We start from the raw sequence: 62,197 nt of genomic DNA, 5'->3' as shown, positions 1-62,197 counted from the left end.
ATATATATATATATATATATATATATTATATTATATTATTTTAATTAAATCTATTATTTTTATTACAATTTCAAATTCAAAAGTTAAAAAAAATATTTTATGTATCTATTCTCATTCTCAATGTCTGACTCATTAAAATCTAACAATTATGAAAGGTTATTCATTAGAGTTAGTTGTCAATGCCGTCACAAGAGGTTCACACGAAGGGCCACCTACTGTGCAGATCTATTTCGTTATCGTTTTGACATTACCGATTGATCGAATCTTACACAAGATAGAGTTATTGTTGACAAATAACTTATGTGTTTAGTTTGACTTATTGTTTCTAAGAATTTTAGTTTAGAAAATTATTATATTAAGATACATTTAGCACTTGTGATCTTTGAATATTTATATTTTTTATCTATGTTTGTACCTTGTTCGGCAACTATATATTGAATTTTTGTATTATTATGCTACTTATATGAAATTATATAAACATATTTTTCTTTATAAATATTTTTTTTCTCAAATAAGCGCGGGTAATAGGTACAAGATGGGTATACGGGTACCAAGAGAGTACGATACGAAGATTAATGTTCATACTCACATAGATATGGAGCTAGGTACGAGTATTTTTTTAAAATGTGGGTATGAAAATGGGTACTATAGTACCCTACCCATTGTCATTTCTAATACAAACTGTTTCTCATTTGCTAAAATTGGATATTCAAATTTTTTATTTAATAATTGACAAAAATGCACGTAAATGAAATATTAAATGTTTGAATATGATAATTTTTTATAATGTAATTAAAGAATAAAATAAATAATTATTAAGAAAATGTAGAACAAAAACTTATTATATTTTAAAATAATTAAATTTTTATTATGTGCAGTTTTTTTTAAATTTTTTTTATTCATCTAAATCCTTCTATTTGAGTGAATTTAATCTCTTTGTCATTTTTTTAATATAAAATGTTAATTATTTTAAAAATTTAATAAATAGTTCATATAATTTAGATTTGACTTGAATTATAAATTTTAATATGATGATTATTAATTATAAAAGATAATGGAAATATAATTAAAAGTTCAAATACGTACAAGGGAATCTCCCTCTTTCTTCAAAGATATAAAAAAAGAAAAATAAAAGTTATTATAAGAAAATATGTTCACTAACTTTTCTGTGTGAGAGAGACTAAAGAATGAAGGAAAAGTTGAAAAAAAAAAAAAAACTCTAAGAAATCAAAATTTGGAAGAAGAGTTTGATATCAAGACTACAAAGAGAGTGTAAGTTCTTTCAACAATCGTTGATTGTGTGTGAACAACATCTTAGCCAGCGAGACCTGTAAAATTCAAGATCATAAAAAGTGTTGTAATTTTAAATTAAAAAAATTTAAAGAAAATATTACAATTAACATAAAATTCTCAAATTCTTTTATTTTTTTTAATTATTTGAACACTATGATGAAAACGATATATGAAAGAAATTTAAAAGCTTATGTTGTAATTCAATGAAAGAAAATTGACAAAATTTCAAAAAAATTATAATATGTAAGATTAGTGTTTGAAAAAGAGAAAAATTAATAATTTATTTTATTTTATATAAAATTTAATAATTTGATTTATAAATTTTGAATAAAAAAGTTTAAAATAAACTAATTCAGTCAATTTGTGAAGACAGACAAATAAAATGGAAAAAGAAATAAATTTACTTAATCTTAAAAACAAAGATATCAAATCGAAAAATTAAAAATTAAAATATACACAATTTAAAATAAAATTACTAAAAGTGTAATTAAGTTTTACAAAAAGTTAACTACATATTTAGTTTCTCATATTTTAACTTATATGTCATTTTAATTTTCTTATTTATAATTATCTATATTTGTCTATTCAATTTTTTAATTATTTAAATTAAGTCTTTTACTTTAAATTTTATGTATAATTAACAAAAACATAATAAATATATAATATATCATTAATTTGTACAAAATTATAAAGAAAATTATATATAATAATTAAATAAAAAACAAAAAATTTATTATATATTTTATTTGGTATTTTTATTTAAATATTTATAATTTTTAATTAATTTATACAAATCAATATACCACACTTCTATTATATTTTTTTAAAATAATTGAATAATTTTAAATAACAACCTTAATTTAAATAATTTCAAAATTAAAACAATTAAATATAAATAATTAAAATTACATGTAATTAAAAAATAAAAAACTTAGTACATACATTAAAAGAATATCCAATAAAAATATAAACTTTTTCATTAACTTGCCACTATAGATCAATATAGGTCTAAGTTATCTGACAAAGTTTATGATTTAATCTTTTTAAAATCTAACGTGACTTGACTTATTTGAGTAATATGTTAATTTAGATTTTTTAAAATAGTTAATTAATTAAATAAATTAGATTTGAGCTTAAAAAAAACTACTAGAATGACTTATTTAAAATTTATAAAGTTTATAATTATATTAAATAATTTTTATATAAAATTAAAATATAATATTATATTGAATAAATGAAATTTTAAAATAAATAAAATTTTAAATTAGAAATCTTAATTGTTTCTATTAAAGCTAAAAAATGTCTTTATTACATATCTTCTAAAGAAAAAAGTTATGCTTGTTAGAGTTTTTTGTATTACTGTTATTTGATCTATTTTGTACACATATAACTTATTTGCATTTACACCGTTTCAATTACTTAGTTCGTCTTATCCATCATCTTCTTGCATACTTATTTATATTATATGGAACTTTTTTTCACTATTTTTTTCTCTCTCTTTTTTTTCTATTATCAGGTTAATAAAATATCTTCTGTAATTGAGAGAAATAAAATAATTTTATCTACTTTTATTACACTTGCACCTATGAATAATTAATCATAATTGAATTCAATTAGTCACATATTTACAATGAAACTTAATAACCTATTGAATGTTTTTATATGAAGTAAGCTATTAAAAAAGTTGATAAGTCAAAACAAACTTTAAAAAAGTTAAGTTAGGCTTAATAAAAAATTTATAATAAATAATAAGTCATACTTATATTTTAAATTATTAAATAAATTAGGTCTATTTATGTAAAATCTAATCCAACTTTTCTTATTTTCATCCTTACTTGTCACTAATTTCAAATTAAACCAATCCTTGAAGGCAAGAGAACGATTGAAATTGGCAACGACAAAAGCACAATTGAAGGTTTTGACACATTGAAAAAATGGATGAGAATTTGAGAGGTTTGAGTAAAGTGGTCATTGAACGAGGTTAAATACAAAGTGAAAAAGACTCAACTAGCTTAACCAATTAATAGTGGTTTAGGAAGAGGTTAGAAATTTGGTTGTAATCGAGTGAGATCATATTCTAGGTTATGCCAACAAAAAGAGGATTATTTTGGTGCTCCGAAACTATATAATCTCATATGCTCATTCTTTATAATGTGTCCACCTTTTACAAAAAGAAAATTACATATATATTATATTATTATTAGTCAAGACTGTGGTTGCCCACAACTATGAAAAAAAATTCAATAAAAAAAGAATGTAGTGTAAGATTTAATAAAAATAAATTAGTCAAGACTGCGGTGGTTCACAACTATAAAAAAAATAAAACACATACGATACTAACTAAATAAGGAAATCATATATATGAAGACAGAGCAATAAAAGTGATGCGATGACAATGGAATAGCACACTTGTACCTGGAAGCCAAATTGAGTCCCTGTGATGAGGGTATTTGCTTTCATCATTTCATGTCACACCCATTACAAAGGGAATGGACACAATAACACTGAAGCCAACTCCATTCCCATTGTGGGGTAGCACAGTTTGCTCCACCAACGTCTTTCAATTATCACTTCAATTACAAGCATTAGGATTTGATTCATAAAGTACACTATCTTCTACTATCATCACCAAATAATTCCATTATATATACTACCTTACTTAACTTCTTAGGCCATCAACAAATATAACCCATAATTGCTTTCAAATGCTCCCAAATTTTGCATCTATTTTGTTGTTTTAATTTACAATGGAATTTTTAGAAAACGATGATGGAAGGTTTTTGTCACGTCTTTCTTTTACTTTTGTTTTCCTCCGTGTATGGGCAGAAGAATTGCAACATCTTGTTCAAAACCAAATTCTTTTTCCGTTTCCTTGACAATCCAACAAGATGGATTAGAATTTAGAACTTAGGAAATCAATTTAGGTTTACGTCATAAACACCAAGGAGTCAAACACAATAATCCACACACTTTCACCCCTAAACATTTTTAAAGACACCGATTATACGTTATTTTTAATTACTTTAATCATGCTGTTAATTAACAAGAAACAAAGATTTTTACAATAGAATGAATTGATGCGATGCTTTAAACAACGTGGATATCAAGTTCAAATTCCAACTCGGTAAACAAAACTGAAACTAATTCAGTGTAAACGCGTTTTAGTAATTGAAACTTTTGGGCCTAAAATACCATTCCCCTGTTTGAGGCATTTGTATATTGAGAAAGGAGGCAGAAGAAATGTTTGAATTCCATGTCTCCACAAGACAAGTACACACCAAGATGAGGGTAAGTCCCTGGGAACCCATGAAGGCAACACCTACATATAAACTTCGTGACTCATTTGATGAGAGATGGTGATTGCTGACAAAACACAATTAATTGGAGAGTTGAGAGAGGCCCCTCCCATTTCCAAAGCAATTATATCACTTCATGTGTCTCTTGCTTCGCATTAATTAATACACTCACACAGTCACCTGGCTAATGTCACCCCTTCTTCCTCTTCCCTCTCTTTTTCCCATCACTTTCTCACCCCACAACCACAACCACAGCCCATCACACTTTACTCTTCCTTTCTCCTCTGCTTCAGCAATGAAGAAAAAAACCTCTCTTTCTTCACTCACCATCATCCTCTGTCTCTTTCTCCTCTTTGTCTCCTCAGCAAATTGTAGACTTCTAATTCCACCTCCAACTTCATCAAGAAACACCCGCCACACTCATTATTGTCATTCTTTTCCCCACACAAGGCCACGTTCTTTGTGCATTGACCTTCAAAGGATGCACCACAATTTGCCTCCACTTCCAACGCCCCAAGCAAATGGGGTTGATCTTGATCTTGATCCAAGATATGGTGCAGAGAAGAGACGAGTTCCCACTGGACCAAACCCACTTCACAATTGATCAAACCAATTTCCCGACCCAGATCATCATCTATACTAGTATATATATCCTAAGGTATCTTTGATCTATACGTAGGTACAATTTCAATTTGACCCCACCCTTTTGTCTCTAATAGGCAAAAAACATACTTGTTTCTTCACCTTTTATCACCTTTCTTGTTATTCTTATGGGTTTATATATATAACATGCCCACACCCACATCGCAAGAAGAATGATTATACATCAACAGCAAGAGATAGCTACTATGGCATGCAGAAAGAGACAATCTTTGGCAGGAATGGCTCATCATAAACTAAGATTAATTCCTGGGTTTCTTAATTAGTTGTTGTTAATTCAATTTTATATGTGACCAAACGTGTGTAACGTTAGAGTTTGTGTTTATATCAGTGTTTCCTTTGCTTTCCAACGGGTAATCAACTCCCATTTCCATGCTTGTTTTTGGTTTTTTTTTATTCTATATTGCAATTAGGCCTACACATTACACGGATAGAGCGTGTGAGAGTTTTGTAGAAGAAGAGATGAACCTGAAAACAAGCATGGAAATGGTAAGAGAATATGGTTGAGAGAAGAGTTCAGGAGGACCCCACGAGCTTCATTAATGTGGAGCTACCCAAAGACTAGGATGTATCTATTTATGGGTGTTGTTCGGTTTCTTGAGGTCAGAATGAGCTCATTCTTCGTGCCATGTCAGTCAACAACACTTTTTTTAATTTTAAATATTCGTGTATAGTTGGACTCTGTATTTTAATGAATATATGATATACTGTGTTGCCTTTATTACGCTTATATCATTGACTATGTAATTCCTGTTCATGATGTTTGGAGAATGAATCATGGTATGATTGTGATGGGTTAAGTTTTAAAAGTGAGGTACATATAAAATTTAAAACTTGGACTATCATGTTGTGTATGTTTTTTTATATCATTCATGAAATGTAAACAAGTGCTTGTTATTTTGGATTTTATTATTTCAAAAAGTGTGGAGTGTAGATATAATAATAATAATAATAATAATAATAGTTGATTAAAAGTTTAATAGTTAAAATAATGATAAATTAGAAGCATATGTAAATTAAATTATTAAACTATTTAAATTTTTATATTTAACTTCTCAATTAACAATTATTATTTTACATTGAATTTTTAAAGAGATGTTTAGAAGAATTTTCAAGAAATATATAAAATTGAATTTACGATTCTGGTAAATTATTTATCAAGTTAAATATGCGCTCCAAATTTGTTCTGAAATTATAAAACAATTGGGATCATATATGTTGACGTATTTAGAAGTATTTTGGAATTCAGCTATTTTAATTTCTAACTTTAAATGAGTCTCCTTTTATTAAACGCTATTTAATTTTTTTTCCCATATTTTTCATTGACATCAAAGATTGACATATGGGCCCACCACTTTCAGAACTAGCTTATGCTTAACGATATAGATGTTAACAAGGTGAAACGAGTATCTCGCTAGCTAGTAGCACTATACTAGCAGGTAAAAATCTTAGTTTAACTATTATTTGCGAATATCCATAAGAATATAAAAATTAAAAAATTAAAATTAGTACAATATTTTATTGCCAATAATAATAATACAATATTAAGGGATCCAAATCTTCATTGATCTACCCTCTGCAGCAAAAATTCTTATAGTTAAATTTACATCTAATAATTATAAAAAGATTAAATTTTTATTTTAGTTCTTAAATAGTAAACATTAAATACTTTAATATTTTAAAAATATTTATATCACTTCCTATTTTTTATTTTTATAAATATTTTAATTCTTAAATTTTAATATCTTCATTACACTATAACAGAATATTAACATTCTACATTAATAATTTCTTAAATATAGATATCTTGATACTCATATTTGCGTCAATTTTAAGTGAACTTTCGTAAATATCCATAAATATAAGAATCCAATTATAATTTTGTCATTATATATATAATGTTATAATTTTATATTTTATTTGATATATTTTTAATAAATATTTTTATAATATTATATATTATTTTACTAATTTATTAAAAATAAAAAATATTATGTTTTAAGTAACAAGTCTCAAATAGTAAGGATAAGTGTGAAAATTACCTACCAATAAATAAGTAATAAATTATATAATTTTTAAATGAGTTTCAAATAGACTTTCTTTCTATTAAATTTTGTTAGTTTTAATTTCTTTTTATATGTCATCTTTTGCACACTTTTTTTTCCTTTATCTTTTTTTTTGTTTTTTTCTTCCTCTTTCTTCTCTTCTTTGTTGTTATGTGGTCACTGAGAATCTAAATTCACCGACTACCTGTAGACTCTCATGGCATCACTATCTATGGGTGTTAATCACAAGTCGCCATGGCTAATACCGTCGTCCTTTTTATGCACCACCACCTAGCGCTACCCTTAAATGCTACAACCATTGTGGCAAAGAAGACGAGAAGTAAAAAAAGAGAGGAGAAAAAAGGAAAGAAAAGAGAAAAATAAAAAGAAATATATGATTAAGACAGAAAAAAAACAAATATTATCTAATAGAAAAATGTAAATAAACAAATAGCGCAGTTACTATAAGATAGCCTATTTAAAATATATTTAAGGTTAAAAGATAAAATTTAAAAAATTAAATAAAAATAAAAATAAATTAGATAATTAAAAATATAATTTTATCTAATCATTAAAATAAAAATTAAATATATTGATATAGATGTCAAATTTATATATTTATACAATTTTTTATCAAATAAATTAATTCTATAACATTTTATAAAAAAATAAAATTATTAAATATTTTATTATATTATTTTATTTTAATAAGTAATATATTTTTAAAATATAAGTAAATATTAAATTTTAAGTAACATGTCTATGAATATTTAAATTATAAAATTTGGTATGTATAATAAAAAATATAATATAAGATAATTCATATTAATCTATCTTTTGTTGTAAAGAATTGTTAAGTGACTAAATTTAATATATAATATTAACGTATCTTAACTTCTAAAATAAATATAAATATTATTTACGGATTTATATAAATATAAAAAATATAAGTTAAAATACCAAAACTCTTAGAAATATTTTTTAATAAATTTATGTTATATATTGTATATAATTTTTTAATATAATATTTGTATCATTTTTTGTGAAGATAAATAATATGAATTACAATTTTTTAAAATAAAATTATGAATAAAAATATATTGATGTAATTTTTTAAATGTCTCATCCTAAATTACATGTTTAATGTAGTTTATATATTTATTATCCTATTTAATTAAAAAAAATTATCCCTTTTGATGGTGTGACCTTGACAACACAATAAATAACAAAATGTGTATGATAAAATATAAGTAAAGTTATCAATGTAAAAATTTATGTCAACAAAGTAATTGTTAATTTTTTTCAATAATTTAATTTATATAGCAGTGAATATTATTTGTTTATCTCTTAAATTTTTTTATATCACATTTATTATTGAGAAAATGGATATATGATATGAATAATTTATTTAAAAAAATTACTCATTTTCTTAAGTAAATAATGATTGATATTCTTATTCACGTTCAAATATTGTTTTTCTTGTTGATTATCTATTATTTGATCATATACTTGCAAAAGTTATTTATTAAAGTTTTTAAGCATAAAATTTTTTTCATAGAAAAATAGAGATATATAATTCTTGTGTGTCAATATTTACTTACCATTGCTTAGATACCTATGGTTAATATTAGTTTTTTATTTAGAGCCATAAATTCTAAAAATGACATTATCTAAGATTTTAAAACTAACCTCTTTATTAAATGAGCAATTTTGGTTTAGGCAGAAAGAGGAATCTTTTTCTAGAGATGTGAGGTGCAGGAGAATCAAAGGAAAATTAGAGTGTGGAGTGAATCATAGAAATGTTGAGATCGAAAGAGAAGGAGAAGTGTTGGGAAGAACGATTTGCATTGTTCTACCAAATGAAAGTGAGAGTGTGTGAGAGGGAGTGGAGGTTCACGATGGGTGACATTTATGACGGCTCAATGGAGAAAATCTCAAGTAAAATTTAATAATTACATTGATTATGTATAAACGTTACCAATATTTTTCTTTACAAATTTTCTGAAGAATTATGGAGTGTCAGAGCTTTGGGAGATATTGCAGAGGTGTATGAAGGTTGAAGATTTGTTTATTCCAAAGAAACGAGACATGGATGGATGCATATTCGAGTTCATGTGATTTGTGGAAGTCAAAGGTGTCCATGACATGGAAAAGAAATTGAGTTTCATAACGATAGGCAACATGCAGATGATAATTAATGTGTCTAGATATAGCAAATTTGATAATGAACAGAAAATTACAAGACAAAGTCAAGATGTTGTGCGTGAGAATGTGTCGAAACCATTGACTGGCGTTGGGACTAAGGTGGAAGGGAGAGGTAGTGTTGGTGGGCAAAACTTTGAAGATATGGTGAAGGGAAAGGGTGCTGTTGTAGGGCCAAACAAGAATGTGGTATGGGTACCTAAGAAAAAATAGTGATGTTACAATGAGTTACATGTTGATCAGGATACGGTTGAGAGGTGTTGCAAGGCAGTGGTGGAAAGGTTATACTGGCCAGAAGAGTTCAATAGTGTGTCTGACTTCCTTTTACGAGAATCCATACTAAATGTTAAAGCCATTACCATGGGTGACGATATGGTTTTGTTGGAATTGGAGGGTCCAAATGATATTGGAGATGTTATAACTAGGTATAAAGATTGTTTGTTTAAGCTATTTTATACCATTAATTGGTGGCATTCTCGCATGTTGGCTGTTAATAGGAGAACCTGAGTTTGTTTGTATAGCGTGCCATATCATGCTTGATCATAGACATTCTTGTGGAAAATTGTGTAGCCATTGGAAGATTTTGTGTGCATAGATGATGATATGACTTCTCGAAAACGTATAAATTTTGCAAGAGTTCACTTATAGACTCGTGTTAATGAAAATCTAAAGATTCATGTTAATGATCTTGTGTTATCAATCTAAATAGTTGAGGAATATGGGGGAGAATTCTTTCAAAGAGGGTGGTGGTATCATGAATCAACTACTTCATCGTCAAAGAGTATGACGATGCTTCATTAGATTTGGACGCTTTGGAGGATGAAAGTTCAGATGATGGTAACAAGGGCCATGATCTAATGGCAAGAAGAACAGCAAAAAAATAGTGACCAAAGATGATGTGGAGAGCACAGAGGAGGGGGAACAATGGGTGGATTATTGGGGACAAAATATACGTGATTCCTTGCCAGACATTGCATAATATAAAGAGTAGTTTGAAAGTACATAATCAAATTCTATAGAGAACGTAGCAAATGCACGAATGTGATACAATTCAAATTATAAAGTGAATATCAATAATAACTAAATTTTCAATAATAATGTAGATATTATGCGGCTTAGTGAGAATGCATTTGAAAAGGAGGTTGAACAATGTGGGCTTTTGTTGGTTGAAACTTATGAGAAAGAGAATTAGTGAGACATAGGAGTTGAAAAAGGATTATGGTGGCAATCGGGTGTTGTTAATAGGGGACCAATCGGAGGTAAGGATGTAGCACAAAAAGAGTTTATTAGCAAATCTGATGGTCGAATTATTGGAGCTTCTCATGGGTTAGACGAGGCTAATTACATATTGAGTTAAGAACTAGATTACCCTCAATCCAATGTTGTTGTTGAGGCGGTAGTGCAGGAAATAATTAATATTAGGAGTGTAATTCACAAGGCGAGATGGAAGAAGCACGATTCTAACTCCAAGTTACGGGCTCGATCTAAATTTATAAAAAACAATTCTGTGAAGGGACCAAAGTTTGGGTCAAATGCTTGAAATATGTATCTTGAAAGTTGTTTGGAGTAAAGCCTTTCAAAAGATCGATTGTAAATTAGATTAAAGATCCTTTGACATATATTATTAATTTTCTATAGAGTTGTAATGGGTTAAAGTACTTATTATACTCTAAATTTGTCTTTAATAAAATATTGATGTTTAACAAAAATAAAATAAAATGGTTTAGGCTTATTTTACCTTAAACATTTTATTTTTATTATTTCTAAAAAAAAACTATGTTATATCCTTTTATATATCTTCTTAATAACCCTCTTGTTACTTTATAAAGTAAAGTATCAAATAAAAATTTATATATTTATTATTTTAAAAATATGAAGATATTTAATACTTTATAATTTGATAATTAAAAATTGTAATAATAAAGTATAGAAAAATAGAATTAATCTTTTAAAAAAATAAGCTAAATTACACACGATATGCTTATTTGAGCACGTGCTACGTTGAAAAAAGAATTTGATAATATTCAAATTTTCTAAAAATTTGTTTTACCTCATGAGAATAGTAACGATGCAATAGGTATAATTGTAAACAAACTATGTAAAGTAAAAGGCAACATACACATTGAAAAAATGTATATAATAATTTAATCAAATAATATAATATATCAAAAAATCTTTATTAACATCTGTTTAATATTTTTTTACTTACATAAATGAAATTTTAGATGAATTCATAATATCATATTATTTTAATTTTCTATTTATTATATTTTTTAAAAGTAAATGTAAGGTTTGAAAATTAATTTCTCAATAATGTTGTTTTATTTATCGTATATGAAATTATTTGATTTAGTTTATCTGATGCATAAAAACTGTAAATAATTTATATAATATTTTTAGTTTTAATTTTTATTTACTGTAAAAAACCTTAAAAATTTTAAAATTATATTGATATTAATATTTTTCTATAAAATAATCTATAAGAAAGGATAATTACAAAAATTACATGATATATATATATATATATATATATATATATATATATATATGAAAGTAACTCAGTAATTTATTTATAATAATATTTAATTTTTAAAAATTAGGAAATAAATTATTATTTATATTTATCAATTTATATTTATATATCATTTATACTAAATAATAACAAACCTTTATAGTATTTATGTTTATATATTAAATTTATAACAATTAATTTAATTATATACAAATTTTAATAATATGAAAGACTGTACACCCAATAAATATATTATAACTTTAACGATAATGTTTGATAATATTATTTAAGTTAATCACATATTGCATACATATAACATTTATCCTCATATTTATCTTCCTAATAATATTCTTACTAAAAGTGTAAATATTAAATGAAAAAAAAAATACATGTATTTATCATCTTAAAACTATATAATATATTTAATTTTTTTATAATTAGGAAGATTTATAAGACTAAAAGGTAAAGAATTAGAATTATTCATATATATATATATATATATATTATATTTTTAAAAATAATAAATTCATGTAATTGTTATTTAATATTTACTTTATAAAATAGTGGGAAGATTAGGAAGAGGATAAGTAAAATCAATAAATACCAAATTTCATGTATTAAATGTTGAAAGCAATAAATAATTTTAAGAAAAAACTTGACATCTCTCTCTCTCCATATAAGATTTACTTTGAGGGTATACAAATTTTCATAAGAGAAATGTGGATTATAAATGTGAAAAGAAGCCGATGTAAGATCTTATGCTTGATGGTTAGCCTCCGAAGAAGAAAAGAATAATTGTCTTTCCTGAGAAGGCACTTGAGTTCCTAACCAGACAACACATGCAAAGTATATTTAACCTTGCTTCCCCTCCTCCCCTCAATCAGAGCCTATCACTATAATCTACAAAAAGGTTCTCCTTTCCTAGGTTTCTTCCCTTTCAAATACCACTCATTATTAGTTCATAACAAAGCATTGCTCATAAAAGGGAAGTAGGAGAGAAGATTTTTCTTTCTCTAGAATGGAAACTTTGATGAAGCAGATAAGGTTAGTAATTCCTATTTTTCACCCTCTACAAATGGCAAAAGGGTATGCTAGTTTTTGATAAAGAAAGAGGCTTTCGTTTTCATACAACATTTACCATGCAGTTATGCTGACAAGATATAGTTATTTATGTTATCAAAGCTAGTTTGCAATCTCTGAATCAATCATTTTGTGAACTAAGTGTCTCATGTCCAATATCATTCCTTTCCATTATACTATGCTGAATTTAATCCTTAAAATTGTTAAAATATTATTTTAATCTCTAAAATTATTTTAAGACGTTTACTCTAATTATAAAGTTACAAAATAATAAAAATTATAATTTTAGAGACTAAAATAATAATTTATAATTTTGGAGACTAAATTAAAATATTACTCCAATCTTTTTTGTACACTACATATAGGTCTTTTAACTAGGCACCCACGGCTACATTTATTATATTTTTTTCAATGAATTTCTGCAACAATATATATATATATATATATATATATATATATATGTGTGTGTGTGTGTTTATTTATTTATTTCTCTATCACATCATCCATGTAATCACTTCTTCTTTTTTTCCCTTCTCTTCCTACCTCATGAAATTGTAACAAAATTTGTGTACAATTTTTTAGTACAATTAGTATTTATTTGTTTTTCAATAATTCCCCAAATATTGTTTATATGCTGAAAACTTTTTGTTAGAGTGAAATTAACTGGTGCAGAGGAGGAGAATAAAGCTGATCGGCGTGGTAGCAGGGATCAGAAAATACCATTACAGAAACCCCCATCCTTCAAAGGTGATGTAATCTTTCCCTTGTAGGATTTGTTATCAGCATTAGGCAAGAACTCATCAATGTCACCATGAAAACACATAGGAGGTGAAGGAGCTGAGAATATTTTATGTTGTACCATTTTGACAGAATGAAATGATGCATAATTAAAAAGTTACATTCTCTATTGTTTGTTTTTTCAGTTCAAATTTCATTTCTTAATTAAGACTATAGGGAAGGCAATGGGCAATAGGAATAAATAATTTAATTTTATCCTTCAGAAAATCATGGGACAAAAAAGAGGGAGAAAAAAAAAATAAAAGCTTTATATATGATTAAGTAACAACTACAGTGACAAATTTCTACAGATAAGAAAAAGGTCCAGAATTGGTTTCAGAGACAATTTTCAAGGAAAATGAGTCATGACTATGAGTCCATAGAAATGGAGCATGCTACAGCAGTTGCTGCCGCTGCATTCGCAATTTATTCACTAGGGGTCTCAGAAATTCCACAAGAAATGAAAACCAGGGACACCACATTGCCCAAGACCACTAGCAAGGTCGATTATCCAAGATCTCCAATGTCTCATTTTGGTAGTGCATCCAAGCGATTATCAGGTAATTAAAGACATGAGCACAACTATATAATAATTCGTTTTTTTTTAGGCATGGTCAATTGAATGTAATAAGAATCAATATAGGCTAAGTTTTCATTAGAATTTACAATATCTCACATGATACAATGCATTGAGAATATTTATTGTTATAGTTTTAATAAAAACTTTATTATTTATTGATTTCTTAGCATGTGTTGGATTAGAAAAATTCATAATAATTTATACCTTCTTTGAAAGAAAAAAACACATTTATGGTTAATTGCTTCTACATCCTATGCAGGCTCATTTAAAACCACCAGAGACCAAGGTAACAAGGCTACAGAGAATTTAAAGAAGCCTGAAAAAACTATCACCCCTGCATCATCAATGAAAAGGACATCAACTTATAGTGAAAAATTGAAGAGCAAAATTGATGATGAAAAACCTGAGATCCCAGCCCCTAAAAGGATTCCAACCTTTGGTGATATGAACACTGATGATATAAAACCTGAGACCCCTCAACCGAATGTTCCTCCCCCAGTTCAACAGCCCGTGTCTTTAAAGCTGCCGCCGCCACCACCACCACCACCACCACCATCGCCGCCACCAATCAAGCAGACTTCAAACCTTGCAAGACAAAGCACCAAGCAAAGAAAAGCAGATGCTTGGGAGAGGGAGGAACTTGAAAAGATCAAAGAGAGGTATGTGCTTAATTGTTAGCTGTTTTACCTTGACATTATTAATTGTAGCCAAATAATCAATCTTAATAAGGACATGAATTAAATACTTTCTGAATCCAAATTACCCATCCCATTTATGTGTTTTCTTCTCTGTCTCTTAATAGAAAAAGGTCAAATTAATAAAAAAATCTAACAGATAGGAAAAACAAAATTATTTTTTCAATCACATGTCAGAAGCCATGACACTATGTAAGGTTATCATTACGTTCAAACTTTGTTAGGTACGAGAACTTGTTAGAGACCATAGCTTCATGGGAAACGAGGAAGAAGATGAAAGCCAGACGCAAGCTAAATAAGCATGAGGTGAGGTTTCTCCCTCAAATAAACCCTAAATATGCATGCTTAATTGGAATATCACACACAGAATCACGTGTGTAAGACATTTTATCGTAAATAGTTTTTATCAATTTTATAGTTAATTCATGTGATATTCTTATACTAATTATATTGATAAATAATCTAACAATAATCATCTGTTCATATTTTAAATAACATATAGTATGTTAAAATAAAAGAAAGTAATGAAGCATTGACTAATTTGACACAATGTTATCAAAATTTGCTTACATTACTTAAATAATTGGTGTAACGTGCAGCAAAGTGACAATGAGCGAAAAAAGGGGAAAGCTTTGAGGAAATATCAAGAAAAGATGACGTATATAGATCAGATTGCAAATGGAGCAAGAGCCCAAGCAGACGAAAGACGAAGGAATGAAGTATTTAAAGCAAAAGAGAAGGCAAATGTAATTAGAACAACAGGCAAGATTCCAGGGCCATGCTCCTGCTTCTAATAACTCCAATTATGTGTGTAACTTGACTCACTCACTGACTCACTTTCGGTAACAAACACAAATATGTAATTATTTGTATCACAATTCTATGATTTCTATTTGTACACCTCTCAGTACTCATTAGCAGTCTGGTAATCTCCCATTCTTCAACAAACAAACAAAAAAAGGAAAGGAGGGGGAAAAAGGTGATTCTGTAAGACAAAACACTCATGGGCTGCTTTAATTTTGGTGTAAATTAGTTTCAGCTTTCTTGCTTTCAGAGTTTGATTACTACACTTGATTTCAGAATGGGACAGAGGAAAGTAAAACAAAATCGCTTAAAATCTCTACTTTTATAATTTTCGTAAATTTATTTTATCTATCACGTTGACTGTAGATATATCCGTGTTCTACTTTGCTATACTTTACATCCGCGAATTACCATAAGACCAAACTGTATATGTTCAATAACCATTTAACATTATTTCAAATAATCAAACTTAAACAATGTTCTCCCATTCAAATTTAAATAGCATATAAAGTAAAAGTATAGAAGCATCATGGGGTGAAAAATCAATAAAGTAATAGTTGTGGACAAAGTAATACCTTGTTTTGAGGGTTGGCTACAGTAGTCATTAACGTGAATGCATAATTGCTTTTGAAAGGTCAATGCATAAGAGACTTTGAACATAACGAATCGTCAACCAATTTTAGCTTTAACTCCACCTAACTCACAAGTCATAAATAATAGCTTTAACAGTTATGAGGATATTAATTTTATTTTCTAATATTTCAAGTTTCAATTAAGTGTAATGACAAGTATAAAGAAAAAAAATAATCAAACATAATTATCTTTTTCCCTCGAAATGAAACTTCAATATTTAATATTGGCAATAAAGACATCAGATTTGAAACGTCCCACTGCCATTCTTATACCTCAATTAATCCACGGTGAGTATAAGACACGCAAATTATCAATTAGCCAGAACAGAACAAAACACGACAGAGAAAAGAGAATTCAACACTATCCTATACACAAGGTTTAACATTACATAGATAGAGCCAAGATGGAACATTGTTTGGAGTTTCAATTACAGAAAACGGACACTAGAAACAGTGATCACTAATCCTATTACAAAACAACAAAAGCAAATTTATTAGATCCATCATACACCACATAACTCCAACATAAAATACAGAAGTTAAGAAATCAAAGTCCCTTACATACTAAAACACTCATATATATGCATGCTTTTAATTACTTATTGAGAAAGCTACCAGCCAACTTTGCAAAATCCCCACCAAATCCACCACCACCACCAGCAGCGCCACTACCTTCATCAGGTTTTGCATCATCACCTTTGGACTCTTGAGGTTTGGAAGGAGGAGGTGTACCACTAGTATTCTGGTACTGATGCAGATAATCCGCTGCCTTATCAAGATATTGCCCTACACCTTTTTTATCATCGAATTTCCCATATTGACCAGCAGCATCTAGAAGATCCCCTGCAGCATCAGCAACCTTTGCTTTGTCCACCTTGTCACTTTCATTCTTCATAGTGGATTGTGCTGCATCTGCCACCAACTTCGCGCTTGCCAAGAGCTCGCTGCTTGAGTGCCCACTTGGTTTGTTCTGCGATTCTTCTGAAGCCATTGTACAGTCTTTTTGTTGACTCTGCAGCAACTGCTATGGGTTGATTAATTATATATATCTTCGTGGGGTAAGATTTTGCATAAGAAATATCTGTGAAGATTGTGGCTCATGTTGATGCACCTCTCGCTTATCTATTGCGAGATAGAGATGTGTCTTGTCGGGGGTAAATTTTTTGGTGACTCATGACTAGTATAGACAAATTATAATGTAACACGTAATAAAATTTTAATATTTTTTAAATTAGTTAAAATTATGATTATGTGTCCACAACCAAAGTCAGAAAAAGAATTAACGTGTACAACACTGTATTTGAAACAATAAAAAACAATAAATAAAAATTTTGTATTAAAAACTATAATATTGAATAATATTAATAAAATTATAACACGTAACGTTGACGTGTAAGAAAAATGAAATAAGAAACATGTGGATAGTGTTTGGCTTGGAGTGTCGGCAACGGTGTTGCTTTCTTCAGTTAATGCGCAATGGTTTAAAGTGAGCCACGCGCCCGTGTTTGTTATATGGGGATAGATGGAGAATATCTCGGTAGATGTAGATATTTGATGCTGAGAACCTGTGGTTCGTAAATTTATTTTAACATTTATTAGACTTCACTCTCATAAAAATTTAATTTAAAATTTTGATTTAAAATATATTTAATATATTATAATTTATTATTTTACTTATTATTAAATATAAATTAAATAAAAAGTTCAGTGTAAATTTTTTTTTTCTGTATATTCATAACTTATTTTGTAGAGTTACACTTTGTTTTATTTTATTATTTCGATGATATTTTGAGCAGCAGGCTAAGTTTTGAGGCCATTTTTTATTCATTTCGAATGTCTCTTATGGAGCTCTAGTATTGTATCTAATTTTGTAAAAAAATGGATTTCGAACTTGAAAAATATAGTATTTACAGTTTTTTGAGCGGCTACACGTTTACATAATTTTTTTTTTTCATATTTGTGTAAATTTTAAAAAAAATTATTTAATTTAAAGTTTTTATTTAATTTATATCTAATAGTTAATAAAATAATAAATTATAATCTATTAAATATAAATTAAATAAAAAATTTAGATTAAATTTAAAAGTTTTTAAACTGATGTAAGAAATTCAGAGAATGATACTCCTGTATATATAATTTCTTACGAATCGTTGAAGATTTGATACAGGAAACTGTTATTTCGCGTTTTTTGTTTTGTGCACATCATGGTCCAAATAAAATAAGGTACTGTTTTAAGCCATGTGGATGTAAGAATGTGTTAGAGGACCTTACTTGGTTGGGTGTCGAAGGAATATAAAAGTTTAGGCCAATTTAGTAGTCAAAGATGTATAGAATAGGATACTTATTATATTTATTTTTAATTAAGTGTTTGTTGAGTTATAATAATTAATTTATTTTATTATTTATTATATTTTATTGAATTAATATAATTGTTATAAAAAATAATTTGATTAAGTTAGAAGAGAAAAGAAATGACTTAATATAATTATTAATGACTTAATAAAATTATAAAGTTGAGAACTAATTGTGTTCAGACATTTCAAGATATAAATAATTTATAAATAAATTAGTAAAGTATAAATTTTGAATTAAATTTTAAAATTAAATGCAGTTAAATTTTCAATAAAAGTTTTGAATTGAGCTAACTTCAAATAGGAATCATTAGGAGAAGGCTTGGGTGAATTTTTCTCTTAATATTGATACTAATTGCCTTGTTCCCCATGTTGAAGGCCACGTGGCTTCCATCCATACTAGGTAATTCTTTTTTTCCTCTCAATCCTTACCCTACATTCACTTACTAGGCTTAAGTCACTTTTCTAGGTAAATAGTGGTCCTATATTGAATTTCTAGGTTTTGATTTTATGCATATTATTCACCTAATCTTTCGCTTCGGTTTGTATATGAATTTGGGTCCAAAGCCTGGAGGGTCCTAACTTGTCTAGGTATATAGTGGCCATTTCTACCTTACTCTACACAGCCTCTTGGAGATGGTTCTCTTGCATTCATAATCCTATTAAAGCCTTTATAATCTTAAAATTAAATAAATTTAATTTTCTATTAATTTTTTACTTTAAATTTTAAATTATTATTTTATATCCCTAAACCCAATCAAAAGCCTCATGTTTTTTCAGTGTTAACACTTGACCAAAAAATTCCAAGGACATGAAGGATTAATGGTGGCATAGGTGATTTTGTTTTGTTTCCTTTCAAAGAATCATAAATAAGATTTGTCTAAAATTTCCACCTAAAACAACAACTTTTCATCCAACAGGTCTATTCAAACTATCATTGACAAAGAATCTAAAGATTTTTCTAAAAGTTCTATCAACAACTTCAAAATAATGCTTGAGGTACGGGGTTTCATTCCACATAACTAATTTGGCTCTAATAATGAACTCATCAAGTTACTTCCTTATTTTATGTTGCAAGTAGAGTCTTTATCAATATTTTTTGGGATAACAAACTTAAAATAACTTGTTCTATTTCCAAGAATTTGTAAGGTTGTTGCTATTCCACCCAATGCAACTATTAAAACAATTTCTCTATTGCTTCTAATAGCAGCCAAAATAACTCTTCATATAAATGTTTTACCTATTCCTCGACTATCATGTTGGGGGCATTGTTGAATAATTTGCTAAACTTTCATTATTACTTTGCAACAACATTTTTAACTTTGTTAAAGTCAAATTCTTCGACTCTTCTTCAATTAGCACTAAATGCGTCAAAAAAATTTTAAAAAAGCATTTATTAGTTCTTAAAGAATTTAAAATCTAAAAAAATATTAAATTAGATTTCTTAAATTTAAATTCTTAAAAAAATAAAACAAATATAATTAAATTTGTAAAATCACCATGACATTAAAGAATAATTCTTTGTCTATTCAAAATATCATCATTTAGATATTTTTTATATATTACTTCAATCAACCTCTAGCCTTGAGAGTTGATTTGACAATAAGAAGATTGTAAAAAACTTTTCAAAAAATTGCTTGAAATTTAATGACTTACTTCTTTAATAGCATTGATATATTCAAAATTTTTATTGATATTAAAGTATAAGCATTAAATCATATAGTTAAAGATCGAATGAGATTTGATCAAGAGTATCTGGAGTAAACATTAGAAATAGCATATCACTAGCATGCAAGGGTTTTGGTTTTCTTTGACCATAGTCTAAACTATCCTTAAACTATCTCCATTATTTAATATGAATTACACACTAAATATAACATCTTTTTTAATTTATACAGTTAAAGAATTAATTTTTTATTAAAAATAAGAAATTAAATTAAAGTTCACTTATATTTATAATACAAAATACCAAAATTGTAAAATATTTTTTTGGATTACTCCAACTTGTAAAATTTATCAGTAATAAAGCGATGGGAAGCAAATAAATTTAAGTAAGGAACTGAAATAATGTACATATACAATGGTTCCATTAATATACAAGAGTTCAATATTTACAAAGTATCATTTCAAAACGCATTAGGACTCATCGATACCATTTATAAAATACAAAATATAATAAGTCTTAATTAAGTCCACCAAAAAGACCGAAGACAATACTAGTTGTCATCCCAAAACTCCTCCTTTATCTCTGTTATTTCCTCTAGGGATAGGTCCTCATCTTCATTAAGGTCACCTGCATCAATTATCAATTCAGGACCTGTGATCCTCTTTGCGGTGCGATGGCTTGGTCTCCCATACTGATCACAGCACAGGAAAGTGTACACATAGTTCCATGCGTTTAGTGGTCTAGTCAAACCTTTGTATATAACCACACATATAGTCTGATAGATTTTACTACTGCCAGGGTAATCTAAGAGTACATCATATCCTATGGTAATCTCTAAAGTAAATATAATACAAGAACTATTGTTACAACATACAAGAAAACTACAATTGCATAAACATTGTCACTCCCTAGCTACTAGATCTATTCTACTAGTGATAAGTAACTTGAACAAACTAAGTGGGTCCGTCATCTTTATTCCTTGAAAGATTATATAAGGATGAGCCTCTCGTCTCGTTACCAAACATATATTCACAATTGAGTCAAATAATATAGGCAAAAACAGTATAAAATAATCAATCATGCCACACAATTCATATTCATATACATGTATCAATCATTAATTATTTAACTTATTACATTTCCTTTCTATTAACTTGGAGTTATCATTTCATGCTTTTAGCAAAAGTATGGTTAGAAGTTTAAGTCAAGAGATAATTATGAGGCTTGTGGTGCTCTTACTCTTAGTTGTTATGCACAAATCAAGAAGAGCAACCACCACCCTTATTTCCTCAAGATTTTTCAAATTGTCTCTATCTTCTACACTTTCAGTATATCTTTGAACTATCCGTACTTGTCTTTATTATTTCCCCTTCTTATTCCACTTTCCTCTCTCATTCCACTTCTCTTTTCATAAGTCTCATCTTATTTTCATGTTTTTCATTATGGCTCTACTTTCCTTATTACTCATTGTAGTTTGAACTCATTATCTTTATACTAACATATTATTCATCCTTTCTCTTTCTATTTTGTTCAAGTAAGTTTGTTAACTATCTCATATATTAAGCAATCAATGCTAGAAGTTGGTCACCTCCGGACTTAGCCCATAACATACATACTCGTAACATATGACATTTAGATCATCAAGGCACAGAAAACATATTTTCATCGAACATATATTCACAATCACATATCACACCATAACATTTTTATGAATATAAACATAACAAGTTTTTGGCAATAAGACAAAGCTCTCTTTACCTTAAAATAGAAGTTTAGAAAAGAGTTTGTGAGAAATCTTGCTTAAAAAGTTGGGTTCTTCCTAAATATCACAAGAGATCCTTTTTAGAGGTCAGAAATAAGAAAACAACTAAGGAATGGAAAACCAAGCATCATGAACTTACTAAATAGCAAAAAGAGTGGATTGACAAGCTTGAATCAAAGAAAATTGGGGTTTATCAAGGATTTTCTAAGAGAGAGAAGTCAGAGGAAATTGAGAGTGAGTTGTAACTTGGATTGTAATAGAAGTTTCTTAACTTGAAATCATTTAAATACTTCTCAACACTCGACATTCTCACTATAGCGAAAGAAGTTTCTTAACTTGAAAACCTTTAAATACTCCTTAATACTCGACATTCTCACTACGGCGAGCCCTTCTCTCGCTGTAGTGAAAAAATCATACCTCTTTTTTTCCTTACTATCTGTCATTCTAGTTACAGTGAGAGCTCATCGCTACAGCGGGAGAATTCTCACTACAACGAGAATATTGTTGGGTCATCCTTATCTACTTTTTGCTACAGCGATAGAGCTTCAGAAAGTTTGATTCTATATGACTTTTCTCGCTACAGAGAGAAATCTTACAATTCACATTACTAAAACTCTTCTAATTTCAAATAACATGCATTAACAATTATCATACAATACAAATTAATAAATAACAAAGATGGGGATGTTACACCAAACTCTTAATCAAGGGGAAATTTACTTGTCTAACTCTCAAATAAGTAGAATTTTATGAGATAGTTTGTTTTAACAATTAGTTGACATCACATTAATAACATATATATATATATATATATATATATATATATATATATATATGATGAAGACCTTAAGCCTCGAGTACATTCATTCTACCTTATTATCAAAATTTTTACAAACTTATCAAACTCTCCTTTGCACCAAGACAAAACTTTATTAGAGAAAAGCATGAGATACCTATAGTACTACACTTAAGGTTTGTCTTTTGTATTGAAAATAATTTAGGTGTAGCACCGTAAGTGTTGTTAGTACTTTTCTTTAATTAGAATTGAAGTTTTATCATGAGAATTTATGTTGACCTTTAATCTTGATATACTAATATTTGATGGCAACTATTGTCATTTATTTTGATTAGAGAATAATATTGACATTACCTATATTTACTTTGTCAGAAACGAGTTTTTGAAGCGCTAACTTAGATAGTAGTTAATAAAAATTGCTTTGTAATAATATACTTAGAGAGCAGTTTATGTTAAACCACTCTAATTTATGCTCCCCAAAGTTTTTTTTTTCATAAATTAAAATTTTAAAATATTTAACAAATTCTAATTTATAAATGAAGTACGTCCAACTCACACCTTTTGAAGCATACTCAATTCACATCTTATGAATCTCTTCGTCTTATTTGCACTAACAAAGTTAGTCTCTTTCAATATAAGTTCTTTTTGTCTTCATTGCGCTAACAAAGTTAATTTCTCTTTCATATATATAGGTTCTTTTCATCTTTTCTGCACTAATAAAGTTAGTCTCTTTCACATCTGTAGGTATCTTTCTTACCGTTCTCTTCATTCTCTCTTTCTTTCTTTTTCTCTTTATTAATAATAAACCATCTTACTAATTTGTTCTTTTTTTATCTGCTTACTAGTTTTTGTTTCATGCAGATGTGAATTGTTTAGTTAGCATAATATACAAGCTTAAGTTTCAACGCGTGAGACAAATAATCAATTTTGAGTTGTGATAAAAATGAAAAAATTGTAAATGTCAGACATATAAATTCAAATTTAAACGTAATAATAAATTAATTTTAGTTTGTAATAAAAATTTATAAAAAAAATTAAAATTTTGGATTCGTGATTCATTCTCATACTTTGAAGAGCAGTTATATAAACCACTCTCTAAGTGACATTCACTTTGGATACCAATGTTTATTAGAGCACTTTGAATCACTTTCTAAAATAATTTGAAACCGCTCTCTAATGTCTTTTCTATTGCAATGATTATTGCACTTAAAATTTGATCGTTTGGATTTCAATTATTTAAGATATAATAAGTAAAATATGAATGATTCATTAAAAAGAACATCATATTTATTTAAGGAATAAAAAAAAAAATATGAATGACTCATTAAAAAAATTATCACATTTTTATATGCTAATGATAAAGATTAACAGAGAAAAACACATCTAAGTAATAATTAAGTTGACGTTTAAACACATCTTAATGCAGTAATTATGTTCTCAAATTTATCAATTTATTCCAAATTTAGTGGGGAAAGTTATACTTAAAATAAATACAAACTTAACTACTTTTATAAAGATGAAAATAAGAGCAAATCTCTATATTAGTCTCAAAAATTGTAAGCATCGAGTAAATTAGTCCATAAGATTTTAAAATGAACAATTTAATTTCTCAACTTTATTAAATGTTGGACACTTTAATCCATCTAATAGTTTAGATCATAATAGTGTTAACTTTTGTTTTTAAGTGACATATGAGATGTCAAAATGATGTTGTTTCACACAATTTTAAAGATTAATTTTTATTATTATTGATGTTGTCATCTCTAACATTCCCTCTCTCCCCACCATGACATTCCTAACTACCATTGTCATCAAACATGTCATTGCCAAAAGGATTATCATTGTCCTTAACAAAGGATTACCTCTCGTTCCTAACCAAATGTTAGCAATGATTTAGGCTTATGACATCATTATGTTGTCGCTAGTGAAACCAAATAGGTACAGGATACCATGAACGATTCACTCCATTCTTCCTCTAAATTTGCATATTCCTCATCATTTGCACAATCTCATTGTTGTTATCATCACTCTTGTGTAGTTTGCATTTGTATTTCATGCTGACTTAAGGCTTTATAGAGGGAGATAATGTTGATGGAAGGAGAGAGGGAGAAATAGTTTTTGAAGAAGGAGTAGTTAATGGAACGGTGAGAGAGGTCGAAGACAATGATGAGCAAGCTTACCCCTAAGTTTATGAATATGATAGAGCAATAATGAGTTTGGTGACAGTGACGATAAGAAACATTATGGGTGAGAAGAAGAGGAGATAAAACATTATAAATGACAGCAATCACAACGATAAAAATGGATCAAATTAGTTATTAAAATTGTATAAAATAATGTCATTTTGACATCTCAAAACATCGTTTAACAACATAGATTAATCTTATTTTGACAAAATTGAGAATTTACAAATTCATTTCAAATTGTTAAGAACTAATTTGCTTAACTCTTGCAATCTTATAAACTAATATGATAGATTACTTATAAAGAAAATAATAAAAATTTAAAGAATACTAATGACATATTTTTAATAGATTGTTATTAGCTAAACTTTATTAAAAATTATAAAAATATAAATAAATATAATTAAATTGAAAATAAAATTTATTAAATTAAAGGTGAGATTCAAATTTTTATAATTTTTAAGAATAATTAAAAATATAGTAAAAAATACATTTTTTGACATTTCATTTCTCTGTACATAAAGATATATTTTATGTTCAAAATTTAAATCAAATTGTTTAACAACTCATGAGAACTATTCTAGGAGAAATTTGTTTGTGATATGGTTCCAGCCACCCATGTAGCAAAACATATACATTATTTTTATAAATTATAAAATTTTAATACATAATAAAATATGAATTACTGGAATCACTTTAGGTGAAAACTCTCATGCCCCAACTTTTGAAGGGAAATGAGTCTCCCTCTTTCATGTCCCAATGAGTTGTTTAATTTAATGTGCAGCTTTCTTAGTTATGTTATATTTTATTAATATTTTGATATAAATTTTTATATTGTCGCATAAAAGTTTTTCAAGGATTACGTTGCAATTTTAAGAATTCAAACTCCTTTTCACCAAATCTTGAATTAACCTTAGGTTAAACATGTTTCCTTTCTACTACGTAAAGAAAAAAAACCTAATCTACTTTGAAAGAGAGGATAACCCGGGCTAAGCGGCAGCCAGAGCAAAGAACAACTATTGTTCTTAATTATTAATTAATAAATTACATGCCTTTTTAAATTAAAGTACAATATCTAAATTATTTTATACATGCTTTTAAATTGATTAACAAAATTTGTGCATATATACATGATATATTTTCCTTATCTCTTCCCATGGAGGAGCTCTACCTACCTTCAGCTGTAGGAAATCTTTTACTATGATCACAACTTCTTTTGTATCTCTTCTTGAGGTAGGCATTAGATCTCTTAAAAAAATAATTATACAAATTAAAATCAATTTTAAAAAAATGAATTTTTAATTATAATACATTTCCTAATTTTTTATATTATATAAATATTTTAAAATTAAAATTGAATATATGTAAAACCAAACCCCACCAAACCCCTTTCCTCTGATCCCATTTTGGAGGGATATTCTTTTAGAGTGGGTTCCACGTACTAATAGTTCTTACCTATCCTTTTTCTTCGTTCTCCCACTAGTATTAAAACAACTCCTAAATGAGAAAACTTGAGAAATAATATAGCAACCAGAGCCCCTTTTTGTCTCTTAACTCCAAGTGGGGAAGCCATTGACCATAGTAAGTTCTGGCGGCATGTCAAATCAAGATGTTCATGTGGGTATGATGCCAAGTGCTGGAATGGGTCATCTGACCCCAATGTTAAGGTTGGCTTCTTTGCTTCTCAACCACAAATGCAAAGTCACTATCATCAATCCTCTTCCCACTGTCTCCCAAGCTGAAGCGCAACTCCTATCTCGCTTCCGCTCCACATACCCTCAAGTCAACCAAATCAACCTTCATCTTCAACTACCTTCTCCATCTCTCAACTCCACTAATGACCCTTTTTTCCTTCGTTATGAAGCCATTTGTGCCTCTACCCCCCTTCTCACTCCCTTCCTCTCTACACTTTCCCCTCCCCTTTCAGCTTTTGTCTCTGACTTCTTTCTCATTTCCCCTCTCCTTTCAATCACTCAGACTCTTGCTCTCCCCAACTACTTGTTGGGCACTTCTTCTGCTACCATGTTGTCCTTCGTCTCACACTTTCCCTCTCTTGTTCAATCCTTACCTAAACTTGATGTTGTACAGATTCCCGGGATTTCACCTATCCCAATATCATCTATACCGCCAGTGATTCTCCTCCCTAACACCACTTTTAGAAAATTTGTCATGGAAGATAGTCCTCAGATCACAAAGTTTCATGGGGTTCTAATCAACACCTTTGAAGCGCTTGAAACACAGTCTCTTGAGGCTCTTAATGCTGGGAAAGTGGTCAGAGGAATGCCTCAAGTTCATGCCATTGGCCCTTTTGAGCGTTGTGAGTTTGAGAAGGAAGGTGAATGGGGTGCACCATTGAAGTGGCTTGATGATAAGCCTATTGGGTCTGTGGTTTATGTTGGTTTTGGAAGTAGGACAGCTATGGGAAGGGACCAAATAAGAGAGGTAGGAGAAGGGTTGGTGAGGAGTGGATGCAAGTTTTTATGGGTGGTTAAGGATAAGATTGTTGATAAGGAAGAAGAAGTTGGGTTAGATGAGGTGTTAGGGCTTGAGGTGTTGGAGAGGATGAGAGAGAAGGGGTTGGTGATGAAGGAATGGGTGGATCAAAGTGAGATTCTTGGTCACCAAGCTGTGGGAGGGTTTGTGAGTCATTGTGGGTGGAACTCGGTTATGGAGGCAGCATGGACTGGTGTGCCAATTTTGGCTTGGCCTCAGAATGGAGATCAAAGGATAAATGCTGGGGTTGTGGAGATGAGTGGGTTAGGGGTGTGGAAGAAAGATTGGGATTGGGCTGGAGAAGGTGTGGTCAAAGGGGAGCAAATTGGAGAGGCTATAAAGGATATGATGAAGGATGAATCTTTAAAAATAAAAGCAGCACAAGTTAAAGAGGCAAGGAGGAAAGCCATGGCTGTTGGTGGGGATTGTGAGGTGTCCCTTGAGAGACTATTTGAAGAGTGGAGGAAGAATGCTAATAACGTTTGAGAGTCAATGATTAGAGGCTTTCGTCTTCTACTCATATCCTAGACGTGGTTAGTTTTTATCTATTTATTTATTTTAATAATTGGGATCCTAGGAGTTCTGTGTTTAATCTCTAGAGAATGACTTGAATAGTAGGGTAAAAAAGGAGGAACGCACATGTTTATCCCACTCATTTGGTGTATGTTTCAACTTTCATGTACTACATTGTCTGATTATTCCATTTGCATTGATATGGAAGAATCGGCATATCACTCCAAAAATAACAATCATAAAGATATGTCTGTGTATTATTTCGCTTGCTCTTTCGTCCTACGTAAGGAGCTCAACCAAACTAGTGAAGTTATGGTACTTAGTTAAATAACTGGTAGTTCTCTGCATTGCCAAACATGGAATCCTTGTAGTGTTACTTCTTTGACTAACTCTTAAGCTATGTGATTTGGATAAACTTGCATCATAAACGTCAATCTTAGATCCTTTTTTTTACTAAAAATAATTGAGTGGCAGCTTGCGAAGCTTATGATACCCCAGATGTTATGACACTTAAAGCTAAGTGCAAATGCTAAAAGCATTAACGTTGTATTTGAACGAGGAGAGAAAATGAAAATAGATGAAAAAAAAAAATGAGGGAAGAAAGTCAAGAGATTGTGGGCCAGCATCAGAAAATTTAATGGAAGTCTTAAGAGGAAAATTCTAAGTGGTGCCCATTTGATATGCACTAAAACTATTTATGTGCTACTGCTATGGCACTTGCATTATTTCCAAACAAATTTATGAAAACAAACGCGGGTTCTTTGCTCTTAAAAATGTGCAATCGTGCATCATTTTCTGTTGTTTGCGATACTACATATAGCAGAGTTTTCTGGTGGCTACTAAAATTGAGGAATAGCACAAAAGTAGCATCTGTTGCATTTGTCATGAAGCCAGTAGAGTAATCAAGAATCCACTCCCAAATGAATGATGTAGCAGCATAATTATATTTGCTTGTGCCCTTATTCTCACTAGTGACTATATTCTGGTGACTAGTATGCTCTTTAAAACATCATCAGTAGCAGAACTCCTTTGTAGAATTCATAACTTTTTTATTTCTTCAATTCTCCACTTGTGTGACAGAAAAACTAATCGCAAATTAGAGCAAGTGCCCATCAAAATTGGGATTAAAGTAAAGGATATATTATTGAGAAAGTGACATTGTGATAAGGGAAGAATGTAAAAGTTGAAAATAGAGTCAATATATATTTTAACGGTTTTCCAGCATCATAAGGAAATTTATATTCTTGCGTGAACGTTAATATTTTAAGGCTTGATCAAGCTTTCATCAGCAACAGGAACGTACCAAATGACAAGTAAATCAGAGAATGAGCCAATTAAAAGGAAGGAAGAAGAAAAAGAGTGGGATTCAATTAATAAATTTGATGTTCCATTGAAATCATGCTACTCAACCCAAAATCAAGCAAATTAAGGTAAGGAAGAAATACCAGCTAATGAAAAGCACCAATATCCTAGCAAAAAAACATTCAAAATAAATAGAAGCGCTCAAGGTTATTGTTATAATACATAGAAAAACTTGAGAAAACATTATATACCTTATTTAGATTAATAGTTATGATTTTTATAATATCTTATAAAAAATAACATTTAATATCTTTTTAAATAAATTATTAATTTTATTATCTATTAATATAAAATTAACGATAATAATTATTCTAATATTAGAGGGCATAGGATGTTTACTTGATTTAAAAATTACCTAACTTTAAATGCAAATAATAAATTAATGCATGAATTTTTTTTAAAAAAATTATGTGAAAAAGAATAAAAAATAAAGAATATATTATTTTTTTTCTCATTTACTGATACCAAATCTATACGGCACGTGTGTTAACTGAGATGATGTTTGATTTTTAATCAATGACTAATTATGAATTTAAATCATGGGTATAAAAAAAGAAAAGTATAGGAGTGATTTTTAAAGAAATTTAAGAGATAATATCAATTTTCAATCAATGTCATCTATTTATTGATAATTCATGCAAGTCAAGTGCCATTCGTTATTATTATTCTCATTATTATAATAATTTTTTTTTTACCTAAATCAAGGTACTTGAATTGAGATCCCTTTTTTACTTTTTTTTTTATTTCCTATAAAAAATATAGAGATGATCCATTCTGAAAATGCTATAAAGTAAGAGGAGAAAAGTGTTAGAAGGACAAGAGATGAGAAATGCAGGAGAGAAAGGATGGAAACATTCAATATGGGAAAACTTAAAAAAAATATAAGATTTAAAGGTTTAGAGGTTTTATAAACTCTTCTCTTCTCATTGGAAAACTTCTAAATAAAGATAACTATTATTAAAGCTTTTCATTTTCCTTCTCTTCCCAAAAAATCAACTTTCAAACAAAATTTTAACGAATATAGAATTATAATCTAAATGTATGAGGTGTAGTCAATTTTTCAATAGAGTAGACAATTAAAATGTTATATAAAATAGTTTTACTTAAAAATAATATTACATATTATTAATACTATTATTAGTATATGTATTTTAAAAATATATTCTTTAAATATAAAAAAGACACCTAGACGGTAGAAGCAGTGTTTTATCTCTCAAAAAGTAGAGATTCAAAATTTAGTAATGTTTATTTGAATCATTAGACATATGATTAAAATTTATAATTAAATTAATTTTAATCACAAATTTTACATTAAAATATGAAATAAGTACTCGTTTTAATTTTTCAAATTTAAGTATCCATTATTTTTAGTTTTTACAAAAAATAAATTTATTTTTTATTTATTTTAAAATATCTCTTACTAATCTTTTTTATTTAATTTTTTTATTATCATTTTATATTATTTTTTATTTTAATTAAAAAGCACTTAAAATACTTAAATAATGATGTGACACTGATAAAGAAGAAATAATTTTATTTTACATAAAAGAAAGAGCTTAATTTCTTTAAAATAGGATATTCTTTTTAAAAAGACAATAAAAAATTAATTATTCATGAAGAAACGTGTGCTTGCATACACGTCTGAATGTGTGTGAAAAATGAAGTTATTTCAAGAATATTTTTATTAAAATAATTCTGTTTAATAATATTTTTTACATATTAAATTTTATCAGCCATTTGAAAAGTAACCCTCTTGACTTGAAGGTAATTGGACTTGAACCTCCCCTACATCGCGATTATCGAGCCGTAAAGTGCAGAAAACGACAAAACAATCATTTCTCGTTTTCCTTTTGTCGTAAAACGCACCACCTTTGCATTTGCAAGCTCATCGTCACACTCACACCGAACAACACACTAATCTAAGTTATTATTTCTATTTCCTTGTTCATTTTTTTTTTCTGAACAAAATAGTTCTGACCAACTCCTTTTCGACACCCCAAAATCCTAGCTACAGATTCCCTCCATCAATTTCAGGTTCTTCTTTCTTCTCTTCTATAAAATTTCAAATTAGGGTTCTGATCTAACTAATTATCCGTTTTGATGGTACTTTTCAATTTGGGTAATCTGCAAACGATGCTTCAGGATTTGAGTAGTCTTTAAAATTTAGGCTGGAATCTAATTTCTGGTTTTGTATTTTAGATGAAGCCTCTTTTTGGTGTATGTAAGGGTTATGGAATCTATTGGATCATATTTCTCATTTTCTTGTTGATATATTAGTGTTAGTAGTTGTAGTTTATTATATGAACTTATTCATGCCTGCTGAACTCTGAATGTTAGGTAATTTGATTTTGGTAGCATAGTGATCCTGGAAGCTCAACAGAGGGTGTAGTACTGTTGATAGGAGTCCCTGAAATGTATGTGCCGGTGGCTACTTCTGCCACACCACGAGGCGGAGTGCCTACTGACAGTGGGGACTCTGTTGTTACATTAGATCAAGTTCCGCGGTGGAATGATACTGATCAGTCTTTGGGGTTTGAAACTCCATTTTCTGGTTCATACTTTCCCGATCCTTTAGCATCTCCCTCAGGAGCAGACGGTGGTGATGGCAGCGAGTCAGTGTCAAGATTTCCCGTTGACCATGAAGTCAATTCGAAGGTGTATTTGTGGAGGGGGAATCCCTGGAATCTTGAGGTGGATGCTGTGATAAATTCAACAAATGAGGTGAGCACTATCTGGCCTTTTGTTATTTTTGTTGTGTTTAAGGTTTCCTTCATTAATTTAACTTCTCTAGGTTTGGTAATTGCAAGGTTTTTAGTTGTTACTGTCAAGTTTTTTCTATCTTGTTGCTGTGCTTTGCAGGACCTCAGGATAGAACTCATGCCATTTGCTTATTTAAAGTTGCAGCCAAAGCATCCATGTTATTGATCTGTATTATAGTGTGATGAGTGATTCAGTCCATTGAGATATATTCATATTTTTCCCTTATGTTTTCCCTTCTTCGTTCTTTTATGAGATATTGGTCTTTAAGGACCCCTAAGTTCCAGGTTGGACAAAAAATAACACCAAAAGCGGGTTATATTTGATATGTAAGTAAAGTGATTGTTTTGTCCATAAAACGAATCCGTGAAAAAATTTCCACCATCTCCCTGCTCTTCAAGTTACAATTTGATTTTTTTTCAGGCATCCTTACTTTTTGGGAGGCCTTTGACAAGGAACCCACCTTTTGGGGGAAATGCATAAACGTATCATTCATTCATTCTTCATTGAGTGAAATTGTTTAATGAGATAATGAGGTCTAATAAAATGCTAGATGAATGGAGAGAACATTAATTCTTATTTTTGAGAACAAGGGATATATGCAGAATATTGCTGACTACTATCGAGTGATTAAGCTCATGAAACAATGGAAAAAGGTAAACAAATAAAGATTAAAACAAGACACCTACATTTTAAAGAACCAATTTGGTTCTACAGGGCAGGTCAATGAAGGAAGCCATGTACATTTCGTGAAGATTGATGGAGAAGTACTGGAGGAAGCAAAAAGATCTACCCATGTTCTTCATTAAATTGTAAGAGGATGATGTGTCAAGACTAGTTTTCTAGAAGGCACTAAAGAAGAAAGGATTTCTATCGCTAATATTTGATTTGAGCTGTCAAATATATGTACGATGGGGTCACAAACTTACAACTACTGCTAGAACACATTTTGGGATCACTAAGGATTTCCTTATAACTGGGATTACCAAGAGTCAGCTCCTTTCCTTTCTTGCCACAATTCATTCTTTTCACAAATGGTATAGTCCTAGAATCAATAAAGAAGTAAATAATAAAGTAAAGCTGCAGAGAAAAGCTTTGGAAGCACATGGTTTTTTATTAAGTTGAATTAAATAGAGTATTTGGAACAGAAGTTCAGCAAGGCTCACACTAGCTTAGATGTAAGATTAAGATCATATATTCAACTATCTTGGATCTATCATACAAGATGATGAAGTTAGGGCATATATAATCATGCAAGCTGGGTGATGAAATGGAAAAATGGTTTAGGTGTTATTTGTGAAATTGTCGTATAAAGTATCTTTTTAGGCTTACAGAAAATTTTTTGCACAACTATAACACCTGTGATTTTGACAATACTGATTGGTGGACAATAAGTTGGGTGGCTAAAGTAAAAAAATATATCAGAAGTTATTTGTAACCGAAAAATACCTATCAAGTTGAAAGAAAAATATTATCATTCTATAATACGACCAACTATTTTATATGGCAGCGAGTGCTAGGCTTAAAGGAACAATTTGAAGAAAAGAGTGGAAATTATTGAAATGATAATGCTAAGGTGAATGGATAGTCACATGAGAAAAGACAAGATAAAAAATGATTGCATGTAGTGAAAACGATGATTGAAAATTGTTTAAAGTGGTTTGTTCACATGCAAAAAAGTCTACTGGAAGCATTATTGAGGACAATGGGTAACACGACTTTTAGTCTAGTTAAAGAAGTAGAAGAAAATATAGGGGAACTTTAGAAGTTATTAAAAGAAATATATTAATTAATAGTATTTATAAGAATTTGGTTTAAGACTTTGTCGTTGCTGTTGATTGGTAGACAAGAAAGAGTCAATGAGAGCATAAGCTTAGTGTTGTATAGATGATGATGTTAGAGTGGATGTACAAAACAATATAGGATCAGTCTTGAATGCATTCGAGATAAGATGGTAGAATCTCATGAAGGTAGCTTGGCCATGTGAAAAGAAAAACACTAGGCAAAACCATTAAAAAGAGGACTTGCATCTAAATGTATGTCTTCAGGATTATTTCATGATAGAACACAATGGCATCATTTGGCACTGTGGCACATTGATTGTTGTTTAATTTCTTTGAGGCATTTACTCTGTTTTGTTTTATGTGATTTAAAAGCCTCTGTTGAATGCTAATTCAGTATTTAAATTAAAATTAAAAACATTGTAGGTTAGCTATGATTCTGTTACTGGTAAAAAATGAAACAGTATTGAACCCATGATATGGTTTGCATTTATTTAAATATTAAGCAACAAAAACATTGTTCCATGCTTAAATAATTTTGACAAATGACCAATTGTTTTTACTTTTTCCTTAGCCTCAGAACACTTGTTGTTATCCTGTGGCTGCTTGTGAATAGGAATCAGATTATATTCCAACATTCATTGACACTAGTCAAGAATCCTTTCCACATGCTTGTAGTTTGAATATTTTATCCTGCATCTCAGATTGTAACTACATAACAATAATTCTACATCCTCCTAATCTATCTTCCTAATGATCCTCCTAATTACTAAATAAAAAATATATTGATTGCATTCTGTGCTCTCAAGATATTTAATACATCTACGTTTCTTTTAATGTTTCTTTATTAAGTGTAGAAATGGTATGATTGTTAGGTGGATGTCTTAGGTGGATTTATTCATAATAAAATGATCAATGATACAACTAAAATCCAGTAAATAAAATGGAGCGAATGATATCTTATTTCTTTCCTGGATTTTATTTCTTGTCATGACCAGAGTATGGATGAAGCACACAGCAGTCCTGGATTGCATGCAGCAGCTGGACCTGGTCTTGCAGAAGAATGTGCGGTTCTGGTATAGTTAATTATTTAGCAAATATGTATTGTGTGTGCTATGTTAAATGTTAATATTATCAGCTTGGGGCATGAGTTACACATTTATTATATTTGCAGTTGTATTTTTCTTTTAGTTTCTTGTTTTAATATTTCATAAACTTATTAGAAGCAGCTCCAAATAAATTGTCATATCTCAGTACCATGTTGGAAGCAGCTTTCTGGAAATGAATCAAATGATGTTTGGGAATATCAACTAATACATCTGTATTATTGACAGGGTGGATGTCGAACAGGGATGGCAAAAGTTACCAGTGGATATGACCTTCCTGCTAGGTTTGTATGTTGCACCCTCCCTCCCCCCTTTCTTTACTTGTTCAAGGTGAAGAAACAGCAGTCTCTGTTTTATATTAGAAGAACAATTCAACTAAGCAGTCATAGTTTGCTTGTTTCTCTCCTGTTGGAAGAACAGACAGTCTGAGAATGCCTTTTGAGTAAGTGCTATTGCATTGATTCAAAGGATAAATCTCATACTTTCTTTGTGTTAGGGATCGAATTCCGGATGGAATAAAAGTGTATAAAAGAAGGAAATTTAGGGGCAACTTGGGAAACATTTGGGAGAGGGGTGTGATCCAGGTGGGCCCAATCCTAACTAATTGTGAAGGTGTGTGTGTGTGACTTGCTGAGGGGGCGAGAGAATGATTAACAAATATTCTGTTATGAGAAAAGGGTATAATTGTTGGCTAGTGGGAGGGAGAAGGGGGATTTTTCTGAATTAGGACTTGGAGCGTAGGAGCTGCTTAGTGCTCCCTTTTTTCATTCTTGTTACTGCATTTGTCTTTTTCTGATTTCCTTAATACCAGACATTTTCTTGCTATTTCTTGGGTTGTTTCTATCATTTTGGTATCAAAGCTCCTTTTTTTGGGAGCTGTGGGGGTCCAATTTCGTTGAAGCTGCCAATGGAGAATCGAGTGGAAGAGTTGGAGAGGAAGTTTGATGAGATGTTGCGTCTGTTGAAGGAATCATGCCGAGCTTGTTCACGAGGTCAATCGCCACAGCCATGGAGGAACCACTGAGTGGAGCTTAGAGACCGATGGAATGGGGGTTCTAGACAAGATGAGGGGTCACGCCACTCCTCTTCTCTTCATCGCAGCGAGCTTCGTGATTCGAGGTCTTGGTACTGCGATAAACGAGGCTCCCCCCACTCTCATGGTGGTCACTCGCACCATTGGGGTGGTCCTTGGGGTAGTCGACCACCGAACTTGCGTCGTGACAGTCACCATCGTCAGCGACATGACCTAGACAGGAAAATGGAACTCCCTTTATTTTTCGACAAAGATGCATTGGGCTGGCTGGTGAAAATCGAAAAGTATTTTGCTATTAACAACATCGAGGGAGATGAGAGAATGGGGTCGTGATCTTTAGCATTGGAAGATAAGGCGCTAAATTGGTTCCAGGCCTGGGAGGAACAAACTCCATGTCCGTCATGGAGATAGTTTAGAGACGGTGTGCTATGGAGGTTCCAACCAGGGGTAGTGAAGGACCCCTATGGGCCCTTGTTGAGATTAAAGCAACTGGGCTCGGTCATGGACTATATTGAAGAATTTAAAAAAGTTTTTGGGCCCATGAAGCATATAGACTGAGATATCATGAAAGGCATCTTCATTAATGGGCTGAAAGGGGGACTGCGAGCGGAAGTCAAGAGTTTAGAGCTGAGCTCCCTAGCTAAGGTTGAAGATAGGGCTCTCATGCTAGAAGAGAGGAACACATAATGGAAAGGAGGAGAGAGTCCACTGAGCAAGGTTTTGGGCCAAGTTAAAGGCCCAAATATCAGTAGAGCTAGTCCATCTCATATGTGGAGTGGGCAGCAAAGAGAGGGAACAACGAGACTTCCAGAAGGGACGAGTGAAGAGAAGAATGTCATTGGGAAATGCCTTTCCCAGGAAGAACTTCAAGAGAGGAGCTGCCGGGGTTTTTGTTTCAAATGTGGCGAAAGATGGGGACCAGGTCATGTATGCAAGTTGAGGCACTTTAAACTCATGCTAGTGGAAGACTCCAAAGAAGAAGATGACGAGAAAGTTCAAGAGGATGAGGTCACTCCAGAGTTAGTGATGAAGTCCTGTTGAATAGCCTTCAAGGATTCATCACTATGAATAAATCTTTCAAGGCGAGGGGGACAATAGGGGGCAACAAAGTGATTATTTTGGTGGATACAGGGGCGACGAACAATTTTTAGTCTAAACCTTTGGTGAGGCAGCTTCAAGTGGAGGTTGATGATATGATGACCTTCACTGTAGAAGTGGGCACGGGCCAGTTGATAGAAAGCTCTGGGTTCTGTGAGAAAATCGAGCTTGAAGTGCAAGGAGTAAGAATAATCCAATCCTTTTTCTTGCTGAGTTTGGAAAGGGTAGTTGCAGTATTACGAGTGGGGTGGATTGTGAGTTTGGGGGGTATTCAGGTTAATTTTCAGAAGCTTGTGATCAGTTGGGAGGAGGAAGGGGTGTCATAGTGTATTCAAGGAGACTCCTGCTTGGAGATGGCCAACACTTCATTGAGAGCAACGATGAAGGCTCTGAGGGACGATGGAGAGGGGTATTTTATCGTCCCCTGCACTAAAAAGGAAGGGGAACAACCAGAGCAAACCCTTGTAGGAAATTTTCGGCAACTGTTGGATGAGTATGCAGACATTTGCAAGCAACTGAAAGGGCTCCCTTCTCCTCGAGAGCAAGACCATACAATCATTCTGAAGGAGGATGCAGGAATTCCTTAGATAAGGATACCCTTACATCCAAAAAAATGATATAGAAAAAATTATTGGAGAGATGTCAAATTCGGGAATTATTCGTCTAAGCAACAACCCTTATTCGAGTCCAGTGATACTGGTCAAGAAGAAGGATGGGGGCTGGAGATTTTCTGTGGATTATCAAGCCTTGAATAAGGTAACTATTCTGGATAAATTTTTCATTCCCATAATCGATGAATTACTGGATGAACTTGGGCGGTTCTAATGCAAGAGGGATGCCCATTAGCTTATTTGAGTCAAAAGCTATCAGAGAGAGTCCAACAAAAATCAGTTTATGAAAGGGAACTCATGGCTATAGTAATGGTGGTCCAGAAATGACATCATTACCTGCTAGGGAGAAAATTTGTGGTGCACACTGATCAGAAAAGCTTGAAGTTCTTGGTGGATCACAGAATGATGGGTGAGGGGCAACAGAAATGGGTAGCCAAACTGCTTGGTTTTGATTTTGAAATAAAGTATAAGGTGGGAAAAGATAATGAAGTTGTTGATGCTTTATCCCGGAAAATGTGCTTCGCTGCCAATTCTAGTGTTACCTTCCAGGATTGGGATGGACTAGAGGAGGAGGTCTAAAGGGATGAGAAGCTGAAACAGATTATGCACGATTTACTACAAGGTAGTAAAATACAGCCGGGATTTAAATTAAAAGGAGGGCGTTTATTCTACCAAAAGAGGTTAGTGATATCTAAGAACTCCCTTAGAATTTCCTTACTCTTGCAAGAATTCCATGACACTGCTTTGGGAGGACACTCAGGTTTTTTTCGTACATATAAACGTATGGCAGGGCTATTGTGGTGGGAAGGGATGTGAAAGACTATTCAACAGTATATTCAGGTGTGTGAAACTTGTAGTAGAAACAAATATCAGACTTTGTCACCAGCTGGATTGCTTCAGCCATTGCCAATTCCCTCTCAAGTCTGGGAAGATTTATCAATGGATTTCATAAGTGGTCTCCCTAAAGCTCAAGGGGTGGATACTATCTTGGTGGTGGTAGACAGGCATACTAAATACTCCCATTTTGTTAGCATTTTGCACCCTTATTCGGACATTGCTAGCATTTTTGTGAAGGAGGTGGTGCGACTACATGGATTTCCGCAATCAATAGTCACTAATTGTGACCGGATTTTTATGAGCACTTTCTAGGCTGAATTATTTAAGTAGGCAGGAACTAAATTGAAATTTAGTTCTGCGTACTATCCACAAACGGATAAGCAGATGGAGGTAGTCAATAGGTGTTTGGAGACATACCTAAGGTGTTTTGAAGGAACCAAGCCAAAGCAGTGGCCAAAGTGATTATGTTGGGCTGAATTATGGTATAACAACACCTACAGTTCAGCCACAAATACTTGTCCATTCAAGAGTTTATATGGGAGGGGACTACTCCCATTGATCAAGGGAGATGTAGCCCCATTCACAGTGGAGGAAGTGAACCACCTGTTGGCTGAAAGAAATGCCATTTTAGATGAGCTCAAATGGCAACTAGATAGGGCTCAAGTTTGCATGAAGAATCAGGCCAACCAGAAAAGAAGGGATGTGGAATTTGCAGTAGGAGAGAAGGTCTATTTAAAGATCCAACCTTATAGGCTGCATTTCTTGGCCAACCTTGTTAATCAGAAACTTAGCCCAAGGTACTATGGACCTTTTGAAGTGCTGGAGAGAATTGGAAAGGTGGCGTATAAACTTAAACTACCTGCTGAATCCATGATACACCCAGTTTTTCATGTTTCCTTACTCAAGAAATGTATAGCCCCCAATATCAAGAGCCAACCTCTCCCAGTGGGTCTTGCAGAAGACTGGGAGCTGAAGTTACAGCCAGCTGAAGTGATGGCAGCAAGAAGAAACCCCCAAGGAGGATTGGAAGTTCTGATTCAGTGGAAAGATATGCTAGAGTTTGAGAGCTCATGGGAACTAGCAGTTGACATCCAACTTAGCTTCCCTCACTTCCACCTTGAGGATAAGGTGGTAGTTCAAGAGGGGGGTATTATTAGTGATCAAATTCCGGATGGAATAAAAGTGTATAAAAGAAGGAAATTCAGGGGCAACTTGGGAAACAATAAGTTGGGAGAGGGGTGTGATCCAAGTGGGCCCAATCCTAACTAATTGTGAAGACGTGTGTGTGTGTGTCTTGCTGATGGGTGAGGCAAAAATGATTAACAAATATTCTATTATGAGAAAAAGGTATAATTGTTGGCTAGTGGGAGGGAGAAGGGGGATTTTTCTGAATTAGGACTTGGAGCATAGGAGCTGCTTAGTGCTCCATTTTTCCATTCTTGTTACTGCATTTGTCTTTTTCTGATTTCCTTAGTACCAGACATTTTCTTGATGTTTCTTGGGTTGTTTCTATCACTTTGTCTCCTTTAGATGGTGATTTTTGAGCATGGATTTGTATATTATTTTTAAATGTTTGTATGCCCATGCTTTTTCTTTTCCTGTGGTTTTGATCTGAGATCTGTTTATCATATGTCATGCTGCAGAACTCATGCTGAGGCATTCTACTTTCCTTATGCTTTGTTACTGACTTATCTTTATTTGTATTTCTTGTCTACAATCTGCATTCTTTGTAATCCTTGTTTTATTCTTTGATAAATTACCCACAGGAGAATTATCCATACTGTTGGTCCCAAGTATGCTGTGAAGTACCATACTGCTGCAGAAAATGCTTTAAGTCATTGCTATCGCTCTTGCCTGGAGCTTCTAGTTGAAAATGGGCTTCAAAGGTTCCACCCATCTCCATGTTATATTGTTTATTTTCATGCTATATTTATTGTTTTTGGGAATCTCGTGTTATTTAAAAATCCACGACTTACTTCTTATTGCATATATTTATGTAGCATTGCAATGGGTTGCATTTATACAGAGGCAAAGAACTATCCCCGAGAACCAGCAGCACATGTAGCTATAAGTGAGATTTTGTTTGCATGATTTAACTTTTTGTTTTCTCAATTTGTTTCTTGCACTATTGTGTGACTTGCTATATTATTTAGGTTAACTTTGGCAATGTCATGGAACTTGCTTCCTTACTTTTGAGGATTATTGTTAGTCTTTCAATGGTGTTCCATCCATATGTAAAACAGAAACCACTAATGTCAATGACCAGGGAAATGAGTTGTTGACTCTTTGAGTTGTCTATCAATTTCCTGCTGTTTGCATAATTTGATCTTCTATATTAACATGTCATTTGTGTTTAGATTAATGATGAACGGTCAACAGGAGCAGCTTGACTGGGAAAATGAAATGCATGTTGACACATCTTTTTATTTTTTTCATAAATCATAATTCTATTATAATGTACAATTTCCAATGACCTCAGGTTATTTTATCACATCCCTGCCGAGGCATCTAGTATATAGAGTATGATTTCTGTGTCAAGTTAATGATTGCTTTTAGATGTTTGAAGGATGATATACTAATGTTAGGCTAAAACCTTTTGTTATGTCTTTTATTCAGGAACGGTGCGACGATTTCTTGAGAAGCAGAAAGACAACATCACGGCTGTTGTCTTTTGCACTGTGAGCACAACCGATACTGAGATATATAAAAGGTAGTTTAAGCATTTGTTTCTGTTTATATTTTGAGTATCAAGAACTTCCAACAGTTTCACAAGTTTGGTTGTTTTTCTTTTCAACCTACCCTTTATACTTCATAAATTGTATTATTTAATTGCTTTTACCTTGTGTTATTTCATGAAGGTTGCTTCCACTTTACTTTCCTCGAGATAAACATGAGGAGCAGGTCGCATTGTCAAAACTTCCTGCAGATGTTGGGGATGAAAATGGTGAGACGATCATAGATGAGCGTAAAATCAGAATAAAGCCTTTACCCAAAAAGAGTGTTTCAAGACCTCCTGAACTGCTAGTTGACCCTCTTGTTAGTGACGTTGGCATGGCTCACAGGTCAATAATATTTGAAATTTTTAATATTCCTTTAATGCCTATCAAGTTGAAAAGAAAGTTTTATCGTACTACAATATGACTAGATATCTTATATGACAGTGAATGTTAGGTCTTAAAAGAACAACACAAAAAGAAAGTGGGACCAACAGAAATGAGTATGTTAAGGTAGATGAGTGATCGCATGAAAAAGGATAAAATAAGAAATGATAGTATACGTGAGTATATTAAAGTAGCACCTATAATAGAAAAAATGACTGCAATCTGCTAAGGCAGTTTGATCACATGTAAAGAAGATCTTTGGAGGCATTAGTGGGAAGAGTGAATTGCATAACTTTTAGTCTGACGGAAAGAGGTCAAGGGACATTCAAAACAACCTTAGGTGAAATAATTAAAAGAGACTTTTAACCTTAGATAAAATTATCAAAAGAGACCTTTTGATTAGCTAGCCAATCTTACTTAGTGGGATAAAACTTGGTTGTTGTTGTTTAATCCTTTGATTTCCTTCTACATTTCTCACTGTGTTTTGTATGAAAAAAAAAAACGAGGATGAACATAATCAATCTCAGCAAATACAGATATTGGTTTATTCAACCATATAATATTAACATTTTCTGTCCATACTATTCAAGCTTTCTATGTTTCACCATATTTTAAAAATCTGTGTCTAAGCAGATTTAGGTTCATTTTATTGCAGGAAGTTGTATTGGCTTGATTGTTTTTCTTGTATTTGATTAAACAGAATGCAATCCATTTTTCAATCTAACTTCTGGTAGAATTTTCCTGGTCCATATGGCTTTTATAGGAATTCTTCCTATTTAGATTCATTTTTGGATCCTGCCTTCATGTCCATGATTAAAGACCCTGATCAAAGGCGTCTGGAGCAGTGGGAGAAAACTGCTGAAGCACAAAGAGGCTGGAATTGTGCGAAATTGCTTGGATATGGTGACCTTGGTGGACCTCCGTTGTCTGCTGCAGAAGAATATTCTCTTCACTCTAGATATCTGTCTAAAGCAAATTCTTTAAATCTTTCTGAAATCGCAGAAATGAAAATTGTGTAAGTATCCATCTATATAATCATTGGTTTTGCATACATATTGAGTTCTAACATTAATTGGGGACTTACACGTAGTTTTATGCTAGGATGAATGAATTGTTTTAATTGGCAATGTTTTGCAAGGGAAAATCTTAACTTAGGTTGTAAATTTCCTTTTATCTGTTTTGGCTATTTTATCAAATAATATAAGAATTTTTGCAATGCATTAATTAATATTTAATGGTCAGATTGTTTTTGTGATCATTGCAAGTCTCTTGTGGAAAAGGAAATAAAAATAATATTTCTGGATAGGATTTAATTCCTCTTATCAGAGTCAATCATAATTGAAATAATGATGGAGTTTTATGTTTTTGAAATTTCTGACATGCTTGTTACTCTTAGCTAATCAATGCATATGCTTCATGTATGTGTTCAGATTGATCTTTGAAGGGTTTATATTGAAGCATTTAATCTCTTGAGGTATTTTATGTTTGTCAGCTATCGTGGAGGGGTAGACAGTGAGGGTCATCCTGTTATGGTTGTTGTGGGGGCCCACTTTTTGCTCAGGTGTCTTGATCTGGAGCGCTTTGTGCTCCATGTAGTGAAGGTGATTCATTTATACCTTTCTGCTGTACATATTTTACTGTCCGTAACTTAGTTAGGCTATTATAATTTTTTATCTTCAGGATGTTGGCAATGCATACTTAGAAGCCAAAATTGATTTGTGTTCATGAATTCTAATCTGTCTTTTCATTTCCCTTGGTTTTAAATTTTAGGAGTTTGAGCCTATAATACAGAAGCCTTTTACTATTGTCTACTTCCACTCTGCCGCATCTTTGCAGATGTAAGTATATGTTTGAAATTAGGGTCTATTATTTTTTCATGAAACAGAGGTTTTCCATATGCTAATCATTGCAAAATATTTCAGGAATGTTCATGGGGAATGAGCTAATTGTTAAACTTCCTTTTCCAACTGGTTATTTTGTGTGAATTATGTGATTACTTTGTCAATTTAATTGAAATAGTCCTGTAGCCAAAGTTTTGGTAATTGGTAACCCACTCCTATTCAATTAGAAGAAAGGGAACACAGAATCAACAGTCAATATATGGAAAATGTGACTGAACATTTTTGTTTTATGCTTCTGCAATAGTATTTTGGTTACCAAACTTACAACATTATACTGGGAGTACTTTGCATAGTTGCTCGAAACATCTGCTTGGTCATTGGCTTTGTGCATGCATGGTGTGGCATCACAAAGCCATTTAACTAATTTTAGTTATATACTTTGCTGGGACTAATTCTGCAATATTTTTCATGCTACTAAAACTAAAATACGTAGCCAAATATTAAAGTTGAGCAACCCTTTGGTTTGATTCAATGTGATTTGAATATATGCTGCTTTGTTGAGGATGCTTTAGTTGTTAAATGCATTATTTGCTGAGGGCAGATGTTCCTTTGAGTGGTAGGCTTTTATGAAGCAACACATAAGAGGACCCCTTTTTTGGATAAATTGTGTTAAAATGAATTGAAGTTGTGCCACTGGCGTGAAGCATACTTGAATGAAAGATAGTAGATTTTGAAGGTGGGTCGAGAATATTTTACATAAGCAAGTTGCTTAGGAAACTTTTGTGTATAGTTTGCAATTATTGATTGCTCCTGATTTCTGTGCAATGCTGATGGTTTGGTTTTGGCTTTGTTGACAAAGTTTAATTTTACTTTTATCTGTCCTGGTTTGATATAATTAGGCAGCCAGACCTGGGTTGGATGAGAAGATTGCAACAAATACTTGGTCGGAAGCACCAGAGCAACCTACATGTATGTACTGTTTATTTCCTTATCTCTCTCTCTCTATTTTTTTCTCTCATTTGGCAGATTTATTCAATATTTCTATTGTTCTGATGCATTGCGCTGTTGAAGTCTTTTGATTTCTCAATCTGATGTGTAGGCAATATATGTCCTTCACCCAACTTTTGGACTAAAAGCAGCAATATTTGCCCTTCAGTTGTTTATTGACAATGTGGTATGGTCTACAACCTATTTAACCAACCCGTATGTGTATGTATATTTTTGTGTTATTAAAAGTTTACTTTCAGGTTTGGAAGAAAGTGGTATATGTTGATCGACTCCTGCAACTCTTCAAATACGTGCCTCGTGAACAGTTGACCATCCCAGATTTTGTCTTTCAGTTGAGTGTAATGTTTCACATGATGTCATCAATATTCGTTTTCATGATGTTATTATGTACAATGTTTCATTTTCAAATTTCAATGTATTGTTTCTGAAAATATTTGGAATTGAAGCTGTTCTTGCATTTTAGGAATGCCCTATTCTAAATAAGGTATCCTCACTGGTTGGTGAGCGATGCTGATTCAAGAATTCTTTCATCTTTTGTGTTGCATCCATTTTTATTGCTGTACCTATCTCCTTATAGTAAATTTACTTTTTGATCCTAGAGATGGCACTAATTTGTTCCGTACTTCTATTCACAGGCATGACTTGGAAGTGAATGGAGGGACAGGTCTCATTGTGGATCCCAGAACAAAATATGTGTATAACAGACCATGATACGTGCTGTTCTATCATTAGCTGATAAAAGAGGATCATTTTCTGTAATTTCTTCATTATTTCCCTTGCCCTTACTGTCGCTGGTAACGGCAAAAGGGCTTCTATGAGTTTGAAATGTGTATGGAAGCATTCTTTTGTTGAAAAGCATTGATAAGTTTATCTGTATGTATATGAAGCTATGCATAGATGTAAAATTGATTGTGGAAGCTAGTTGGTTGCCTTCATTTTAATTGTACATTCAAGGGATCTGTATTGAATAAAATTAGGCTTTGATGACTTTCGTTCTTCTCATTGCATCATCGATTTTTGCCACTGTTCAGCGTTCCCCGTGGTACCAACTACCAAACTAATGCTCTAGTTTGGTTATCGCTAGCTGTAACATTTCATGTGATTTTATGACAACGAAGAGAGCTGGTACGACAGCGAAGAGTCTTCATGGGAATCATTCCCTCATCCATAGAGCACTCAGGTACAGGCAGAGAAACAAAAATGTCTGGTGGTGTGGCTAGGTGCAAGAGCTGTCTTGGGTATTCATGGTATCCAAACAGGTTGAAGATTGCCCAAAATATAGTGAATTTCTCTATGATCAATCCGAAAATGTAGTGTGGCACATGACAGTAAAGTATGTGTTACGTCTTTCACTTCAAGTTACATGCTTGATGTATTTTTTTCAACATCACATATCACATGTCCAAAGCAATTTCACACCAATGAATAGTTTTTATTACTTTAATAATTATTATAAAATTTAAATATTTTTGGTTAAAAATAGGTGCACCTCTTTCTAAACATTTTATGCACGTCACATATTGATGAATGAAGTGCATATAATTGCGTGTATTTTACTCCTAGAAACAAGTTGATTTTCCTCTGCTACCCCGTCTCCCTAATAAACAAATTACATCTATTGATTTATTTCAGGAAAAAAAAAATCCACTAGTATAGTAGATAATTACAATTTAATAGGAAACTTATTTATACTGAGCATCTATGCTTCCTTGATAATTACAAAGCAGAACCCGAAAATCTAGGTAACATGAGTGAAGAACTGTGATTCAGGAACAAATCTACCACCATGTCATGAGAGCTAAGAGTCCAACTGGATGGAGGTTCAATTCATTCAAGCATGCAACCTAATTCCCATTTTAACTAAAAATTCGGGAGGAAAAATTCATGACAGTGAGTCCACAAACAAGCATATATCTCAACAGTTCTGGAACATGAAAATGGGGTCAATAGTCTTCTTTGGTCTTTGTCAATTTCAATGGCTGCAACTTGAAGCAACTTCGGGGGGAAAAAATCATTCTGAGGAAGACTCCTCATTATCCTCGCCATCTTTTTCCTTTGAATTATCAAACTTTTCCCGCAGCTCATCCACAACCTCAATCCAACTTCGGACTGCGGAACTGATTCCACCATCCACCTGATTGCAGCATGAAGATGACAAGGCAATATTTCCCTCTGCTCCTGAAGCTGTCAACCGTGTCTTATGGATCTAATGGTGATACTAGATAAGATGGGGCTAATGGGCACAAGCTCATGAACTATCTGTGGGCCACTGTTTGAGCAGGTGTTTTAACTTAACCATCACTGTGTTGTGAACCTAGACTTGCGTAATTTAAGATAGAACTGCCACTTTGGGATATGTATCATTGTTGAGATCCATCTCCACTAAACTACAACCAGGGACCTTGTTCAATCCTCTTTGCTTTATCATCTCTCTCACCTGCTTAACCAAGCCCCATCTTCCATCTGAAGCATACAGGTTTGACACAAGCACATAGTAACAAGCTTGATCAGGGTGCAACTCCAACATTCTCTTAATTGCCACTTCTCCCAATTCAAACCTTGAATGAAGTCCACATCCATGGAGAAAAGCTCCAAACACACTAACACTAGGTTGAACAGGCATTTTTTCAATGAAGTCCAATGCCTCTTCAAGGTTGCCAGCACGGGCCAACAGATCAACCATGCACGCATAGTGCTTCATGGAAGGAACAAAATTCAACTCTCGACACATCAAATTAAACAACCTCGACCCTTCTCCAACCATTCCCGAATGGCTGCAAGCTGCTAATATAGTTGTAAATACAACTTCATTAGGAACAAGTTCCGCTTTCAGCATATCTCTGAAAAGCGCAAGAGATCCACTGCCATCACCTTGCATGCCATACCCACCAATCATTGCACTCCACGTCACAGTATTCCTCTCCCCCATCCCATCAAACACCATCCTAGCCGATTTTGCATCCCCACATTTTGCATAAAAATTCAGCAGCGCAGTCCCAACATAGACACTAGACCACACCAGGCCATTCTTCAAAGAGAAAGCATGAACAGAACAACCAAAGTGAAGAGCACCAAGGGAAGCACACGCCAAGAGAACACCCACCAGAGTAACTGCATCAGGCTCAAACGATTCTAATCTCATCCTTCGAAAGATCTCAAGAGCCTCACTCGCAAAACCACTCTGAGCACAACCAGAAATAATCGAATTCCAAGATACAACATCCTTCTCCTCAGTCATTTCAAACACATAAAGTGCCTCCAAAACAGCCCCACACTTTGCATACATATCAACAAGAGCATTCCTCAAAGAACTATCATCCAATCCACACTTAATCACCAGACCATGAAGCGACTTTCCCACAACAGCATTTCCCAATTGTCCACACGCAGATAACAAACTCGCAACTGTAACCGAATTAGGCAAAATCCCCGACCACTTCTCATCAGTGAACAATTCCAACGCCAAATGTGGATAACCTCTCTGACTATACCCCACAATCATCGCCGTCCACGAAACAAGATCATCATTAACAGAAAGCTCGTCAAACACGGCGCGTGCATCCTCAACATCCCCACACTTGACGTACAAATTCAAAATCGACGTCGCCAAAACCGAATTGAGCTCAATCCCATTCTTAATAACAAACCCATGAACCCACTTCCCCTGATGCAAAAACCCCAATTTGGTGCAAGCAGTGACCAAGCTCCCAACAGTGAACTCATTCCCATCAACAAACCCTTCACGCATCGCATTAAACAAGCTCAACCCTTCACGCGCGCAGTCGTTTTGCACGTACGCGACGATCATAGAAGTCCACGAAACGACATTTGGGTCAGGTATTTCGTCGAACGCTCGACGCGCACAGCGAACGCGTCCGCATTTGGAGTAGACGTCGACAAGGCACGTGAGAACGAAGCTATCGGGGGGGATGGTTTTGATGACGTGGCAGTGGAGTATGGTTCCTTGAACGAGATCGCGTAAGTGGGAGGAGGATTTGAGAACGACGGAGAAGAGGAGAGCGTGGTGGGGGTGGGGGAAGGGGAAGGGGAGGGAGAGGCGCATGAGATGGTAGAACGAAACGACGTGGGAGTGCATGTCGTTGAGGAAGTAGGAGCGGAGCATGAGTTTGAAGGAGTAGAAGTCGTTGGAGGGGAAATGGTTGAAGAGGGTTCGAGCGTCGTTGATGAGACCGAAGGATGCGTAGAGAGAGAGTAGTTTGGTGTTGGTGAAGATGTTTGAGGTGAGGCCCTGAATGAGGAGGGAAGCGTGGAGTTTCTTCAGTGTCTCCATGTTTGTGCAGAGGTGAGAGAGATAGAATGTGGGTGCATGGTTCTGCATGTGTAAGACCCTGCTTTCAAGTTGATGTAGAAGAAGAGGTTTTGGGGTCACACTTAGGACTCTCATGTTTTTGCTTTTTGGTGTAATGTGTATGCCAATGCATCCTTTCTCATAGTGTTTGAATTTATTATTTAAGTTTGTTTATAAAAATATTAAATTATAAATATTTATTAATAATAAAAGTTGTGTTCTTTTTCTTTCTTTCTCTAAAATACACTTTACGGGTCTAAAATATTGAGTGTATGTGTGTGTCACAATGGTGATGCAATTACAATTTCAAAATGCATGCTTCTTAAAACTTCTTTCTTACCTTACACCTTCTCCTCTCTATCTTATTCTTCTCACTCTAAAATCAAATTCCTCTTCCTTCTCTTTCTCATACAGTATATAAACTTAATTTTGTTTACCATTTACCTTCTTCCTTCATATAAACTTTCTTTTGTTTACCATTTACCTACACCTATAGAGGTTATAAGAAGTTGCATTATGCTTTCAACTCAGATGTTGAAGACTACAAGCAAATTAGTTTATCTTTTTCTCTTTGTTTTTCTTTTTAGTTTCTATATGATGATGCATTTTTGCTTTATCTAATGACATTAATAGAAGCCGCATCATTTGCTCTTAATATGTAACATAATAATGATAATGATAAGTATTAATTAGTGTATTTATCTGAGTGTGTGGCGAGGAAGGAATGGCAGAGAAGAAGACAGAACTGTGAAGGGTCTCTCCTCTCACTTTCACAATGACACCATCAATAATATGCTTCCTCTCCACCTGTCCACACATCGCATTCCTTTCGCGTTAACTCATCAAAATGTCTTTCTCATACAAGCTGTGTGTTTGAGAAATAAAATATCAATTCTTTCAATTTTATTTTTTATCAGAAAATAAATAAACATAAAATATAGCCATCAATTATTATTATCTATGAGATAATTTATTTTTCAAATTAATATTTTGTATGTTCAATTTTAGCATAAGAATTATATTTAAATTATGGTCATACTTTTTATAAACATTAAATGAAGTATTTTATTAACTTTTTTGCGATAATATTTGATCTTAATACTTTTTAAATTCTTTTTTTTGTTATAGAAGAAAATATTAAATATTAAAAATAACTAAAAATTAAAGTTCCTTATGTCTCAAATATATAATGCTTTTCAAAAAACAACGAATATTACAACATTTTAAAATTTTCAAAACTTTAAAACACACGGTCCAACCAAACAAGGGCTTAGATTTCACTTTAGGATTCAAATATGAGTAAAGGCACGAAATACATTTTTATTACTAATCACCTTAATCACCATTCATAATTCAAAAAAATAGTAGTTCAATGAAACTTAATATAAAAAAATATATATTACTTTACATGGCTTAACTTAAATTAAATTTCAATGATGTACTGAAAAGAGTAAATATACAGTGGCTATTTTTTTTATCAGTAATTACTCTTGCATACAATATCTAATTTCTTAGGCGACATTAGTTTAAAGTATATTATTACATTTAAAAAAATGAAATTTTCAATAATATTATTATTGCATCCTTGGATAAATTAAACAACATGTTTGATTAGATTTTGATATTTAGAAATAATTTTTAAATTTCAAAATGAAAATGAAAAAGAGTGGTAGTGGAAATAGAAGTTAAAAGATAACTTCCCTTTCGATAGAAAAGCAACACATGTACCCTCCTCACCGTGACAAAACTCAAACTTGAAGATTTCCAAGCCACCCTGCTGATGGCATGCTTCTCAGGATAGAGATACCTTGGTCAACCCAATGCACTTCAATAATTTCGAGTTTATGGACATTATGTCAGATCAATGACTTCCAGAAAAACACAAAAATAAATTCTCAAATATTCATGGTGCATGATAAATACTCAAATTAATAGTTAACATCAAAGATTGTGTAAGCTATGTTAGAAATGCACTCGGTGAAAAAACACGTTTTTGTACACATTAGCTATTGATGAGAATACATATTACAAGGGGTATCTACGTAAAAATTACATCTGTTGAATTTTCTTCTTTTACATGAAAAGAATACTAGTAGGATGATTGCAAAGCAGACATGGAAAATCTTTGGATTCGCCGCTGAAGAACTTTGATTAAGGGGAAAACCTCATACATATCCATATCAAAGAAACAGATCTACCACCATATCGAAAGCTAAAGTCCTATTAAATGAAGGTCCATTTCATTCAAGCATGCAGCCTAATACGTAGTGCAATGAAAAAATCATGCCACATTATTTAAGAAAAATGGTCCTATGAGAGTGCACAAACTGATATATATCTACCCTCAACAGTTCTTAGAGACCAAGAAGAAATCATGCCACATTATTTAAGAATAATACAAGTTGCTATCACAAGAAGACTGACTGAAAATCAAGCATATACCCAAATACGGGTTTGAAGAAATGTACAAGAGAAATTCCTGTGCTTGAGATAGAAAATCATGTGTTCCATCAATAAGGAAATGGACCTGCTTAGTTCTTACCCTCTATAAATTCTCAACTATAAATTTAAGCCTCTTACAGTGATCAGATTAACCGGATTGATGGAGGATTACCTGCGGGGCACCTCTGTCTACGGGGCCTTCTGGTTGTCTTGCCCCAACCCGTTAGGCTTCTATCTTCCAATCCCACTTCAATGTTATTAAGCTGCTGAATGAGTGGAGTACATGTTTCAATGGTTGCCAACAGAGGAGGTGGTGGTGGAGAAGGGGCAACTTGTGGCTGTGATCGCCGCCTACCCCTGCCACACCCATTCCTAGAAGAGTTTCTCCTGTTTAATCCTGTATACCATGCATGACCTGTTGCTCTCATGAGCCCTCCAAATGTCTGAAGATCTTCTGTTACTTCGTGCCTGGATAAAGATGTAAGGCCAGGAAGGATGTCCCTTTGGAAGTCCCTCCGTTGCCTCCCTCTCCTTGCTGGACCCCTTCGCGTACGAGTAGGTAAAGTAGTTGTTCCAGTTTCTTCAACTTTGAAGTTTTCTGGAACAAGCGGCTTGGGCATGTAGTCTTCTTCCGTGGTCTCTATCAGCTTCAATGTCATCGACTCAAAGTAATCCATTCCTTCTAAGGAAGATTCCTCATTATCCTCATCAGCTTTTTCCCTTGAATTATCAGCCTTTCTCTGCTGAACATCCACACATGAGAAAACAATATCAGCAAACCAACTTAATGGGTCAACAGCAGGGCTTTCTGATGGACAGCTGACCACATCATCCACTTGATCACAGCAAGATGACAAGACAACAATTGCCTCTGCCGCATACCTCATAAGTTCATCCTGTGGCATTTCAACTGTGTCTTGTGGGACTAGTGGTGATGCTAAAGGAGTTTCAAGCTGCTTTTCATCAGCAACAACATCCTCCTCTGTCTCAGGAAGAGCAGGGGCTTCAAGATCTATTTCTGCCTTCCTTTTTAGGTTGGTAGCTGGAATAGTTGTCAGAAATGCTTCATCCTCACTCATGCTCAAGTTCAGATCAATCTGGTTTCTAGAGTTGGCTTCTGTTGTAGACAATCCTTTCTTACAAACAATGATTTCAGTGATAGCTAGTTCATCCAGCTCAGGACCAGCATCACAAGGCATGTTAATATCAAGTATTGGGTTTTTCCGATTATTTTCCACTAATTCTACATCAGATGGTATTGGAACTGACACGGAGGGAGATGTGAGTGAAGATGATTCCTTAGCAAAAATATGAGGCATATCAAATATGGGAACACCAAGAATTTTCCTTTTACTAGAGCTCTCACTAACTTCTTTCCTCCTTGGCTCAACATCATTAGAACACAAACCTGAAGTTACCTTGGGCATAAAGTTTTCATTACACACCTTTCCAGTTTCATCTTTGTTAGATAAAGAATTACCTTGGAAGAAATTTAAATCTGTGGTAATTAAGCTTCTACCAGTATTTTGTGCCTCGTTCTTGCATTTTGTCTTGGCTTTAAGCCAAGGCAACACTGCAAGCTGCTCCTCACGTTTCTGTTCTCCATCCATGATTCCAAGCCTTGACTGAGAAACTATGTTGTTGGATGAACCATTTGAAAGTAACTCATTCAAGTTAATATCTTTTCCAGACTTCATGTCTTTGGAATGTGAATTAAAATTTGAATTCTTGTAGTTTGCTAAACCATTGTAGTGTTCAGGAAATTTCTTGCAATCATTATTGTTAAGATAGCTAATTGAAGAATTGTTCACTGATTGTTCCTTGGACCCAGATAAAGTCCTGGAGTAAAATCCATTCTGCCCAGATGCTTCACATTGAAAACCTTGATTAAGCTTTGAATTGATATTTAGAGGCCAACCATCTCCAAAAATACCAGTGCTTTGATGTGACTGGGAACTCCTACTCAAGGCACCAGATGCATTTAGACATGGAGATGGAGGTGTCTGTACAGATATCAACTTCTGGTTTGGGCTGCTAATTGTCATTTCCCAAGGTGAGTGAGACCAAGATTTACCTAAATCTGAGGAAGAAGCAATTGCAAAAAGTGGCCTATGTGATGATACAACACACTCTGGACGTTTATTATCAGAGAATTCACGATTTCTCTCATTGATATCTATTCGACTAGGTGTCATTTCCCTCCACAAATCAGCCTTGCTTTGATTATTTAGATAATCAGATGACGGTTCATGAGCTTTTCTGAGTGCATCTTGCATTGTGTGGGAAGACAGAAGTGATTGCTCTTGTTTGAGGACTTGAGGAATGGGTTTCAGATTGCTTTTAGCTTGCCCTGCAATCATTGAAAACTTGGTTTTATGGCATAATTTATTAGATAATCAAGTCAATATTAGTCCTGGTTTATTGCCAGATAAAAAGGAAGATTTGGTCCAACAGAAGAAGATATAGAAAGAAAATGCTTTTTCTAAAGAATTTGCAAAATTCTAGGATATAAATTTGAAGCAGCTCAATAAGAAATCAAACCTGACTCTATTGATGAAATCCACATTTTCCCACCCCTGTCATTATCCAAATATCCATTATGTTGAGCCCAACTGTCAGTTCCACGATGTGAGTTCAGTAAATCTTCCTTGGTCAAACCAAAGAACTTTGACTTCTGTTTGCCAGATAGATCAGACCATTCAGTTGCTCGTTGACAGGGATTATGGTCCAGAGGAGAAACAAGTGCAACATCATTTGTGTCACCCCCATGAACAGGTTCATTTAAGTCAGCCAAACCATTTCTGCTCTTCAAAGGCTGCTCAGATCGTGAAATATTTTCCTGGCTGTCAGTCTTCCCACCATTGCCACAGAAAAGCTTCACATCACCTCCCTTTTCATGTTTACAAATTCTATCAGGAAGAAATTTTGTTGTGCCATTTATCTTTTCATCACTACGCTTTTCATTTTCCTCAGTATCAACATACTCATCAGCAGGGAGGTGAAGGTCAAACATTTTTCGTCTCACCTTTGAGGGTCTAGACTCAAGTATCTCAACATCTTTTGAACTACTCCCATTAGGGGAAGGGAAGAGATCACCTTGCTTACTGATTCCTTTATTAGAACCCAAAGGTGAATGAATGCCCTCAATGCCTGAAATAGATGGTCTAGCACAATTAGAACTTCCTATTAGTGGAAAGCCAGGAATGTGCCATTTTTTACCATCTTCAGATGTTATCTGAGATGCTGTGGGTCCTGTGGAAAATGATCTCTCAACAGATATCTGGTTTCGTTGTAAATCTTTCATTTTAACCTCATCCATCAAATCCCTTTGTATTCTGTATAAGCGGTGGAGTTCAAAGACCTGATTGATAATACATAATTTAAATATATCAATGGGTTGCCAATCAAAGGGTACAAAAAGAAATCAATCTGAACAATACCGCTGCTAAGAAGATCTAGAAATTGGTTGAAATCAATCATGACAAACTAGAGTTGATAGCTTACTGTAAATACTTAACAATAATTGCAACAATTGAAGAAAGCCATTTTACTAAAAACAGCTCTGAAGAACCATGAAAATTAACATTCACAGCCCAAAAAGCCTTCTGTTTTTCAACTGATTTATAAGACTTAATCCTGAAACACCCAAAATCTTTCCCATTGACATTATTTAAGCTACAGGCCAAGGGATGAAATGAACAAGAACCATCATACCTGATTCTTAAATATGGCCTCATGCTCTAGCATCATCTGCTTTACAACATCCTTATCATATGCTGAACACACATCTGCAGCAGCACCTGACAGATAATTATGATAATATTGTCCATTTACCAGTGTTTTATCTCCATAAAATAGGGGCCAGCCACAACTGCTGGATTCCTCATTAAGATCTCTCATTGAGTAATATCCTGGCAGACTCTGAACTTTGGTTCCCATCCCTGAAAATTGAATATAGTTATATTTAAATGCGTTTTCTATCATGAATTAACTGATACACAGCTTCCAGTTCAACCCATTGAAAATAGTATTAGTTAATGCACTTAGGAAATAGTATGTTTATGTATCACATGATAGAATACATTTAAAAACCATGGGTATTAGTGTCTAGGAAACTCAATTAATATTAGCCTGGAAATCATCTCCACTAAGCCTATTAAGAGCCTGCCTATATGAATGTCTTGCATAACCTATGATGTACAACATTTCTACTAAATAATAAATATTCTCACTCAGAGGTTCTTGCCAAAAGTATCCATGTTTCTATTTCTCTCTTCCTCCTCCTCTAAATTCAACACAATCCATGCAATATCTTAATTTATTTCAAACTCATTAAAAAGGTATGAGCTTTGTTTAATTTTCCAATGTTGCATGGCATAAAATACCACAAACAGTCAAACACAATCCATACAAACGGCCAAATAATTAGATAACTCAAATCCAGATTTATTGACATGACATTTACCATGCTAGCAAAGATACTTGCACATCAAGAAATTTTCAGTTTCTGCCCCTTAATTTATCAATTAAATTTGCTTGAATGATTAAGGGGACTTGACTTCTCAGTAGAAAAAGTAGTATTGATTAACAAGATTTCCACTTCTCTTCAAGTACATTGGTCTATGTGTATTATGAATGAAATTAAATCTTCAATTTCAAAATAGAATCTTCACAACTCCAGTATGGTTAATCAGAGTATTTAAGTAAACTTGTAAACTTATTTTCCCATGAGTATATTATTGTTCAATTTTTAGTAGTCCATCTTATTCAGGGAATAAAAAAGAAACTTAACAAGATGCAAGCACCATCTAAGCCATGCAACTTTTTCCAGCCAGCTTTACATAATGAAAAAGAAAAGGCTTTTGAAAACTCTATCATTACAATGCCATTGAAAAATCTTAATAGATAAGTCCAGCCCACTTTCTATGAGTCTTTTGCATTTCACTGTTAAATCATAACTACTATTTACTAGTTTCAAATGTAAATAAAAAATGCTCACTAAAGAACCAATGTTGCCAACATCTTCAAGCTGTCACTTACTTTTCTCTAGCTCTTGAACTCTTACTTTCTCCCTCCAACCAATTTTTATATGAAAATCCCTTTAGTAATAAACCTTTCCACCCTTCACTCCATCCCTTGTGCTTGTTCCCATTGTAACTCATTCATGCATATGTAAGGATGTGAGTATAACGTTTTCCCTTTTAATTCAAGATATGGGAAATTGAGCTGACTAGACAGTGTCATAACACCCAATTCACATGTATGATACCACTTTAAAGGCATTAAATGCATGACAATAATGATGTACCCAAGTTTTGTGGAGTACAACAAGAATCTAATGACTACTCCTTATGGCAGGGAGAAAACATCTGTTGCTGCTTAAAAAATTTGTGCATAATGTAGGTCATACCAATTATCATATAGGTTAACTTTCAAAAGGCATAACTATGTTAACTACCTATTAAATTCACAACTCTTTTGTTCAGAAGTATCGGCAGGATGCTGCATAACAAAGGTTGCATTGTCTAATTTTACCAAGACATAACATGTACTACTTAAGACTACCACAACAAGTAAAGGCATCACCAAATTAGCCAAACTATGGTGTTGCAAGGTGATAAAGAAGTACAAAACATTCGAGTCACTAAATGCACACATTTATAGAAGGTGAACTATTAATGAAGTCTGATATGTTTTAGGCTTCCAAGAAAATGATCCAATTTATTAAAGAACAAAATTTATGTGTTGTTAGTTTTGTTTACTAACTAAATTTCAGTTTTATTTAAATAAAATATTTGCATTTAATGTTATTCAAAGTAAAACTTCAATTTTGATTAGTAAACACTAACTACACCTAAGTTTTGTCCTCTAATAAAATGACAAACTGACAAATCACATTGCTTCCGATATTGCCGGGGTGAGGACCAGTTACCCCAACCAAACTGCTAAAGATATGGTAAAAACCGAGACTATATTAATGCACAAATTAAAACATAAAAATGGCCTCCTGATATGCCAACTTCGGAATGTTTCATAACATCAAATATTGGATAAAATACCCACTGGACATTCGTATAATTTTTTTGTTGACAAATTTTACCAAGAAAATCAGTCATCAATTCTGACATTTGAACAAGCCATCACTTGTATGCCAGCGATTTATCAGGAATCAATTCTTTTATCACATTTTCTGGCTTCCCAACATAATACTGACATTTAAGGTAAACTACCAACAAAGCGGGGTTTTCTTTGCATAGTCGTCAGTAACTTGATGGAACACAATAGAATCCAACTGGTCACACCATGGGCTTCAACATTGATCAGTACACATAACCTTATCATTGGAATGAAAAAATCTATAGAGAAGTGGAGTTGCTATAAACTGGGCATCCCAAATTCTTCCTTGATACTTGGGGAACTCAAGTTCTTTAATCCAATTTTGAGTCAAAGGAATGGAGGAGAAAATAAAATAACAGAAAATCTTAATTTTCTCCTCACAAAACTATGTCAGTTGTCCTCCAATGTAATTAGAGGGATGCAACAAATTTCACTCTTTATACTATAGACAAAGATATTAACAAACACACCCAAAAGTATAAGAGGGAGAGAACCTAAATGAATGACAAGCATGAATTAGGCAGATCCTATACAACAATTAACAAACCAAAGGATATAATTGAATTTAAAATACTAACCCGAGACATCTGAACATTTCAGCTACAAATAAAAAGTAAAATAAATAAATGAAAAAAAAAAAGTCCGGCAGTTAAATTAGCCCCCAAACAATAAGAACCCAGAATTTTGTTTTCAACTTACTACAAAAAAAAAACTAGTTATAAAATAATAAAAGCAAATAAAATATAATAATCAATATAGATAGAATTGAGAAAGTAATGGAAAATTACCTTAGACCCACATCCTCTTATCATCTGCTCTGAAGAATCCGCTACAAAAATGAAGTGTTTGACTCGGAACTAAAATAGAAAGCAAAAGAAAAAGGGTAGGGAAAACCAACAATTGTAGGAGAAAGAGCGAAGTGGGTGTTGCTGCAACAACATTGAAGAAGCTTAGATCATCGATTTCGATCTGCTGGGCCACTCTTGTTCCTCTTTCTCTCTCGCAGACTCACAGGGAGGGAAGAAAGAATAGAGCTTTATTTTCTTTTCCTTTTTTTAGAGAGAGAAAGAGAAAAATAAAATAAAATAAGAAATGGCAAGAGAGAGATCCCAGATAAGAAATCTTCTCACAAACAAACGACCTTCTAAGAACAGTGACATGAAATTTGTCAACATCCGGTCTCTTTTTATTCTCTGCTTTTTCTTCACTTCTCTCTCTTTCTTTTCCATTTCTATAAACAAATAAATAAATATTAATATATTTATTTCGGCCTTTTTGAGGATATCAAAACAAATGCCCATTTCTAGATTCTCTCCACCACCCTTGCTTTTTGGTACAGATATATCAAATCAAGTATTATTAAATGTAACCGAAAATGCCATGCATTACTATTTTAAAAATTCATAATTAGCACAATTATGGATAATTTATTATTAGATTTATTATTATTGTTTTAAATATGAAATATCATAACAGTAATATTTTTTAAAAATGTTACAATATGGTTGTAAAATGTAAATAGCGTAAATTTGTCAACGTGTCTGTATTACTCCAACGGCAACTGGCGCAACAAACTTGACAAAATATTCAATCTTTTATAGGCTAGTTGTTAAGACTATAATGACTTATTAATCAGTGTAATGTTATTTAGTTAAGAAAACTGTGCAGTGTTTATAAATTATTTTAAACATCTTATTAATTAATATCTAAAATATACTTACTTATTTCCATAAAAAAATATTTATTAAAAGATTATAAATTTATCTAAAATTATGTTAAAAGTATATTAAAATAATAAATATGTATCAATAATATTTTTTAATCAGTATCTTTAAAGCATTAATTAATATTATTCTTATTCTAATTGGTTCCGGGAGCAAACATAGGAAACAAGTGGGACCCTGCAAACTAGGTAAAGATTAGGTTTTTTAAAAAGGTTGCTCAATGCAATGCAAATGCCCAACAGAGTACCTGATATTTACAAGAATGGGACTTGGGATTTTTTCTTTGTCTTAAAACCTAAGTTGGTTTGTTTTAAAGTGTTTAATAAAATTAATTTAGATTTATTAAATATAATTAAATATTGAGAAAAATAAATTCTGAAAAATAGACAAGCACTGCTTAAATATATCTTTAAATAATGAATAATCTTAAATATAAATTTTTATTGAAATAATATTAAATAAAAAAATAATTTTATGCATTTTCCAAATAAGTACTTATTTGTTGGGTTTTGTTTTCACTTTGAAGGGTTCTGGTTTTGATTGGTGGAAGGATCTTTTGGCTCAGTGTATTATTCTTGTTCTTGGAAGTGTAGTGTACCTCATTATAGAAAGAAGGAAATTGATGGATCGCTTATTGCTATCCTTCCACACACGTGGCTGTTTTAATACTGAACCATCTCCATCATACACGTAATTACAACCCACAGTTACCATATTTATTTGTATTTATTACTTCTTGCCAAAAATATTTTCAATTTTTATCGTATTTAAATCTTCTATTTAACAATTTTTTTAACTTTTTTAATATTTCACAGATGATGAATTATATGTAAAATTTTATTAAAAATTATAGAATTCAATTTTATTATAATATTATTTAATATTAATACATATAATTATAATATTATTTTATATTTGTGAAGTATTCCACTTGAAATTTAAGTTTGGTCATTTTTTTAATAAAATCTCACTTCGTCCAGTTTCAACAAAATTAGAATAAAATTGAGTTTATTTAATTAATAAATAAAATATTTTAATTTGAATTTTTAAGATTAAAATTTCCTCCCATCTCCTTTGAGACAAAATTAATAAAATTAAAATTGTAATATATCTTAGAATATATATTTTAAAATAAAAATATCAATATAAATACAATACTTTAGTATATAAAATATTATCTATTAAATTTTAAAATATTATCAGTAATGTATAACTAACATATAATCACATTAAAAATTATATTTTTCAAAAAATAAAAAATATCAGAGTTGTGATATTTTTTAAGTATACCATAAATTTTATCCTCAAATTATTAGCAAACTCTACGCCAAGAATTGTGTTGGCATGCATTGCTTTTGGATGGGATAACATTTATGCTATATGAATTTATTTTTCATTCTGTAATTTTAACTTACAAAATAAGATAAATTTTCTATATTTTTTAATATAATTACATGATTTTCTATTTTATAGTACATATCCTCTAATTTTACATAAAAGCAAATTAATATTTTTGTTCTTAAAATAATTATTCAATTAACAGAAATAAATTGTTTTCTTAATTTTTTAATAATTTTTTTTATTTTTCGATCAATATTACGTATAATCAAATGTTTATAAATTCAAATTAAAACAATATTCTATCAATTAATATAATTTTTAACTATTTGAAAATTAAATATTTCAACTATATGTTTTAGATTTAAATTTATATTATTTTATTATCAAATAAATAATTGTGCATCAATTAAATTAACATTATTTTATTTTATATATTTCTTACTTATATTTATAAAAATTGAATTTCAATGAAAGTCCAAATCCGATATTTGTCATCAAAAGTGAATAGTAGTTTCTCTTAGCATTTTATATAATTGTCAACCACAAATTATCTCTAAAAGCTTAAAGTTGAAGTTTTTAATTGAATTATTTTAATGTCAAGATCCAATTTATATTAGTCCTATAGTTTATTCCAAATATTTAGTTTGTAAATTAGCTTTAACATATCCAAAAAATTGCCTAAACGTTATAACTTTCATTCAATTATCATTTCTTATTATATTCAATTCCTTTAATGCGATAAATTAAAAAAAAATTTAAAATCAAAACCTAAAATTGTTATTTTAGTTTATATTATCTTTTCAGTATCTTAATTAATGTATAAATCTAAATCTAATTACATTTACGTTTAATTTGGACAAAATTATTAATAAATTAAAATTTAATAATTTTTTATTTTTTAAAATTTCAAAAATATAAATATTTTTAATTTATGAAATAAAATTTATTTATTTTTATACTTTTAAAGGTCTTATCCAGAAATTTAATAAAATTGAACCTTATAAAACTTTCTGAAGTTAAAATGCATAAAATAATTTAAAAAATTCATAAATTGAATAATTGTATGCATTTTTTCGGTTACATATTTGAATTTTGCAGAATTCATTGATGTTTCAAATATAGAAATTAAAGCTTACTTAAAAAAATGATATTATATGAAAAAATATAAAACAATTTATTTCATAAAATAAAAATAAAAATCAGATCTTGCAGTGCGGTTGTTTAAAATTAATTTGAAAAAAAAATATAGTTTAAAAAATAAAATACTAATTGTTAAAAAAAAACGAGCTGTATATTTTTTTAATAAATAAAAAAGAATTGGTAAGTATTGAATAAAAAAGTACTTGTTTAATTTTTTTTGTTAAAATGATTTGTTTTAATATAACTTAT

The 62,197-nt window shown here is 31.8% G+C and overlaps 7 protein-coding genes across 16 annotated transcripts; 4 read left to right on the top strand and 3 right to left on the bottom strand.

Annotated features, from left to right (window-relative positions):
• The first annotated feature begins 4,884 nt into the window (after positions 1-4,884).
• Positions 4,885-5,193, top strand: LOC113859793 (CLAVATA3/ESR (CLE)-related protein 9-like). The gene has a single exon (XM_027492479.1). The coding sequence runs from the start codon at positions 4,885-4,887 to the stop codon at positions 5,191-5,193; it is 309 nt and encodes a 102-aa protein (XP_027348280.1).
• A 7,761-nt stretch (positions 5,194-12,954) lies between these two features.
• On the top strand, positions 12,955-16,074 carry LOC113857780 (remorin-like). 2 transcript variants are annotated; one of them, XM_027489971.1, is made up of 6 exons: positions 12,955-13,052; positions 13,761-13,835; positions 14,177-14,425; positions 14,705-15,104; positions 15,365-15,446; positions 15,740-16,074. In XM_027489971.1, exons 3-6 carry the CDS (start codon positions 14,224-14,226, stop codon positions 15,932-15,934), a joined length of 879 nt encoding a protein of 292 aa, XP_027345772.1. In that variant the 5' UTR covers positions 12,955-13,052; positions 13,761-13,835; positions 14,177-14,223; the 3' UTR covers positions 15,935-16,074. The 2 variants fall into 2 exon arrangements, with proteins under 2 accessions (XP_027345772.1, XP_027345771.1); XM_027489970.1 differs by having other exon boundaries at positions 12,992-13,052; positions 13,741-13,835.
• LOC113857781 (nodulin-related protein 1-like) lies at positions 14,638-17,650 on the bottom strand. Its single transcript, XM_027489972.1, has 3 exons — positions 17,192-17,650; positions 16,520-16,639; positions 14,638-15,030 (listed from the first exon to the last, which is right to left on the bottom strand). The coding sequence occupies exons 1-2, from the start codon at positions 17,565-17,567 to the stop codon at positions 16,614-16,616; spliced, it is 402 nt and encodes a 133-aa protein (XP_027345773.1). The 5' UTR covers positions 17,568-17,650; the 3' UTR covers positions 14,638-15,030; positions 16,520-16,613.
• Positions 17,651-26,930: 9,280 nt separating this feature from the next.
• LOC113860191 (UDP-glycosyltransferase 13-like) lies at positions 26,931-28,658 on the top strand. The gene has a single exon (XM_027492867.1). It carries the CDS (start codon positions 26,931-26,933, stop codon positions 28,311-28,313), a length of 1,383 nt encoding a protein of 460 aa, XP_027348668.1. The 3' UTR covers positions 28,314-28,658.
• A 2,758-nt stretch (positions 28,659-31,416) lies between these two features.
• On the top strand, positions 31,417-46,505 carry LOC113858318 (protein GDAP2 homolog). 8 transcript variants are annotated; one of them, XM_027490902.1, is made up of 16 exons: positions 31,538-31,736; positions 32,194-32,423; positions 33,182-33,270; positions 35,239-35,305; positions 35,575-35,630; positions 40,692-40,811; positions 40,926-40,996; positions 41,542-41,635; positions 41,784-41,987; positions 42,790-43,041; positions 43,519-43,627; positions 43,797-43,864; positions 44,767-44,836; positions 44,967-45,041; positions 45,115-45,206; positions 45,511-46,189. In XM_027490902.1, the coding sequence occupies exons 4-16, from the start codon at positions 35,246-35,248 to the stop codon at positions 45,584-45,586; spliced, it is 1,347 nt and encodes a 448-aa protein (XP_027346703.1). In that variant the 5' UTR covers positions 31,538-31,736; positions 32,194-32,423; positions 33,182-33,270; positions 35,239-35,245; the 3' UTR covers positions 45,587-46,189. The 8 variants fall into 8 exon arrangements, with proteins under 8 accessions (XP_027346698.1, XP_027346703.1, XP_027346701.1 ...); XM_027490900.1 differs by having other exon boundaries at positions 35,239-35,316; XM_027490897.1 differs by lacking the exon at positions 33,182-33,270 and having other exon boundaries at positions 31,417-31,736; positions 32,040-32,423; positions 35,239-35,316.
• LOC113857481 (pentatricopeptide repeat-containing protein At2g03380, mitochondrial) lies at positions 46,486-49,301 on the bottom strand. The gene has a single exon (XM_027489427.1). It carries the CDS (start codon positions 49,278-49,280, stop codon positions 47,205-47,207), a length of 2,076 nt encoding a protein of 691 aa, XP_027345228.1. The 5' UTR covers positions 49,281-49,301; the 3' UTR covers positions 46,486-47,204.
• Positions 49,302-51,089: 1,788 nt separating this feature from the next.
• LOC113857395 lies at positions 51,090-58,842 on the bottom strand. 2 transcript variants are annotated; one of them, XM_027489228.1, is made up of 5 exons: positions 58,642-58,842; positions 58,532-58,572; positions 55,341-55,567; positions 54,168-54,987; positions 51,090-53,976 (listed from the first exon to the last, which is right to left on the bottom strand). In XM_027489228.1, exons 3-5 carry the CDS (start codon positions 55,563-55,565, stop codon positions 51,770-51,772), a joined length of 3,252 nt encoding a protein of 1,083 aa, XP_027345029.1. In that variant the 5' UTR covers positions 55,566-55,567; positions 58,532-58,572; positions 58,642-58,842; the 3' UTR covers positions 51,090-51,769. The 2 variants fall into 2 exon arrangements, with proteins under 2 accessions (XP_027345029.1, XP_027345028.1); XM_027489227.1 differs by having other exon boundaries at positions 58,532-58,842.
• Positions 58,843-62,197: the final 3,355 nt, after the last annotated feature.

The sequence above is a fragment of the Abrus precatorius genome, unplaced genomic scaffold, assembly GCF_003935025.1.
Source record: "Abrus precatorius isolate BTA unplaced genomic scaffold, Abrus_2018 Scaffold2, whole genome shotgun sequence".
In the NCBI taxonomy this organism is placed as follows: domain Eukaryota; kingdom Viridiplantae; phylum Streptophyta; class Magnoliopsida; order Fabales; family Fabaceae; genus Abrus; species Abrus precatorius.
Note: the sequence above shows the minus strand (reverse complement) of the source record. Positions and strands in the feature narration are given on the sequence as shown.

Excerpts from the sequence above, each read along its gene's own strand:
- LOC113859793 (XM_027492479.1), top strand. The coding sequence starts at position 4,885 with ATGAAGAAAAAAACCTCTCTTTCTTCACTCACCATCATCCTCTGTCTC.
- LOC113857780 (XM_027489970.1), top strand. The coding sequence starts at position 13,027 with ATGGAAACTTTGATGAAGCAGATAAG. Across the intron at positions 14,426-14,704 it reads TGCATCCAAGCGATTATCAG|GCTCATTTAAAACCACCAGA; the intron begins GTAATTAAAGAC and ends CATCCTATGCAG. Across the intron at positions 15,105-15,364 it reads CTTGAAAAGATCAAAGAGAG|GTACGAGAACTTGTTAGAGA; the intron begins GTATGTGCTTAA and ends AAACTTTGTTAG.
- LOC113857781 (XM_027489972.1), bottom strand. The coding sequence starts at position 17,567 with ATGGCTTCAGAAGAATCGCAGAACAAACCAAGTGGGCACTCAAGCAGC. Across the intron at positions 16,640-17,191 it reads GGATTTTGCAAAGTTGGCTG|GTGGAGTTAAAGCTAAAATT; the intron begins GTAGCTTTCTCA and ends CTTGTGAGTTAG.
- LOC113860191 (XM_027492867.1), top strand. The coding sequence starts at position 26,931 with ATGTCAAATCAAGATGTTCATGTGGGTATGATGCCAAGTGCTGGAATG.
- LOC113858318 (XM_027490895.1), top strand. The coding sequence starts at position 32,115 with ATGTATGTGCCGGTGGCTACTTCTGCCACACCACGAGGCGGAGTGCCT. Across the intron at positions 35,631-40,691 it reads GGATATGACCTTCCTGCTAG|GAGAATTATCCATACTGTTG; the intron begins GTTTGTATGTTG and ends AATTACCCACAG. Across the intron at positions 43,865-44,766 it reads TCTGCCGCATCTTTGCAGAT|GCAGCCAGACCTGGGTTGGA; the intron begins GTAAGTATATGT and ends TGATATAATTAG.
- LOC113857481 (XM_027489427.1), bottom strand. The coding sequence starts at position 49,280 with ATGAGAGTCCTAAGTGTGACCCCAAAACCTCTTCTTCTACATCAACTT.
- LOC113857395 (XM_027489227.1), bottom strand. The coding sequence starts at position 55,565 with ATGGGAACCAAAGTTCAGAGTCTGCCAGGATATTACTCAATGAGAGAT. Across the intron at positions 54,988-55,340 it reads AGGCCATATTTAAGAATCAG|GTCTTTGAACTCCACCGCTT; the intron begins GTATGATGGTTC and ends ATTATCAATCAG. Across the intron at positions 53,977-54,167 it reads GATTTCATCAATAGAGTCAG|GGCAAGCTAAAAGCAATCTG; the intron begins GTTTGATTTCTT and ends CAATGATTGCAG.